Here is a 69932-nt window from a genome sequence, read left to right as displayed (position 1 = left end):
TTGAGGTCAATGCTTTGTAAAAGGAAAAAAAATCCTATAAGTGCAGGTGGCCTTCCATTGCTTCTGTTCAAATTCACATCTACATATTTTCTATTTATTATGGGGCGTTGCCACATACGTTGGCAATGTTGTAAAAATGGAAATATGTACATCGAAATCCTGCATTTGGATTTCTTTGTAGCATGCGTGCTGCTTGGGTGTTTAAAGATCAATTTGTGGCAAAGGAGTGACAAATCAACAGGCCAGCTTTCCCGTGGATCCCACCTTTGACCCCCATCTTCTTCCATTATCTTCCTCAGATCAGTACCGAAACTCAATAGGGTTACTGATGTGACGCAAAAATAATAATCGTTGAAGTTTGAGTAGAAAATGGCTCCGACCAAAGTGTCGGTTTAACTCGCCCATCTTGTGACACGAGGAGTTGTGATGTGACCCTAATTGCAATTTGATCTTTGTGGCTAGTTGTTTAAAATGTGGTACAAATTGAAAAACATGTGGAAATTGAATTGATTTATTTTTTGATGTTTCAGTCTTTATTTAGTAAACTTGAGGTGTTAGATTGTCAGGGCGTCAGATTTATGGATGCATTTCTCTGTATTCAGCAGGGTTTAATATGGCGATTAAACAATGAGAGCTTGTCGACAGAAAATTCAAACCTAATTCATCAAGACAGTTTGGTTCAAAATATTTTCTGTGCGTGCGCGTGTTTCTACATGTTTTAGGTTATTGGATGTCTGTCAAATCGTTCAGCTGTGCTCCAAGCTGATTCAGCCAATTTGGCCATCAACGAGTTCATTAAAAGTATGAGTTCTGACATGGACACACGTTGAATAAAGCAAACTTGCAGACATTTTTTTTTTCCTTCTTCATGTGTGTGTGCGCAGCCCGCCGTGTGTGAGGACCCTCAGGGAGAAATAATTTAGGATTGCCTTTCACTCACACAAGTTAACCGCTCTCAGACATACAATGGAATTGCTCTCAAACACAGTAATGACAGGCACACCAGGCTCTTTTTTTTTTCGCTAACATGCACTGCTAAAATGCTCTTACACACAATTGAAACACATATTTTAGTATACAGGTATTATACGAATGTATGTCAAGGTGATGTAAGAAAGAACCAATGTCAGTTGCGTGCATGAGAGGATTTGTGTCCGTAGCGTAGATCAGTGAAAGAAAATCAGTACACAGTGATGGGTGAAAAAAATCAGTAGTGTGTAGGAGAATGTTTCAGTACACAGCAAGAGTAATATAGTCGTGTGAATGGCAACTTATCCAGTAGTGTTTTGTGAGATTTTTGTGGCGTGTGTGTGCGTGAGTGAAAGCATTTAGGTAGTATGTACAAAACCCTTTCAGTACATGTGTGTTGTGGGGCCGACCCGTCCATGTGGGGCCATTTTGCTGCGCCCCACAAAAATAGACCTCTTCTTGATGGTCAAGACTTGGTTTTAGAGTTTAGGTTTGAATTTGGTTATGGTTGAGGTTAGGGTAAGAAATAGGGGTAGGCAATCATTTTTGATGGTTGAGGTTTGGGGAAGGTGCTAGGAAATGCATTATGTCAATGAGATGGCCCCGCAAAGATAGACTTAGGGTTAGGGTCAGGTTAGGGTTGTGTGTGTGTGTGTGTGTGTGTTTATGTACTACTACATACTACATATTACATTTTGAGGACCAAAATATGTCTTTAACCAAGAGATTAAGGACATTTTTGTGAAGTGAGAACATTTTGGCCTGTCCTCACAACTCAATACCTCTTTTTTAGGGTCAAGGCTTGGTGTTTAGAGTTTAGGTTTGAATTGGTTTATGGTTGAGGTTAGGATAAGGATTGTAGGCAATAATTTTTTATGGTTGGGGCTAGGTCAGAGGTGGGCAATCTTGGTCCTCGAGGGCCGGAGTCCTGCAGGTTTTGTAGGTTTCTCACTTCCAACAGAAGCTGATTCCAATCAACAGGATCGTTATCAGGCTTATGCAGAGCTTGCTGATGAGCTGATCATATATCAGCTGTGTTGGAGAAGGGCAACACGCAAAACCTGCAGGACTGCGGCCCTCGATGCCCACCTCTGGGCTAGGTGAAGGGGCTTGGATATGCATTATGTCTATGGATGTCCTCACAATTATATAAGTACAAGTGTGTGTGTGTGTGTGTGTTATGGTGTTTCAAGAGCATGAATGTGAGCATTTCAGTAATATGTATGAGAGTATTTTAGGAGTGATGTTTGTTTGAGTGTGTGCATGCGTGCGTCTGCGAGAGAGAGAGAGAGAAAGAGAGAGAGAGAGAGAGAATTTCCAGTGATGAAGTGAGATAATTTCAGTGGTATGTATGAAAGCATGTTAGTAGTGAGAAAGCATTTCTGTAGTGTGTATGAAAATGTTACATTTCAACGCATTTCAGTAATGCGTGAGACAGATTTTCAGTTGTGTGTGAGTGAGATAGTCAGTAGTCTGTATGACAAGCCATGAATTAATGAAGCAACCCTGAATGATGTCCTGAGGGCCTCTCACAGGCATGAGTCACACGGGGGCGAATTAGCAGCGAGTGGCAGACAACACAATGCTGACTGTTAGCAGATGTGAAATGAGGAAACACAGGTTAGCTGGTTGTTTTCATCCTCACTCTCATGCTCATGTCCTCGGGGCTGCTTCTCTTATCTTGCTATCTTTTGAACACACACACACACACACACACAGGACAAGTCCAGTTGCAGCGTTAGGATGCCGTTTGCCTTTGTTTTATTGCAAGGCATTGTCATTGGCTTCCATTGGGCATTTAAGGTCAACCAGTCAGCCTCTCTCATATTCTGCAGCATGCTAAACCTGTTATTGCTTGTTTTCAACTCACCCCACAACTCCACCCACCCTAGAAAAAAACCCCGTAACTACAAGTCTTTTTGTAAAAGGATTAGCATTAAAGCAAGTGTGGCAAAATTGTGGCCTCAGGGCTACATACAAGCATTTGCATGATCAACCGTCATGTAATATTTATTGCATTCAATATTTAATTTATTTTAATTCATTTATCTCAACAACAAATTGATTTACTTTTAAATTATGGCATATCCATTTATCATTTCTGTATTCATTTTCTTGTAAGATTAATATATTATCATCAGATTAATTATTAACCAATCTGTTCTGAAATCTGCGTTCATGATTTTGTTTATTTTTAAAAATTCTTTCATCCTATTAAATAATTGGTTACTTCATTTGCTTTAAATTATAGCCCTTGAACACAAACGAGTGCCCAGCCCTCACTTATATAAATAAATGACTAATGCATTTTTTTTTACTTCTTGCAAATTAATAATAAAATAGAGAAAATGGCATGAAAAGCAAACACAAGCCTGATAAAAGAATTGATTTGAGCACATCCAATTGCATTGATGTCTTCCTGCAGTACAGTATTTGAGCGTCGCTTTTAATATGGGGTAACATACTCAAAAGGACTTAATGTCCTGATTCATTCATGCATTTTCAAATTCCCATTCTGAGGCAATTTCAAGTTTACAAATGCATTTCCAGCTCTTATTATTAACAGGCCCAAACAGAAATGACGGAAGCTTTACGGGACAAATAAACAGACCGCAAAACAATGGAAGCAAACACTTCCTTTTCGCTATACCGTCCCATAAAGTGTCTATGTAAACGTGACCTATTAGTTTTTGTTTGTCCAGAAATGATCATTTCAGTTCCCAGCATGGTTTGGAGGGCAGCTGTATGTTGAGTGCGCTTCACAATGGTGATGCACGTGACGCCTTGCTGATGGTCAGGGGGGCCAAAGGATGTGCCCTTTAAACAGTTATGGCTTTGCAGGGATACACAAAGTCCACTAATTGTTCCTCCTATGTTCTGCCTTCTCGGTTCACGTCGACGCCTATAAACACAAGCGCAAGGCGGACAAAAGGCTGCAATGTCGACGTTTTGTCCATGATTGAAAGTATGACATGAAAAAGTTATTCACAGGGCAACATTGTTCAATTGTGTAAAAGCTATATAAGTGATGGAGGAGACTTTTTTCCCCTATTGGTTACCTGTGATTGATGAAGCAAGCATCACAAGTGACACAAAAGTGAACTATGTCAGGATTGAAAATCATTTTTTTGACACGGAGCTTGTATAACAACAATATGTTACACCGTGGAACACAAATCTCACAAATCATACCCAATGTTGTCCCCATAGGAAATACAAATACAGGGGTGCCTTGAGATATGAGTTGAATGTGTTTTGTGATCATGCTCATGACTCATAATGCTTGTATCTCTAATCTTCTTTCCCATTAAAATGAATGGAAATGCCATGAATCCATTCCACCCCCCCACTCCCCAAAAAAAAAAAAAAACTAACTAAAAAACCCTAACCCTAAACCTTCTAGAAACCTTGGCCTGGGAATGCTTTGGGACCCCGCCCCCAAAATAGCTAGAAGAAGTGGCTGGGGAATTGAAGTTCAGGCTTTCCTGCTAAAGTTGCTGCCCACACAACCTGACCCTGGTTAAGCGGTAGAAAATGGATGGATGGATGGATGGATGGATGGATGGATGGATGGAGGGATGGATGGAGGGATGGATGGATGGATGTTTAATCAAACCATATCATTTCATCTAACAAAACTCAGCTAACTTAGTGCTAACATATAATGCAAAATTTTATTAAAGGGCTAACGGGAATTAGCATAGCCTACTTGTCAAAGTTATTATATAACAAATATGGCTTATACTCACTGACATACACAGTATTCTTTCTACTCTCTGGTAACAATGGTTATTGCTGGAGAGTTTGGTTGAAGACCTTCTTCCAGTAGACTTCTGTCTCATATTGTGAATCACAAAAATATGCTCAGACGAATATGACAAATACTGAAAAACAAAATGTACGTACAGTGTGACACAAGTTATGTCACAAAACTTTTGCGGGGGAAGCGTTGTGTGTGTGCGAGTGTGTGTTTGATTCGTGTTACCGTAACTGTCAGCACAGCTCAATTACGAGCAGCGGCGTCAAACTCGCGCCTGGACAACAGGAAGCGCGTGTGTTTGTTTTAAACGACAGGATCTCCTAACACAGCGTATCTGTGTTTACTGCATCTGCGTCTTCTGTCATCGCTAACCGCAACACGCACGCACACACATACAAAAAAAAAAACACACAAGAAAAGGTTCATTAGCAGGAGTCTCTTTGTTTTTGTTGTTGTTGCACTTTTGTTACACTTCCTGCGCTTCTTACAAACACCCTGACCCCCCCTGTTGTCCCTAAATTACAAGATGGATATTGCTATTTTAACTTCTTGTGCTAGCTGGCTAGCTGCCACGAGACAAGTTGGGAGGCTATTGACCACATTTTATGGCCAAAAATTTTGATTGTTATGGTTTTGCTTTCATTGCGTTGTGTTTTTTTTTTTTTTTTTTTTCAGTCTCTGATTGAGTAGAGGGGCGTGTATGGCAAGCCCCTCCATAGGCGTGTCCTCCTGCACTGCACCTGTTTCTCATTCACTAATCAACACTTTATAAGGACTGGAACTGCCCACACTCCCTGTCAGAGTATTGACCTTGCTACGTGCTCGACCAAGAGTTTTATTCTGACTTTGTTTTCCAAATTATTATCTCTAGATTTGTCTCTTGTTTCCAGTTTCTCACGTGAGTCTTTAACACGTAGTTTTGTGTTGTTATTTACTCTGCTTATTGCCTGAGTCTTTTTTTTGCTCCATAGTTTTGTGTTTCCTCAGCTTTACGCTTGAGTGATTGGTATCCACGTGTTTTTCCCACGTCGCTTTAAGTTTATCCGCTTTATATAGTTCGTTTTGTATTTTGTTTTTTCTTGTTCGCGTTTCTACAGCCCTGAGGTGTATTTTTGTTACTTTATTTTCCTTGCATACTTTGCAAGCGGCTTTTGTTAACTGATTTTCTCCTGGCTTCGTCCAGCGCTGTCGTAGAATATTTTGTTTACAACTTTACACCGCGTTTTTTTTTTTTCTAGTATGCTTTCGAACATATACGCATAAGCAGGTAAGTTGGTTTGACCGCTGTCATTTGCTTGCTCTTGCTTGCACAGCTGCAATGTTGAAACACCACGTTGTGATCCGACGCACAAGTTGGTCATTTGCCAAGATACGGCCTTGAAAAATATTCAATTCAAGAGCGCTGTAGCAATAACGTTTGAAGGTGCATCAAATAGGACAAGTACTGGCGGAGTGACTTCAGAGTGCTTACAGCAATAGGCCAACCAGCGGGAAATTTCCTCCTGTTACTTCCTGTATTCAGTACTTTAAAATATGCAAGGTTGCACAGGGCGCTCTTGTATTTGCACGCCTCCTTGTGGTGAAAGCCCCCCCAAAAATCTAAATTGGGCGTGGAAAGACCTGGAGACTGTATTTTTAATGAATCTTTATGTACCTTTTTTTTTTTATATCATGAAACTCTTAGGCATCTTTACATAAGTCGCTTTTCCATTGTACCGGTTCCACACCGAAACGACCTTGCTTGACCCTGTGTGATCACTTTCATTAGATTTTTTTTTTTTCTTTTTCTTGGGGCTGGCCTGTAAGGTGACGCTGAAAATGTTTTTCAGCACCTCCTCAGAGGTGGTTCTAAAAACTCAGGCCGAGCAGGGTCGTGACGTCACTGTTATCTGATTGGCCAACAGTTGCAAAAAACCTGCAACCTCAATGCTCCTGTCCTGCGTGGAATGAAAATGGAGATGCTCCAGTGAAAATGTGTGACTCATGCACACTTGTTTATTGCTGCCAGCGACTCCTTTCAGGAAACGGCAGAAACATTAGTCACTTGAGCAAGGGTGAACTTGAGTGAGAAAGTGTCTCCACCTACATCTTCATCCATCCACCCATCCACCCCTCACTTAGATTTTGTAATCATGTGATGGAGGCTTGGAAGCTACAGGAACCATGGGTGGGATGTCTGGCGGAAACACTAAGGTCATCTATCTCGAACTGTCATCAGTGGCAGTAGCGATGGCAACTTATTGGGATGTTTTCATCCAGCACGCCACCCCAACCACCCCCCTATAACCACCTCACTTCTTATTAGGACTAATGGAAAGACAAGCAGTAGCATAAACACCTTTGGGAAGTTGATAGTTTTTATATTCAGTACTAATTATGCAATGCATGTATTCATATAGAGGTAAAATGGGAAGTTGTGAGTCCTTCATAGTTTATTCGCCATTTGGTGCAAGATTATTGTGCCCCACAAATTCCACCAAGCATGTTATAACATAATTCATCAGTTGAAAGTCATTAAAATAACTTTTTTTATTATTGGTTTGGGGCAAACATTGTGACCACACTATGATGTGCTTGGTATCCTTAATCAAACGGGAAAACACATTTCTGGACTTTCTGTGCATGCAGCAATAACTTTTATTGTTTCCTTTATTGTGTTTGTGTTTGGGGAAAAAGTTAAACGTATGTAGCCCATAGCATTTATTTATACATAGTACACTACATGATATACATATGTGGACGCAAATGAAGCCTAAACATCTAATATGGTCAACTTTGGTAGGTCTTGTAGACATCTTGGGTAAAACAAATGACATTTTAAGAGATATTTCTTCAGGTGCTCTCCTGCCATAAGTCTCCTTCACTCACCGAAACAAAGAAAGAAGCTTCGTCATGTTTGCCAAATGCGAAAGTCGGTTGAGCATAGTTCCTATTAGTTGTAAACTATTTTTGGTCTGTTTTCGCAGATGTTGAAGTAAGCATTACCGTACGTCGCAAATTCCACCAAGCAGAGTCTTAAAATTGTGATTTTCGTAATTTGGGGCAAGAAATATAATGCCCCACAAATTCCATCAAGCATGTATGTCGGGAAGTTGTGAGTCCTAAGGGTGTTTTTATTCTTTCTTAATTTGGGACAAGAATTATTGGACCCACTATAAATTGGCGAGTATCTATATCAGGTGTCAGTATCGAGCAGATGCTTGGCCGTATTTCAAGGCATCGGTAATCACGACGCACCCTTGTGGTCATTTTATGATCAGGAATTATAAATGAGAAGAAATTTGCCATTTGATTTCATCCATTTTTTGGGGAAAAGTGCTATATTGGGATTTAAAGGTCTGTCTTTAAAAATATTATTTACGTTTTAATTTTATGCTTAAAAAATAATGGTGGGACTTATCGGTATCAGTGACTACTCAAGAGTTGAGTAGTCATACTGGTATTATGTTTGAATAAAATGGTGCCGAATATCTCTACCCACCCCACAAATTCTGTCATATCATTCAGAGCAGGGGTGCTCAAGTTCGGTCCTCGAGAGCCCCTATCCAGCCTGTTTTCCATGTTTCCCTCCTGCAGCACAGCTGAATCTAATGATCAGCTCATCAGCAAGCTTTGCAGAAGCCTGATAACAATCCTGATCATAAATCAGGTGTGTTAGTGGAGAGAAACATGGAAAACAGGATGGATAGGGGCTCTCAAGGACCGAACTTGAGCACCCCTGGGGGAGGCTGTCAGATGCGTGGCTGCCTACGGCCCCTCCCACCCCCTCCAAACATTCGCACCTTCCATACACCAGTGTGAGTAGCACTGGGGGCAATGTGTGTGAAGTGCCTTGCCCAAGGACACGACGACACATGACTTGGGGAAAGCGGGGATCAAACAGCGGACCTTCTGGTTACTGAACAACCGTCTCTACACCCTGACTTGACCTGGGGTAAACATTATTGTGCCTCAAATTCCGCAAGAGTCCTAATTTTGTTTCTTGTAATTTGGGGCAAAAATTATAGTTCCCCACATATTCCGCCTTGCATGTATTCATACAAAATTGGAAATTATCCTAATTTGGAGCATGAATTATTGCGTTACAGTAAATCCATCCATCAAATATGTATACTATTTATTACATCACTGACTGGTTAGCACGTCCGCCTCCCAGTGCAGAGGACAGGAGTTCGAGTCCGGGCTTCGGCTTTCCTGGGTGGAGTTTGCATGTTCTCCCCGTGCTTGCGTGAGTTTCCTCCGGGTGCTCCGGTTTCCTCCCACATTCCAAAGACATGCATGGCAGGTTAATTGAACACTCCAAATTGTCCATAGGTGTGATTGTGAGTGTGGATAGTTGTTCGTCCCTGGATTGGCTGGCAACCAGTTCAGGGTGTACCCCGCCCACTAGGCTCCAGCACCCCCGTGACCCTTGTGAGGACAAGTGGTTAAGAAAATGGATGGACGGATTTATTAAATCAGTTGGGAAATATTGTTTTCAAAAATGATTGTTATAAGATGATGGGGACAGTTTTTTTGTCCCCCCGCACATTGCAATGTGACTTTTTGGCTAAGGATTAAGAAGGCTGAAATCAGAAGCTAATGGGGTGGGCGAGAGAAGTGGAGGGAAGCCTGAGGAGGAGGAAGAGGTGGAGGAGGAGGAGGAGGAGGAGGAGGAGGGGAAGGAGGAGGAGGAGGGAGCCGAGGAAGAAGTACTTGGAGGAGAGGACACGCATCCTCTGCGCAGTGGTGGAAGCAACATCTCCTAGTGAGCGTCGGACTATTCTTCTTGCACTTTTGGTCTCTTTTATCTCGCTCTGATTATCAGTGCTTATTTTTTTTTTTTTTTTATGTGTACGTGGTTTACGATACGTGGATCGTGATGTGGATTTACAAGCTACTGCTGATTCTCTCCGTGCTGTCCTACTCAGGTAACTTTGACCGCAGGTTGCTTTTTCTTGCTGTGACGCAGGGCTAAGTGAACTAACTCTGTTAACCTCCAACCTGCCATGAACAATTTCGATGCGTGTGTCCAGTTAGATTCATTTATTTCTATCCTGAATCCAATTGCTGTGGTCATCCCATAGCAAATGCCCCCGAGTAAGAAGAACATCACGTGAGTGTAAGTACGTTAAATGTGTGTTCATGAACACACAAGAAGACACTTTGAGTGAGTGTTTGTGATATGTGTTACAGCAGGGGAAGCTAACTTCTGACTCCTCATGACCGCTTTGTGTCATTGATTTGCATGCGTCATCGTCTCTGTATATACTTGCGTGTGAGCGCGTACGTGTGCGCGTATCAGCCATTAGTGATGATTTACGACTGTGCATGACACGAGCTTCTATATGTAAGTAATTAATTAGGGCTGTGAGTCATTGTGGGTTACCTCGTGTCACTAAGTAGAATGATACATTTACGTTGTCATAGTAAAAACTTTCAAAAGCAAGCAACAACATTTTATGACTTTTAAAAATGTTTTTGTTATTGTCATAATTCATTTTCATCGTTAAGCTAACTGCATAATAATTTTTAAAATATTTTTTGCCTAATCATTTGCTTGTATTCTTTTTTTAAAGTCAGTCCAACCCTCCTGGCAAAACACCAAAGTTAGCATGTTTTTTCCCCCCATATAGACAAAAATTGCACTCAAAAATATCGTACTGTATAACACAACATGTAACATTTGCACCACACATGACTTGCAAGCACAAAATGCCAACTGTAGGCCTACCTATATATTGGCATTCCTTGTTCTTCTTCTGGTGGATTTAGTGGCGATGAGCAAACCATCTTAAGTGATGCATTATGCCACCAACTGATATTCTTCTTCCACTTAAAGGAAACCAATGTAAATTGATGTTTGCCAGATCTTATGAAGTTTGCTGCTGGCATCTAACGGAGGGGTCTGACCCAAAATAAAATAAAACTCATAAGTCAAGGCAGTCGTATCTCAGGGCAGCACTGTATCTTGATGTAGTGCAGTGTTTCCCAAAATATATTCAACCAAGGTACACATTTCTTATTCGAAACATTTCAAAGCACACCACCAAACAAAAATGTTTGATAATCAACTCTGGAAGAACACACTACAAAATGATTAGTTCATGCCAACACATGTTCATTGACATGCAAAGAAACTTAATTTTTTGTCAGTTTCTGTAAACGTCTATATCATTGTGACATAAGCACAGCAATCAGTCCATCCTTGATTTGAAGTAGTCTTATTTTTCTTTTGTTTAATCTTGCAATGTTCAATTCAAGTGAAAATGAAAATAATAACAAAACCAAAAAATTGGAAAAAAATCTGTGAATTTGCGAATCCACAGATGCCGAACTGCAAGTATGCGTCTGTCACATCAGTCTGGTACATACAATATATATACTATACTTTAACACGTCATGTGACAGTTGGATGTGTCATCCTATCCACTTGTAGTTGTACTCCATTGTCATGACGCATTCATGGTCCATTTTGGACACTGGCTCACCAAATATGTTTGTAAAATTGAGTTGTCTCATAATATGTTGCACACCACTACATTGTACAACTACAATATTGAACCAAAGACAACTGAATACAACCAAAATTGAGCATTATTAGTTAAAATATTGATGTTGATTCTCATTGATTGTACTTAATGCTATGTCCAATTCATAATGTATGTGATTTCTTTGTATCAGAGGAGAGAAGAAATGCACTGCAAGATTACCAGAGGACTGATGGCGTGCGGCTGGTAGTCACATCCCCCAGCCCCTCCCACCTGACCAAAAGCAGGAAGGTCACCATGGCCAAGTGTGCTCGAACCTGCAGCCGCAACAGAAAACTCCCTTTCACCTGCAGGTAATGTCTGCATTATGGAGCTGACCCTAAAGAGACACTTCATACTAAAATGTCAAGACTTCTTGTTTCTTTTTGTGCATTTGTTCTTAATACTTTTTTTTAATTATTATTCATTTACTCGTGATAGACATTCTAACCAAATGTTGATGTTGGGAAGTAAAAGTGGCTTTGAGGCTGAATTTTAAGGCTGATTTAGAGTTTCATGTTTTCTTGTGAATCATCAAACTCCAGCAAGCATCAAACTCCACCCACATAATTAAAAAAAAAGCAAAAATTATTTAATAGCAATTGAGAAAAAAATCCACCAAAAAAAATCCTATTTGAAGGGATACTGGAAATGGCCAAATGACCCTAAAATGTCCGCTTCATACCAAAATGACAGACTACCTATGTCTTTTTGTGTACAGGTTCTAAGTTGTGACTGAGTTTGGTGTTTTACAGAGTCACCATTATTGCAATGCATCGTCCACGCGTAATGATGAAATCTGTAATCCATGCCACTTTAGTGTCACCTCTGTGTCTATAATAATTTGTTTGAATTTGGTAGTAATTAGATTTACATTTTGTAAAATGTATTCTTTGAGGGAACCCCACAATGGCCAAAATGACTCTAAAATAGCCGCTTTATAGCAAAATGACAACTGTCTTGTGTCTGTTCGTATGTGGCTTCTTGAGACTTTTCTCTTTTTTTGTGTGTCAACTCACGATAAACAACCCCACCATGTTGCTAAGTGAAACTAGCTTTGGGGTCAAATTTACAAAAAAGTCGACGGGATTCATGGATCTGTAACCCTACAAAAAAAATATTTTCACACGCCTGCAAGACAGGCTGAAAATAATTTGCCCTATGTTTAATAATGATAAAAAAAATTCAAGAGTGCCTTGTCCTTCTCAGGTATTCACTCAGGTGTCTTTCAACTTAAGCGGGCTTCTCTTAATTGCGTTGCATGATATAACAATGGTGATAATTGAGTGGAATGTTGCCTGTATGCTTCACTGTTCCTCTTTTTTCCTCCTCTCACTACCTCATTTGTTTTTGTGTCCAGAGCGTTCCTCTATGATCACCAAAACAGGAAATGCCAGTGGCTGTCTTTTGACCGCAACTCGCCCGTTGCCCAGACGCAACACGACTTGAACGTCCAACTGTATCAAAAGAAAGGTGACTATCCCGCGCAAGGTGTCGACATCAGTTGCTATTATTGGTTGAAATTGGCGAAAAAAACAACCCAGAGGTATTTTTAGTCTTGTTAAGATGACTTCCCTTGAGAGGTAAACAAGGGAAGGACAAGGACCGATGCCGTTGTCGCAGCACATTATGCTTCATTTTGTGTCATTATGCGACCTTTTGTGTAAACTGTGGAAACTCCTCCCGCCTTACAAAAAACTCGGCATGCCACACATGTGGAAAGTCTTTACACAAACACATTAGTTTCATTAAAGCAAGACCGTAAATATTCAGACTCTTTTTTTTTTTTTTTCAGACTTTGTTCGCGAATGCATCATGGGTAGCGGTGAGAGCTACAGGGGTCGAAGGTCAGTGACAGTCAGTGGGATCCTGTGCCAGGCCTGGTCCTCCCCTATTCCTCATGAACACAAGTAAGAAACATATACTGTATATTTATATAGTTGTGTTTGTTTTGGCTTGTTAGTGATGCAATTAGTTAGTAGCTGTAGGCTACGCGCAACGCATGCTTGTGTACACGATATAAGAGCGTAAGAGCTCCCGGGGTGCAATCATTCATCAAAAGTGCTCACATCACTTCTTGCTACAGGATTTCTGTTTGCCCACATATGGGTGTGTGTGTGAGCATTGAACAGGACTGAGTCTAGCAGCCTAGGGTGAAGCTGGAGGTACCTCCCCACCGAGTTACATTCCTAGATAAAGCACATTTTTCTAATAGGATACCCTGTAAAAATAAAACAAGCCAAATAAAGAAGCTTGTACTAAAATGAGGAGTCAAACATTGTTTCCCTACTGTGTTATGATGAAATTCTTTAAAGCTCTAGTGAGTCATCAGTTGGGATTCTATGCGTGCATTCTTTGTCAAAGCCAATTTGCAGTGGAGGGAAAATACCTAAAATGACAAAACCAGGTTGAAACGAGTCATCAATGAGAGTGCTGCAGCTCGTCGTCCAGTGAGCATTTGCTGAAGAAATCACATTTGACAATTGTCACCACTAGAATACAAATGATAATGACAACTTTGACCCTAGGTAGTTGGCTCAAAATCAGCAGAGGTCTTGCACTGACTGAGTGAAATGATCTCTGAAACTTTGACGGGGATGTCTTTAAAACTGCCACAGGTACACAGGAGATTGTCGCTTTGGTATCTTCAGCTCAATCAGATTTTAACAATGAGTCATGACTTCCCCCAAAATTGAAGCAGATGGCTTTAAAATTGTCACTGCAGAGATCAGGACAAAAAAAAAGAAAAACGATAAATATGGCAATTCCTTTTTTTTTTTTCCTGGAGAGCTCAGTATTGTTCATTCGGTAATTTTACCGATTTGACATCTCATCAACAGTGCTCTCTCTTTTTTTTTGTATGTGTATGTGCGAGTGTGTGTGTGTATTCATTAATTCACCTAAAACCTATTAAAAAATCCTATACCGTTCACCTAAACCGAACACTTCTAGCCAGAGTCGTGAGGCCGTCAGGAGACCCGAGGAAGGACCAAAGAAAATAAAGGAAAGTGAAATCCAGCACCGGCCAGGAAAAAAAAAGAAAAAAGTATGGCAATTCCTGAGTGCGCCTTCTTATGGCATGTTACCACGTATTCTTATGCCGCTGTTCAAGCTAGTTCGTTATGCGCCAGTCATAACCTCAAAATTTCATATTCTGTAGTAAACCTAGGACCCAGTTTATATCCATATATTAACCAAGTGTATTGAAATGATGTAACAGAACACAAAAATGTTGTTTAATTTGCGGTAAAATATATCTGCATACCTCACAATGACTCAACACATGCTATTTCTCCTACCTAGCCAATCAGCAAAGACATTTTACCGACCTATCCAGATGGCATGTGGAAACATTTCTCCAAAGGGTTAAATACGCTACCAGTTTAGAAATGGTCCTTCCGTCATCACTTGGAAAAACACTGTTTGGCTCACCGTACGGCTCTCTGGAGGCCCGGGCCATGTGCGGCCCTGATGGAGAATATATGAGTCACTGTCATCATAGTTCATTGTTTACATTTCTTCCCGTTGCGACCTCATGGAACGCTATAATCGTTTCGCTTGTTGTCTCTTCAGTGGTGGGAAGTAACCAAGTGCTAATACTGTAATTTGGCTCCGTGCTTAAGTACGGTAGACATTTTTCAGGGATCTGTGCTTTACTTGAGTACTTATTTTTCTGGCAGCTTTTTACTTTTACCCACTATATTTGAAAACTGATACTTTCAATAACAAGATAGTTCATCCTTGGCGCAATTGAAGAGAATTGATTGATGTGGGCTGAAAGAGTTTTTTTTATTTTTTGTGCAAGTCTAAAAAGCACCAGCTTCTTGCGATTGAAAATTTGCCTAAGCTGAAGAGACACACAAGTAAGGTTTATTTTTCTGTTGTTTTTAGCTAATTTATTAAGTCAGTTAATGCTGGAATGTTATTTACGTAAAGTGCTAGTTTGCATATACAGTATTTGTTTACCCATGCCATTTTGGGCAAGTATGTTATTTTGTGAGTTTCATGTGTTTTGTGTTGAATAATTTTAACTGCAGTTATGTAACATGATTGTGTACATGCTAGATGGATGGATGCTTGATGTTTGTGCTTGGCGTGGTGTGGCTCAGTGGTAGAGTGGCTGTCTACCATTCTTGAGGTTGTGGTTCAATCCCCGGCCTTTGTGACCATGTCGAATTATCCTTGAGCAAGATCTGAATCCCCAATTGCTCCTGATGCTGTGTCATCAGTAGGTGTAAGACTCAGTAGTCAAAATGTAAAGTGCATTGAGGGACTTGTAAGGTGGCAATGTGCTATGTAAATGAAGCACCATTTATAGTCCTTTCTGTTTTAAGTGCTCTGTACAGAGAGTGAAAACTTATGCCACCTCTGATTCTAAGTGACCGTGTTAGTGACGTATGAATTCCGCTCACGATGACAGGACACCGACTGCTCGGGACGACGGCCGCTGTGGCCTTGAGTGTGTTTGGTTTTGTTTGTTTTTCTTTTCCCAAAGACCTCTCTCCACACGCTACCTGCAAACAACTTGCAGATGTTCTCTTGCACATGTGGTGTGTGTTTGCGTAACGGCTGCTCTGCTCCCGACAGATTCATGTCCAAGCGCTTCGGCAAGAAGGACCTGAGGGAGAACTACTGTAGAAATCCGGATAACTCCACCGTCGGACCTTGGTGCTTCACCACCGACCCGCGCCACAGACACCAGGAGTGCGGAATACCACAGTGCTCTCAGGGTAGGCCACATGCAAAAACACACATTTAGGAATTTAAGAGAGAGAACCTGTGAGGTCCAAGACAATATCAGACAGATCATATCATATCAGAGTTTAGATTTGAAAACCCTAATTTGAAAACCTAAACCTGTTTTAAAACCTCTCTGTAACCATGTCTTTAAACTCTACTTTCTAACTTTTTTTTTTTTTTATTATATAATTTTTGAATGCTAACGCTTGTTTGAAACCCTAATCCAAGCTTGAAAACCCTCATTTGAAACACATACCCTTTGTTTGATACCTTAAGCATGGCTTGAAACCCCCAATTGAATTTATAACCCCATCTTGAAACCCAACTTTTCTCTAATCATTGTTTTAAATAATATTTTGAAATGCTACCCCTTGTTTGAAACTCAAATCTAAGCTTAAAACCCTGATTTGAAACCCTAATTTATTTTACAACCCTGCCTTAAAACCTAGTCAGAAAAAAAACACCTGTGTTTAATATTATCTCATTAGCCGGGTTTAAATGGAGACTTTTACTTTTTCGAATGATCACTTATGCAGCGTTCCTAGGAAATCACAATGTGCCATCACTGTTGAACAGGCCCGCGGGGCTGCTGATTTGGTGCTTAAAACTATGGACACCACGTTTAACCATTATTGGGAACCCTTACCCTGTCTTGAAGCCCTCAATTGAAACCCTAACCCTGTCTTGCAACCCTACTTTGATGGCAAACATGACTACCATGTGACCGGCAATGAAAACAAGTTTGACACCCCTGTTTAATGGGAAACATGCTCTCCTCAAAGGCACACAATTTGCTTGCGAAAGTAACGCACGCAAGCCGCAGACATCTGCCTCTAATCTGCACGCGCCGTGTTGTTGACACTCGACAGCATGTAGCAGTCAGCGTGCAACAAATGGGAGCTTTGCGTACATGGAAGGAATCGGCACCTTCATGGCTCTCTCACTTAATAAATGATTCAAAGTGTGTGTGTATATACAGTCAAATCTATGCCATAGAAACAAGAGGTGTTTTATTACAAAATGGTGTGTAACCTAGAAAATACTGTGGTGATCTAATATGTATGGAATTAAATGTGATTTAGTTTTCCTAGAGACCATAAATCGAAAAACTCTTGTGCTCACGAGCCACATTTGAATTTTAAGCCAGATGCATACTCTAACAGATGAGGTAAATGAGGTTTTGAAAAAGAATGTCTAGGGGAAAAAAAATCAAGTAATTGTGTAAAATGTGCATATAAAATAGTTTATTTGAATAATGAAATAAATAATGTTGATTGTATGTATGCATGCATGTGTGTGATGGTTGTATAGTGGAGTGCATACATTGTAATGGGGAGGACTACAGAGGACCCATGGACCACACAGAAAGTGGAAAGGAATGCCAACGCTGGGACCTGGAGGAGCCACACAAGCACCTGTACCACCCCGACAGGTAACAAACACTAGCATGAACACACACTTAGGGTTAAATAAGACAAGTCAACATCTACTGCTCCTACTTCAGCTGAGCGCGGGTCTCAGATTCTCCCAAAATCTCTAATAATGCCGGAGAAAGCTTTTCACTAGAGGGGTTTGAATAGTTGCTAAATACTGGAACACCAATAGAACTGGTTATTATTATGCACTACCTTTGTCAATTTGACCCAACTTGCTGAGAAAAAATGGTTGTTTTGTATAAACAGTTGGATGGAAAAAAACAACAAAACAATTTTGGTAAAAAAAAAAATAGACAGATTCACAACTTGGGTCAATTTGACCCAATTTCTGAAAAAAATTGTGTCATTTTGTATAAACAGTTGGATTAAAAAAGCAAAAACATTTTGGATAAAAAAAAAAAAGATCTACAACTTAAAGTCAATTTAACCCTACTTTGGAAAAACAAAAAAATAAAAGTGAGTTTTTTTTTTTATAAAACAACTCAGAAAGTTGGGTCAAATTGACCAAGTAGAGGATTGACCCCTTTTTTGACCCAAATTGGGTTATTTTTGACCCAACTGTTTTAGAGTATAGGGGTCATGAACAGATGAAAGCTAATTTGTTTGTTTATATTTATTGATGATGTGACTGCTAACAAAATCAGCAGAATGAATTTTAAAGTGTTTTGGGCTATCAATCAAATTCTGAAGAACTCACTGGACAGCGCTTCACAGTGCAGATGAACAATGACATGAAGCAAAATGTGCAAACAACCAAAGAGTTTTTGAAGGCAAAGAAATAGGAAAGTTATGACAATACAATGGCCAAATCAGTCACTTGATCTGAATCCAATTGAGTGTCACCAGTGATGAAATCCAGTGTCTGTTGATGTTGTTGATGCATTCCAAGTTTCAGTCTGTAATTGACTGCAAAGGACTTAAAACAAAGTATTAAAAAGTTTGCTTTTGCTTCTGTTGTAATTCTTACACTGTTTCACCAGATTTGGATGTGGACACCCTCAAATTAAAGCTGAAAACCAGCAGTGAAAGCATGTTTAGTTCATTTAATTTTAAATCCATTATGTTGGTGTTTTTAGCCCAAAATATAAGCGTGTCAATTCCCAGTATTTATGGACCTGACTGTTCATGGTGTAAGCATTTCCAGCTCTGGCTACACCTGGGAGGAACTCTCAGAGTCTTTGAAGGTCTCCAATAATGCCAGAGGATGATTTTCATTAGCATGGTTTGAGTAGTCACTAAAATACATGTTTAAATTGGTCAGCTTGATTGGCTTGCAATCTGGACGTTGAGGTGTAAACATCTCCAGCTCTGACTACACCTGAAAGAGAGCCACAGAGTCTTTGAAAGTCTCCATTAAGTCCATAAAATAGAATAAAAAGTTAAAGGAGGTATCTGAATAGTCTCCAGATATACTGTTAAATCAGGCTCAGCCTCCAATAATGCCAAATATTTATTTTTTTTGGCAAGAGGGCTCTGAGTGATCACTAAATATATCGACAGTTGCTAAGTTAGCACACTTTAATTAGAAAGTGTAGCTAAGATTTGTTCTAAATTGTGTGGGAAAAAGTTGTAATTCTTGATGTAAAAGGCCTTTTATTAAGACACATGGGCACTGTTTCAATTTGTGAATAAAAATGCATGATACGTCTCCCTTTAGGTTATGTGCTTAATGTGATTTAGAAGTCAGCCAGCGTACTTACATCTCCCTGTTGAGACCCACTTTGTGTTTTTAACAGTGATTTGCTGGGAAAACTTTTCATTCTGACTAATTGCTTTAAATTCCTGGTAAGCCCGGTGCAGCTTCTTAAGCTTAAACTTTTTCTGAAGGGAGTTCTTACGTTTTCTTCCCTTATTTTGTGTCATGTTGTGTGTGGTGTGCGGGAGGCAGGAGGCACAAAATCCAGACAAGTGAGTAACATCCAGGCAGGAGCCTTAATCATGTTTTTTTTTTTTTAAAGACTAACAAACTGTAAAAACAGACAAGAGAGAAAAACAAATGAAATCATAATGTTTGTGTAAACCAGGTCGTACATTCAGTGCACTGAAATTAGCAGCAGGTCCTGCAGTCTGTGTGATTAATTGATTGATTAAGAAGCGGGCCTGAAAGTGATCCCACTGTATGTTTCATGGGAAAACTTCCACGCAAGCAAGACATTTGATCTTAGTGCTTTCTCTCACTCTTACTTTTTCAATCATTCTTTGACATGGTGTTTTCTATCAAGTCCAATGATGTCATGCTGTTACTGATGCATGTTTCCCATTAGGTATCCCGACAAGGGCCTCGATGATAACTACTGCAGGAATCCAGACGGACGCCACAGGCCTTGGTGCTTCACCACGGACCCCAACACGAGCTGGGAGTACTGCAACATCAAAGTTTGTGGTAATGCAAAGTACAGTTCAGTTGTGTTTTAACTTTTAAGTATTTTTGCTCTTAATCTTGTACAACTGCATATTTTGATCTATCCATCCCTTTTCTGAACCGCTTTAAACATTAATCATAGCATTTTGTTTAAATTTAACTTAGATTTGTAATTCATTTTAAATAAACCATTATTTAAGATTTAAATACAGTTGTTAATGTTTAAACTGGACATAATGTTAAAGTGATTTACAATATCCCTATACTAGCACTATATAGCACTGCCTCAATTTTAGTATTTTAATGTTCCTCTTTATTGTGGTGGTGTAAGAAGTTCGAGATCACTGCACTGGAGTAATATATCTGATTTTTATTGCTTGGGAGTGATTTTTTTTGGTGCCATTTACAATTGGGCTGAATGGTGAATCACTATTTGTTTCTTATTATTCTTCCAATGAATGAATCAGTGTGTAGGGGGCATCAACATCCCCAAAAGCTCACCCATATTTTCAGTGAGTATCCAGTAAAAATATATGCATTTTACACTCTGAAAACAGTTTGGCCAAAAATAACCCAATTTCGGTAAAAAAAAAAAAAAAAAGACAGATACACTACCTTTATCAATTTGACCCAACTTACTGAGAGAAAATGGTCGTTTTGTACAAACAGTTGGATAGAAAAAAACAACAAAACAATTTTGGTTAAAAAAAATAGACAGATTATAACTTGGGTCAATTTGACCCAATTTCTGAAAAAAATTGTGTCATTTTGTATAAACGGTTGGATTAAAAAAGCAAAAAGCAAAAACAAACATTACCATTACCATAAAAAAAATACCGACCTACAACTTAAAGTCAATTTAACCCTACTTTGGAAAAACCCCAAAATTAAATGTGAGTTATTTTTTTATAAAACAACTCAGAAAGTTGGGTCAAATTGACCAAGTAGAGGATTGACCCAAATTGGGTTATTTTTGACCCAACTGTTCTAGAGTATAAGGGGCATGAGTCGAAACTGAACTGGAAAGTGGCCATTTTGGTTCGAAGCACCCTTTTTAGGCAAACTCCAGGGTTCGCACTTGCACAATCAACACCCACTTGGAAATCAGGAATTTACCTAAATGATTCCTAATTGTAATTAGGTATCCTAGCCAGATGGTCAATGGAAAAATGTGAATTGTCATCAAATGGGTAATTCGATTTTTGTGGATTCCCTATGAAAGAGAAAGGTCCTGTGAGTTTGACGCTTACAGCTTTACTGTAGCTGCATTCGTGATGTTATTGTGAGATGATAGAGCACGATTCCAAGGCCTAATATGAAAGAGAGCGGGTCAGAATTGAGGAAATACCAACTTGTCAAGCAACAGCAGCCGTGGACTACAAGTTAAGAAGCCCCTCTTAGCTGGTGATGTGCCTCAAAAGTCAACAAATAAGTCAAAACACTTGGCTCTATTTGTTATGTCTTCACTAATAGTCATGTTTGAATCCACCGGCCTAACGTTTATTGTTGTATGTAAGACGATAAATCGCTTGCAACTTTAACTCCCTGTTAAAATGCAGACACAAGATACGCCATTAACTACATAAAAGCAGTTTGACTGACATGCTAGCTATAATGCATATTGTACTTATGGTGCCACTTTGTTCTAAAATGACGAGTCCTCTGTGAACTGCTGTGCAGTCATCAGCCTGCCTGGTACTACATTTACTAGGATGGCACTCGTCCATGTTTACCCACTATAGTGATTCAGTGGCCTTCCCCCCTTTTAATATCCTCATGCGCCGTTTCCCCATTGAAAAAAAAATAAATAAAAAATCCTCTCCCGCCTCCTCGCAGTTCTTGATATGGACGTTTGTTGGAACAAGTTTACGACCCAGTGAGTCTTAATGAAAACAAGGCAGCGAGAGTGAGGGAGCACAGTGTTCTTTTCTCTGTCAACATTTGAAATAACTTTTTTTTTTTTAAACAAATAAAAGTTTTGAATTCATTCTTTAAAGGCTCAGTAATGCCATTAAAAAATAATTAGGCCTAATTGGGGGAATTTTACATACTTGGACAAATCAGCTGTAGTCATTCTTGCTGAATTATTTATAATTCGCGCATATTACACATGCTGGTGTGCACGCCTTGGCCTGATGGTGGCAGTAGTGTGACACGTGTAGTAGAGTTTATCATATCAAGAAGAAGCAGACAGAAAGCTGTCTTCAGTGTGCACACCTTGAGCACCTGGGAGCAGTTTAATACATACATATAGGTAAAAAAAAAACTCAAACAAAACATACATATACAGGTATACAATGATAATAATACAGTAATCATTCTTTACAGAGGATAAAGAATATATTCCCTGAGAATTGTTATATTACACTGTGGAACAATTATATATATATTTTTTATTGAGTTAGAGTGTAAAACTAACATTGGCTTGCTGATTTAAAATTGCAGTATTTTTTTCCCCTAGCACGTCGTTTTTTTTTTCTTCTCAGCTTACCCTCCAGATAAGCAAAATTCCACTAATTAGCTGTAGTAAGACGGTAGGAAAAAGAGGTTATTACAATTGGACCCATCTATCGTGGCAACTTGTTTGTGCAGTGACAATTGAGAGGTGTGTGTGCAGATCAGTATTATCAATATCTGCTAACAGAAAGCTAGCATAGTCGGCTGGCTGGCTTTTCTCATTACCTTGTAATCACGGCCATACCGTTTTAAGTTCTATTTCACTATATGCTGTTTTTCCCCCCAAAGCTTTTAACTATTCAATCTTAACGTTATTGTATTTACATACACATTTATTTCACATGTTATAAGAAAACTATAGCTCCAAAACTTGACGTGACTGAGAAATACTGCGATCAGTTTTGGACTTTGCGACCAAAAATTTGTTAAAAACAGCTGTCAGACGTAACTCAACGAATATTGTGTTCCCCAGTGTTATCTGTCAATATGTGTTGCTCCGCGGTTTGTGTTTAAATATCCGTTGCAGGGGTATGTCACATTTGTCACGCTTTGACGTGAAGTTGATCGGAAAATTCATAGACAGTAAACATGATTTTAGTGATCTTAATAGAAGAGAATGTGTATCTCCTGGGATGGGGAAAATCCACAGATAAACTGCAGTTTTGTTTAAAAGCACAGGTTAAAGCTGTGGAGAATGTTATGGCTTGTAATTCCAATTTCATGATGCGTATTAAATGACATATGTTTTTAACTATATTACAGTGTTAAATCAGCGCTTATAATGCAACGTTCGGTGATCGAGATATTGAGAAACAGCTGCATTTGCTCTTTGCTAAAAAGTGTGAGTCTCTGGGATTTTATGATGTCGGTGCAGGTGCAGAATAGCATACAGATCAGCACACATAATGGCAGGAATATTATCTGGGGTGGGGAAGGGGTTCGGGGTGGGCCCATTTTGGTGAATCATTGGAGTCATTTCATAATTTGTCTGCACACTTTGCCGCACCCTGGGAACGTTCTCTCCTCTTTAATTCTCACGCTCTCCCTCATCTTATCTCTCCATCTCGCCTTCAGATAAGCTTTATTTTATTATTATTATTTTTTTTTTGCCAAGCGTGTCATTGCGTCTCTAAGTAAATTGCAGTAAAATTAGTCAGACAAATTGCTTTTTTATTATCTATATCACTTTGGTGTCCTATATAGCAACATATGATTTTAATTTATTTGTCACTTATTGGATTGATTTTAATTTTAATATTTTTACGTTTATCTTTTTATTTTTTATTGTACAGTATGTAGCACCCTATTACATAAAGAAAGACTCACACATCACATACATTTTGGAGCTTGCCTGCCACTTTTAAAGAACTGAAATCATAATGGAAAGAAAATTGAATTGATTCTTTAAATCAAGAAAAAAACCAATGAAATTTTATTTGTATGTAGAATTAAACAAATAGTTGGGTTGTCTAATTGAAAATGGATGTAACTGAAATCAGAATATGCTGAAAAATAAAACGATTTATTTGTTTGAGTTTCCTCTCCTCGAAAGAATAATTTCTGTTTAGCTTTCCCCGCTTTCCTTCATGCTGTGTTTTGCCTCTGCAGAATCGCCTCCCAAAAGAACCGCAATGGAAACCAGCGAGTGTTACCAGGATAAAGGAGAAGCTTACAGGGGGACGGTGGACATGACCCCCACCGGGCTCACCTGCCAACGCTGGGACTCACAGTACCCCCACAACCACTCTTTCATCCCGCAGGCCTACACTTGCAAGTGAGTCAACCGTCCGTCCATCCATCCATCCAACCATCCATCCATTCATCCATCCGACCTTCTATTCATCCATCATGCATCCATCCATCCAACCATCCATCCATCCTTCCATTCATTCATTCATCTCTGCAACCTTTCATCCATCCATCCGACCTTCCATCCATCCATAACTCGCTCACTCAGTAACCACGATACACGCAGTGAATCGAAAAAGTCTACACAACCCTGCTCAATTGGCAGGATTCTGTGATATCAAAACATACAACAAGATAAATCATTTCAAATCTTTTGCTGCCATTGATGTGACTTATAGCATGTACGGCTCAATCTTTTTGAGGGGAGAAACAAAAATGAACAACTGAGATGATATGGTTGCACACCCTCTTATAAGTGGCGCTGCGGCTGTGTTTGGAATTAACCAACCATTCAAATTCACCTTGAACGGAATCACAGACCTGCCACAATTTTAAGTGCCTCTGATGAACCCCGAATAAAGTTCTGCTGTCCTAGTAGGCTTTTTGGTTCTTTTTTTTTTTGTTTTTGCTTACTTGTCTTTACTTTAGTAATTACAGTACTTAGTTGTTTTTACAGTTACTCAGTCACATAGTTACAAGTAAAGCTACTTAGTTAGTTATTCAGTTACATTTACCTTGTTACAGGTAGCCAATTTGTTACAGTTACTTAGTTACAGTATACCATTATCTACTTAGTTAACTGGCTACAGTTTGTGTCTGAGTTACATGAACAGTTACTTAGTCGCAGTTACAGTTACATAATAGTCAGTTATACTTACATTCTTTGTAACAAACGGGATTTGTCAGACATCAGAATTTGAGTTAAATTTGAGTCAGCACACACCTGCTACGATTTAAAGTGACTCTGAGATTACCCAAATAAAGTTCAGATGTTCTAGTTATCTAGTATAGTAGGCTTTTACTGATCACTAGCCATGGTCTGTAGAGAGCTTCCACAGCATCAGAGGGATGTCATTATCTAAAGTCATCAGTCAGGGTAAGGGTAAAAAAAAGATTTCCAAAGCATGATAATATGGCACCACAGTGACAGTTCCAAGAACTGGAGATCCCTCCAAAATTAATGAAAAAAATGGAACAAAAGTAGTCATGGTGGCTGGCATGAGGCCGGCAGCAACATCTAAGCAGCTGTGGGAATTTCTGGCAAGTACTGGCTGTTTTGCACATGTGACAACAATCTCCTATCTGCAAGACGGAAGGGTGTTAACACTTGTGCAACCACATAATATCAGTTGTTTGTTTTTTTCCTTCCTATCTCCAAAAAAAAAAATCGGTAGAGTTGTATAGGTTATGGGCCACATTTTCTTGATACGCCTTACCTTTATTACCTCACAAAAACCTGGCACTGGAACAGAGGTATGCAGACTTTTTATAGCCACTGTACAATTCTTGTTGCTCTCCAGGGATTTGAGAGAAAACTACTGCCGGAATCCAGATGGGCAAGAATTCCCATGGTGCTTTACGACGGACCTGCGAGTCCGCACCATGTTGTGCACCAACATCCCTCTGTGCGGCTCCCAAAACAAGCCTGGTGAGAGACTGGCTTTGCACTCCAAAATAGCAGTGGCTGGATTCCTTTTCTCACAATAAGAGTTGTACTTTACCCGACTCGCAGTGCAAACCACACACACTCGATTATAGATGTATTTTCACCCCGTCCCTGTGGAGAGCTATAGGAGTGTGGGAAGGCCTCGCCACCAAGCCTCACACAAACAAAGCCTGATGGTGTGGATGGATTAGAGATGTCTGGTATAATGCTTGTGGACGTAAAATACATGCGGCCACAAAATACTCTCCCATGAGATCTTGTACAGTAGATGCATGATCTGAAACTACTATATATATATATATATATATATATATATATTATTGTTGTGTACTAAAATGATGATGAAGGTTACTTTGGAGGTAGTTTGCTGTAGCTCCTGGATTGCAGATTGCAGAGTAATCAAGATTTCTCCGGATCAATGGAGCATTATTAGATGCGATAGTCAAAACATTACTCCCAGTGTTAATGTCTCGGTGCATGTTGTGACATGTGTCAATGTGACCCACAATGTATAACCATCCAAAAATATAAGAGTTCACAAAAGAAACATGAGGCCAAAAGAATAAGTTCAATCTTTTCTTTTTCCTTTCCTTGATTTTGTACCGTGTTAAGAAGAGAGCTAACGTGGGTTCACAAAGCCTGTCATATAAATGAATTGAGACCATCCAAAGCACAGCGCTCTACTGATTTCTGTTTGACTGTTTTGAACAGGAATTAGGAATTTCGAAATGAATTCACATTTTCAGTATTTGAGGCTTGCTGAGCTTCATCCACTTTCTTTTTCTGTCCAATTTAGACTGCTACGAAGGCTTCGGAGAGAAATACCAAGGGGAACAGTCAAGGACGAGATCCAACCTGCCTTGCTCTCCCTGGGGGGAGCACAGCAACAGGTCAGCCAACTATAGCCAACCATAGCCAACCATTTTCTGTAGACCCTTTCGCCATTTTGTCACACATACAGTTCTTCTTGGTAGCAAGAGGCAGAGAAATCTCTCATTGCACCGCTTGTAAAAGAACCCTTCTAAATCATATGACCAAAGATAATTTGAGCCTTATTCCCTATCACCATAGTTTGAATGTGTGAAGTGTCAGTCGAAAATAAAATGTTATGTAAGATAAATAGCTATGAAGCAAGATGTAAAAATGGACATAATTGACATTTTAACAGTTAAGCTGATTCAAAACTAGATGTGGTAGAAATTATGTCATAATTAGCATAGTCATTGAGGGACTGGCTAATTAAATGACTTTTGTTCCTTGGATAAATGGCACAGATGTGCTGTTTTGAAGCTGAAGTGGATAGCGAGCTGTAGAAGTGATCCTAGCTAGCAGGCTAGCCATGATGAATTGCTAAATTACTTCAAGACAACCCAAGCAAATGTTTTATACATACCTGTGAGAAATTGTCTTACACAAACCCGATGATGGTGTTTTGGCTCCCATTCTGTCTCTTGAGAATTTGCTGCTCCCAATTCTCTGTAAAACTATTTACGACTTCCACGTCATTTAACCTCCTTTCCCACAGGTTCCGCTGGATTATTATTATTTTTTTTCTTTAATAAAATTCCCAAGACTTTTGGAGTATATCTGGCAGCGCAACCCCATTTTATTATTATCAGCAGTAGTCAGTCCTTTTCTGACACCCAGAAGTATCCTGCCGCTGAAGATACAAACATAATGAAATGTCTATAGCACACATTGTCTTACATAGACATCAGTAGTCAGTCTAGCAGCTAACAAGACTGCTCATCAAAAAAGGCAGCGACCCAGGAAAAAAGGCACAAGAATCCTGGCTTTAAGAGACTTTCTAAAATTAGTTGGCCCTCAATCTTATTTCTTTATTGTGAGCAATTGTAAGCTTCCAACTTTTGTGGTAACAGTTTGGCAGGATGTCTGTGGGACCTTACCAAGTCTTAAATTTGATTTTCCAAAAAATGAAGGCCTTAATTGCAACGAAAAATAACACTTTTAAAACATTAAACCACCATTCAGAGGTCTTAAAATTGCCATGGATGCAATAAACAATGCTAAATGTTCTTGGAAATGTCTTGGTATTTGTAGTTAATCTGGAACATTGCCAGCAAGATGAATTCTCGTGGCATTTGTGAGTTCACAAACTCCGGAGAATACATCTTGTACCGGTCCCGCTGATACGTTTGCAGCCGATCTTTTCTTGATCGGACCAATCAGGCGTTGTTTAGGCAGGACGAAACCAATAAGCACAGATGGCGGGGGCAAACAAACAAACCTAACAGACAAATTGATGCTGCAATTAATTATGTTCACGCAGAATTACTGACCGTTTCCTTGTTGAATTTGAACAGCAAGAGGAGTTTAGTACATTTTTATCTGGTAAAGATGTTCGAGTTTGTTTGTTTTTAATTCACTTATGGACCACAGGTTCATGACAGCTTTCAGTGAAATGTAATTGTAAAAATTTTAATATAAAAGTGTCACCAAGTGGAAGGAGAAGATATCCCGTCACCCAGTCCCAGTCATAACTTATTCGAACCCTTGCCTGAAGAGAAAGGTTGGTGATGAGAATTTCAAGAAAAAACAGGAGATGGAATGTTTTTTGTTTTTGTTTTGTTTTTAGCACAGGGTCCAACCCGACATGTCTTGAGTTGCGGTGCTCAAGAAATTCGACATTACACATTTTCGATTAACTAGAACAGACACACTCTACCATCTTGCAGAAAATCTTACCAGAAGAGTGTCCTGATCTACAACCAACTCTATGGACCTGATTTACTAAGATCCCAAATGTGGTAACTAAATTGCAATTTTGGGAGATCCCCATAAGTGCAAAAGTTAGAGGTGATGGAATTGGAAGTGTTAGTTGGAAGAGGTATTCCTGACTTACAGAAAATAAATTGATTGCTTTATAATTTGGGGGAAGACAGCAAATGCATAACAGCCATGTCTTTTGTTGTTGTTGTTGTTGTTTTTTAGCTCACCTAAAATCCATGGAGATTTATGTATCTTTCTAATCCTGCATATCTTTTTGCTTTGAAAACTTGGGGCAGCAGACCCGAAAAACTGCTCTGAGAAAGGCTAGCACCAATTGTGGCAGTACACTAAAATGACCCAGATGCAGCGAAATGCAGAGTTGAACGTGTTGCCGTTGGCATGACTCCTTCTTGTGACTGGCTGCAAGTTATTGCTTTGGTCAATCCAGAAGCTCCAAAATTGCATTGCTTTTTTGTTTCTTTTTGGCATTTCAAAAATGTTAACACAATGTTTCTATTTCCCCTTTCATAACCTGTTTGCATCTACTCTTTGCAGAAAATTAAATTAAAAAAATAAAATAATAATAATAATAAAATTTTGCCAGTTTGGCAGATGCAGTCCTTTACGGATCATCTTTCACATCTGTTTGTGTGAGCAATTACATTTGCACCCATTTTTACTTTTGGGAACTCAGACCCTCTATCTATTTGTCCCTATATGTACCACCATCCAGGTGTCCCAATACTTGAGTCCAGAGCAGAGTGTTTGTAAGATCTACACTTCCTGCATGCAGTAGATATTCGTTTTCCTATGATACCCTCTTCAGAACTCCTCGCAACCTGTGAAAACGCTTCCCCTCAGGATGACCTCAGAATGCAAGAATTACTCCTTGATGGGGGCAATCCACTTCACTCCTCACCATTGACCCCGATCCCCTCCTCTGCGGCAACACTTCAAAGCCATTCCGACGCACCCACTGGCTCCCGCCCAGAGGGGTTCAGAGGTCAAGGTTTAGGGAGTCAACCAGAGAACTGGATGTTAAGCTTGCGTTTGAGATACAACAAACATAAGTGGTCGTTTGTTAAACCTTGCCGTAGTGTTCCTGTATGGACGAGCGTGGAGGAATTTTAGCGTGAGGCAGAATCATGTGTCAACGAGTGTAGGTGGCTGTTTATGTGAGTAATTCCTCTGCGCATCACCTCCTTATCTTGTCCCCCTGGACAGAGAGCCTACACAGCTGTGTACTTCCACGAGCCAGATCCTATCTGCGTGCATTTGTTCAGCTTTTACTAGAAACTCAATCGCCAGGAAGTCTGTCTTTATTACTTATTCTCTTTTTAGAGCCCGAGCAAAAGGGTGCAAAGGTATTCTTGAGATTGTTTTGTTTCTGCGTCTTTATTATTCCCAGGCCAAATAAATGGGCGCTTTGAGGGCTTTATCATTCTTGAAAACTCGTCAAATTTTACAAGCATATTTGAGAATTCAGCCCTTGAAGACCATTTCCCTTAGCAAAATGAACTTAGTGGACTCACAAAAAAAGTCAAACAGACCCATGTCTGAAAACAAAAGGGAAGTCTGCTATTTTGATCATTTCAGGGTAGACGTCCTTCAAAAGCCAAACTTGTTCTGGAGCTTTTGTCTGACTGCTACCAAATTTGAATTGCTTTTATCCAACAGAGAGAAAAAGTTAAATTGCAAAAGTTTGTGGTTTTGGTCGTTATGTTTGTGAAGCATGGCGTCGAAGTTTGCGTGTTTTATGACTCATCATAAAACACGCAGACTCTAATTACTCCACTAAGTCTGAACCAAGCAAAGCATTTCACTTGGTAGGCACATCTAGCGTGGGTAGACCCACAAAAAAGTCTCAAGAAGCCACGCTTGAAAACATAAATGTAGTGTGCCACGTTGGTTTGAAGCAGCTATTTTCTGGTCATGTTGGCCATTTCCTGGGGCCCTTCAAAGATTTTGTCCGACACTGCTACCAAATTTTAATCATTAATTGAATTAGTTCAGTTTCTGAGCTCACTATTGATTTCTTATGGAGTCCTTTTGTGTTTTAGTGGCGAGAGGGGAGTGACAGTTGCAGGCCTTGAGGGGAACTACTGCAGAAACCCTGATAAGGACAAGCATGGACCGTGGTGTTACACCAACAATTCTGCCATACGCTGGGACTACTGCAATGTGAAACCATGTAAGTTTGGGCTCCATGAACAAATTTGTTGCAGGTCAGCTGGAATCTTCATAACTCCAAGACCCCAAAAATATTTGGGGATATATGCAAATAGTAGGAGTTGCATTACTCTGATGGTAAAGTAGTCTCCCAAAATGAAGGTTGTGAGTTTGTTCCTCAACCCTTGAAGGACTTTTACTTATTTTTTTCCAATTCTTTATTTTACTCTTTTCCAAGTGTAAATATTACTCTAAAACTGAGTCTATTTGGTCCCACTCTAAATAGAGTCAAATTTACTCTACAGAATTTACTGCGTAGATGGTCTATTTCCATATGAAGGCTACAATGGCTAAAGATGAACTTTCTGTTGCTGGGATTAATGAAACAGATACATTCTTTTGATGCTGAAATTTATCATTAACTACAGAGATGACATTAGCTTGCAGGTTAGTCATTATTATTTGCTAAATGATTTCGTACTCAAAAGCAACCCAAACAAACATTTTCTGGTATATGTGATATGTGTGGCCACACAGGGTGGCATCTTCCTCCACAAAAAATAATAAGTGAACTTGTTTTATTTTGGCTTCATGAAATGTAAATGACATGAGTTTTTTATTTTATTTTTATTTTTTTTAAAGATTTTCCTGATTAACAATCTGTTAGGTAACATGTCAAGAAAGTATGACGTCTTTATATTTGGATGGGAACTAATGCTGCATTCAGGGAAGGTGTGAAGTCGGACTTTTCTGACTTTTCGGACCAGTAAATTTGCACGATAACACCCCTTTGATCTCGGAAATCCGAGTTGTGAAGTTGGGGAAAAAAGGACCCCGACTTCAAAGACCGGTTTAAAACCTTCGTCTTGTGTTAACTTTCTGTTACCATCTCTTATTTTAACGGGTCGGTTTCGACCCGTGTCTTAAATCAGCTGTAAAATACACTAAAAACAAGTAGATATCATCCAATTTATTTCTCATCTCTTGGTTGGCTTGTTAGGCTTCCTTATCCATGAAAATATTAGTTTTAATGTTGTTGGTGTGGGTTTCTGGGCCTTTTTTGTCAGTATACCCCTCGATTTCAATTAAAAAAAATTGATAAAATAAACACCAAGAGAATCATATAAATAAATACAAGGTTGTTGTGTTACCTGACTATTACTGGGGGCTATTAGAACACATCTCTTAAATTAATTTGTTTTATTTATTTATTAATTTAAATATTATTGACTATAGTAACATCTATGGTGTTACGGGTCGATTTCGACCCATGTATATTTACTTCAAGAAAAATGCAAAAATGTATTTTTTCAGCAGTAGAACTTTAATATAAACACAAAATGAAAAGCAAGTGATATTGTGACTCTGCAGTCCAGTAGTCATATCGAGGACCACACGTTTTCCTTGTTTTTTCTCAGGAATGCCACTCGCAGCTTTGCCTGTGTAAATCTGTAGCTTCCATGCATAGCTGGTTTTTGAAACGCAGGCTGCCCAGATTTTTATGCCGTACTTCCCTGGCTTACTGGGTATGTATTGCCGGAAGGGGCATTTTCCTCGGTAAGAGACAAGACGTTCATCGACTGTCACCTCTGGCCCTGGGTTGAACATCAGTGGAAGGAGTTGCGTCCATCTCTCCCAGACATCCCTGATGGGGGCAAGCTTGTCAGAAATTGCTCTGCTATTTCGGTTGTCAAATCTGAAGACTCTTGATATCATTCGAAAGGTCTGAAGTGACATTGTTGCCCGGAAAATATTTCTGCCTGTCGATGCGTCCCAGAGACTATCAGTGGCCTCATTGCAGGATCTGTACACTCCAGCAAGAAGAAGAACACCAATGTAAGCATCCAGATATTCCTCATCAATGTCTTTCCACATGTCGTCATGGACTTTTTTTCCTTCAACGTTTGTCATAGCCATGATGACTCTTTTTAGTGACAATGGCATGAATAGCTCGAAACATGTCTTGATGTCACTGACTCTTGTCACAGCAAATTGTGATTCCAGGAGTCATTTTTATGACATTTGCAGCAGCTGCCCTGCCATGTACATCATGAGGTACTGAGCTCCAAAAGATCTTATCATTTTTGGATTTGAATCTTTCAGTGGGAGGAGCTTCACCACCAGTGACCTCCTCATCAGACTCATCAGATATGTCTGTGTCTTCTGGTTGATACTCCACATTGTCTTCCTCCTCAGAAACTGTGTCCTCTTCCTCATTTTCATCAAAAAGATTATCCAGAACTTGGGTCGCTGAAAATCTTCTTCTCATGTTTGTATGCTGCAAATTGGAGATGTGCACTCTGCAAGTCAAATCCATCCTTCCATCCATCCATCCATTTTCTTTACCGCTTGTCCTCACAAGGGTCGCGGGGTTGCTGGAGCCTATCCCAGCTGGCTTCGGCCAGTAGGCAGGGTACACCCTGAACTGGTTGCCAGTCAATTGCAAGGCTCTGCAAGTCAAATGACCTTTCAAATGAATGAATTGACCTTACATGTCAGGACATGCCCATCTCTGTTAGTTTTGTTTTTGTGCAGGTGTACTGGAAAACACGGCAAAATGAGAATCGCCTACAGCTCACAGGATTGGGAGAGGAGCTGGCTGTCAGTGTGTTGGCTGGCAGTGCAATTATGAATCCAGTTTTGGCTTTAATTATTGCTTTATAATCTTATTTTTATAACTGGGTCGAAACCGACCCTAACAACACAAATGTAACAATTTCAACCAGAGCATTTTAGAATATAGTAAAAAACATTTTTTTTTGTTTTATTTTGTTGAAATAGGGGTTCCTGACAAAGTCAAAAAGCCTTGATGAAATAAACTAATTTATATGGTTCTTTTATGCATGTTAAACCTAAAAACGGGTCTCTGCCGACCCTAACACAAGACGAAGGTTAAATCTGACGTCACTCGACAAACCCCGGCGAGACAAAGACCGTGGATGGCAAAACATAATTTGCATGATCCTGATATTTATCTATTTATTTATTATGACATTAATTTACTTATTTTTGAAAAAGTAACTTCACATAACCCAACGTGATTTGGACTGGCTGCATTTACCAGAACAATAAACAATTTATTGGAATCAGCCATCTTTGTTGCCGCTAACACTTTGAGTTTGGAACTGAGAGAATCCCATTGAGATATATCCAATCTTGAATGCAGCATGAAGCTTGTTGTTGGTAGAATTAGAAAGTAATTCAGAGTGTCATGGCTCCATACGTGTACACATGGAATCCAAACCAGTGATACATACAAGTTTGCTGTTGAGTGGAAAATCCACTCTGGTATGATCCTGTTCGCCACACGCCAGACTAATTGGACATGACAAATTGAGGGTCGCTGTTGGCCGTGGCATTTGACCCACAGTAAATGTAAACTGTCTTGTGCATTGGGGGGTCTTTCCTTTCCTCTCCTATTTCTATGCGTTAATCCTGGCTGACCGCCTTGTTTGTCTCCTGTGCTGTGTGCAGGTGATGCTTCCCAGAACACCATTCCAGTAGGTGAGTGTCCCAAGCAGCTCATCTGTCTTGCCTTCAGCTGATTTGGATTTAATGGCATACCAGAAAAGCGGCCATCCTTTTTATGTGCACTGTGTGTATGTGTGAATATTGCAGTAGCATAACATTTAACCTGTTCTTCTGAGCATGACACCTCAAAAGATGAGCCGATATGACTTTAATCTATAGCTTCATTTTTTTTAATCCATTAATGCCATGCGTGAGCAGTCAATAATTGCCTCAATTAATGACCTCATTAACATAGCTTCTGTTTTATGTGTAGTTTTCAGAGTGGCTCATTAACCCATTCATTTGGAAACACATTATCACTGAGAGATATTGACTGGAGAATGCATACATAAATACAGTACTCAGACAGTGGTGCCTTGACATACAAGTGACTTGACTTGGGAGTCTGCTGGGATAAAAAAAAAAAACGTTTGCTAGCCTTTCTTTTCTTTTTTTCATGGACCTTTTAGTCTTCATCACACACTAGGAGTTAATTAATTACAATGTACAAACTATTTAATTCTTTAAATTCTATTTAATTATATTTTTCTTTAAAGGTGCATTGTGCAGTTTAAAAAGGTAATATTAAAGCTTTTTCTACATCACGCATGCACCATGACACAAGCCTGACACAGATGCTGCAGTTACGCTTTGGGCCAAAGGTGTCAGTCCTGAGTAAAAAAAAAATTAAATTGCACAAAGACCCTTTAAAATAAAAATAACAATATTATAATGTGCTATTTTCCTTAAAAAAAAGTTTTTTGTTTTGTTTTTAAATCTCAACCCCAGGCCTAAACAGCCCAGCTCATAATCACATCTGTGTTTGTATTTAGCCACTCGTGCAGGTGAGCGGTCCTCCGTGGGCTGTTTCGTCCATAAGAGGCCCCGAATCGTCGGAGGAGGTCCGGTGAGCGTGTCAGCTGGCAGCTGGATGGTCAGCATACAAAAAGGGTACAGCGGAGTCTTTAATATTCTGCACGTTTTTCCATGCTCCTGAAGGGCATGCAGCCTTCCGGCAACTTACTAAACATCGTCATTAATATTCCACGCGGCTACTTTGGAAACATCATTTGATGCCACTGTAAATATCACAGGCATGAATCTGCCTTTGATCCTTTGATCAGTCTAATTGATTTAATTGAATGTTTTTGGGCGCCTTTTGCAGTTCGGCGCACTGGTGTGGGGGTTCGCTCGTACGAGAGGAATGGGTGCTCACAGACAGACAGTGTTTCTCCTCATGGTACTCTATCTTTGCCATTGTTTGAGTGTTTTTTTTTGTGTGTGTTTTTTTTGTGTGTGTATTTTACTGATCTAATTCCTCCACTGTACCTCAGCGTTCCCGACCTGACCGAGTATCGTGTGTGGCTGGGCGTTTCCAGTATCGCAGCGGATGCATCCGATTGGGCCACGAAACAGGAAGTGCGCATAGCACAGGTGATATGCGGCCCCGAAGGTTCCAGTTTGGCCCTGCTAAGGCTCTCCAAGTGAGTGACACTAGTCTTAGTGTATGTACGTATGCACAAAATGCTGACTTTGCTTTTTCTATTTTGTCGCAGGCCTGCACTCCCCGCTGACAATGTGCACACCATTCAGCTGCCGGTGGACGGCTGCTCCATCCCTGAAGGAACAATTTGTAAAATGTATGGATGGGGAGAGACCAAAGGTACTTCTACATTATATATACTCTTGACTACTCTATCCTGTGTTTGGAATAAATTGCAGTACTTGGATATAATGATGGCCACTTAAGATAACCATATCCCACACCAATTTTGGTAAATAAATAAATACATACATACAATAAAATAAAAGTACATTTAAAAGGTATTTAACTATTCACAAGGGTTCATCATCATCATCATCATTATTATTATTATTATTATTATTATTAATAGAACTATAATGATCATTATGATTATGATTAATATTGTTTTTAGACAATAAACAAAATTTTAAGTAAATGAGTAGTTTTAGGTATAGGAAATGTGTAAGGCTAAGTTTTTTAACCTGGATTTAAAAAACATTCGCACTTGGGGCTGACTTCACTTCTGTTGGCAGCTTATCAGCCATATGTGTGCGGCATAACAGCTAAATGCAGCTTCACCATGTCTACTTTGAACTACTAATTGACCCAAGTCTGCAGATCTCAGAGCCCTGCTGGGTTTATATTCAATCAACATTTCTTGAATATATTCAGAACCCAGACCATTCAGCGATTTATAGACCAGTAGCAGCATTTTGAAATCTATTCTAAAGCAGTTATTTCATCACCTTAGACGACTGCCATACATTGTTCTTCTGTGCTTATGTGTCCGTCACTGGTCGACTTATCAGCGTGTATTGCACTTTTGACATTAGGTACAGGCCACGACGACGTCCTAAAGGCCGTCAACCTTCCCGTGGTGAGCAACGAACGGTGCCGAGAGCTGCACCGGGGCAGCCTGCACATCACCAACAGCAAAATCTGTGCAGGAGGCCACAGGAACGAGGGCGTGTGCGAGGTAAAGCCCCCCTTTCATGCCTGCCCGGCTGGCTCTTTGGAATACGATAATTGTTCCCCATGTGAATCGAAGCAAATCTTCCTGCTCTCGCGTCCTCGCTTTGCTTTCAAAGATCTAAATCCCGAGCAAATTTGTGGACTTAGTGTGTGGAGCTTGATGTAAAGTGGAGCAGCTGTGCGTTGCGCTACATTTCATCAGCGACTCTAAGCCCTGAGCTTTTGTGGTTTTGGGTGTTTTTGGAGCACTGCGCTGTATCTTCAGCAAGCACAAAAACACATTTCACTTGCTTTCAGTCCGGGAAAAATAAGCTTTGATGATTTAAGTCAAGTAGAGTATGTGCAAGTCAGAAGTCCCAAGTGTTACCCTTCAATCTCAGTCATATATATATATATATTAGTGCTATCAAAGTTAAAGCGTTAACTGATTAATTAATCACAATTAAGCACTTAATTTTGACCATAGACTATCCTTTAGCGAGACAGCGGATGGCTATGTTTAAGGTAGCACAGGTTGTGTTTTAGCAACAAACATAATTACTTGCATTAAAGTAAAGCATTTAATAAATATTTGCGTATCACATTTTGAATATTTGTTCATGTCAAAATATTGGGGTATTTTTTTTTCCATTTTAAATGATGCAAGTAATTAACTGATTAGAAAAAGAGGAGGATGAGAGTGTGCAGTGGATCAAAAAATGTTGAAGATGTCCTCATAACATTAAATGTCAAAAGAATGAACACATAACCAGTGCTCTTCAAATTTGGCAGGATATATATATATATATATATATATATATATATATATATATATAGTGACAGGTGCTACATTTAAATACTCTTTAGCTAGATGGCACAAGGTTGAAGGACAAAAATCATCATTGTTTCATCATGTAAACGTTTTGTGACATATTTGCTTCCCGTAAGATTTTCTTAATGCAAAATATGTGGCTTGCCTTAGTAAAGCTCAGGAAACACACTGATTTAATTAATCCGACCCCACAGAAGGATTATGGCGGCCCTTTGGTGTGCCAGGATGGTGAGATCAAGGTTGTGGTCGGCGTGAGCGTCCACGGCCGAGGCTGCGCCCGCGCCAACCGGCCCGCCATCTTTATTAATGTGCCCTTCTACACACAATGGATCTACAAAGTCTTCAGGCATTACCCCGAGTTGGAGCTCAGCGCCGAATAACCCGCGACCAGGTTGTTACGGCGACAAAACTACTCAGGAGGACTCCTTGACTTGTAGGTTGTAAGCAGATGAGAGGATTTCTTCTTAATGGTGGATGAGGAAGTCAAATGGAAGATTTAAACACACCAGGAACAGATGCCACACTCGTTCTGACAGCAAACGATGGTAATTAGCATGAAAAAAAAGACCATCTGCTATTCAGGTGCTTAGTAGGAAATAAAAGCAGCTAACAGTAACAAGATGGCACCCAAACCGAACATAACATTTTACGCGATGGTAGCTAAAAGTTTTGTTGGCGGCTCTAATTTTGCAAACTTTGCTGTTAAAGAACATTTCTACACGTTTTTGTTTAAAAGTAAATGGGAATAATAAGCATTTTATGGATGATGTACATAGGAGTACTAGAGCCACTGAATATATATATAAAAAAAAAGGAGAATAAAATTCAAGGTTAACTAGCCGTGATGTTTTAAGAATAGAACGTATGTAACTTTACAGAAAAAAATCATAATATTCTAACTTAAGTAAACATTTGTAGATTTACTATGAGAGTAATGTAATGGGGAAAAAAATGACCTAAAAGTCAAAATGTTACTAGAGAATGATATAATGTAACTCATTACGTTGCAATCCTGCAAAAAAAAAAATTGAATGTTGCAAGAAGAAAGATGCTATCTTACACAAATAAATCAGTAATATGTATTATGAGAAATAAAATAAATAAATGTGGAAACTTTTCTGAAAGAATAATGTTATGCATTGGACAAAAAGTAATGTTGGTACTATTTTATTTTTACTTTCACTTTTATTTTCACCCCCAAAAAATGTCATCATTTTCTGACTTATTTTTGTAACCTCATCATTTTAGTCTTGTTATTTACCAATGTTTTTCCATAGCCTAATACTCTTAATTTAAAACAATTCAAAAAGGCAACGTGAGACTTTTTCAGAACTTCTTTTAGCAAAAACTTCACAATCATATAAAGTGAAGCAGCAAAGTTTGCAAAACGCAATATTTTATACTCTTGATTAATGATTCCAACAACCTCAGAATCTGATTTATTGGCCAAGTATATAAAAACACACAAGGAATTTATTTTCACAGTCACAGCTTGTCTGATAACAGATCAGAACAGGATGCCTGGCGGTTTGCGAGCTAGTGCCCCAAGATTCTTAGATGGAAAAATGAAACATGAGAAAGGAGGGAGGGAAATATACAAGACCCCATCTGTACTACTTTAAATGGGAGCATTTTAGGGACCTTGGGGGAAAAGCCCTGCATTCTCATAGCAACACAATAGACACAACAAACTTGGAACAAGTGAAATAAGATTCTAACTATGAACCAACCAAAGGAAAATTGGCGAGATTCTATTTTCTTGGCCACTTGTTGCTAGGCAGAGTTCAGAAGGCCACCTGGCCCACAAGACTCTTTTCAATAAAAAGGGCTGACGTAATTAAAAAAAAATTCCTTCACAAATCCCAACTCTGTATCAAATATGAAACACATATTAGATGGAAATAATACACACCCCACCTTGTGCTGGATAAAATGGGTCACTGCCCTTCATGCAGTGTCCACACTGGTACTGTCATGAACGTGCTAAAGGTGTGTTACACGTGTGAATACTTCAGATTCCTGGCATTACTTGAAACCTTTGAACACCAAAGTGTGTTGGCTCGACGGCGCCCCCTGCAGAGTGCATTTGGCGGGGAACGCTCGTCCTTTTGTGTACATAGTATTTAATGAGTGTGTTTGTGGCACTCCATGTTGGGTCTTACAGACCTATGGCGAAAGAGAGAAATGAATGTCCAAGACAGTATTCAGCCATTCGTTCACTTTGTAGCTTTTAGTTAAGTCTCAATATGGTGAAAAAACAAAAACAAAAAAATACCTATAAACCTCACGTCCATTCAATGCCACTGACTGATGTTGATGTATAAATACTGTATATTGTGTATTAAGTTTGTTCTTGGTGTTTTCTTTTGTGTATGACAATTTAACTTGTATGGGAGTTCAATACCGGTTTATGAGTTTGGTATCTTAAGTTTTGCAATTAGTGATGAGCACTTCCAAATGTTTTAGTGCAAGGTTCCTTAAAAAGTCAGAAATTTGAGTAATCATTGCACCTTGTCAAAAGTTAGGAATTAACAGAGGACTGTGTCATAATAATATAAAATGGAAAAAATGTCTTCTTTGAAAAAGTCATCGAGTGTTAATTACATGTCTCACAATTCATTAAAAATCGTTTTTTTAGGCTGAAAAATACACGGATAAAGATGAGTTAAAGCATTTTTTTAAATCCTAAAATAATTGTTTTCATCCTCAAAGAAACCATTTATCTTGGGGGGATATATAGATTTAAAAAAATATAAATAGTTTAAGTTTTTATTTAAATGCCTTAATGCTGTCAATTTAAAACTTACGTTCTGAGTGTTTTATTAACGAATGGGAATGTTTCTGTGCCAGTGTCGGTGATGAAACTCGACTACCCACAGCTGACGCCACGCCATGTCGTCAGACAGAATTTGTAACAATCAAATATTCTTTATGCTCATCCCGACTTGCAAAACTTAGAAAACCACGAATGGAGGAGAATGACTGTAGTTTGTGTCCTCCACTTTCTGTACAGTACTGTCCTTTTTCTATATAACCCAAACATCCAACACTTTCTTACCCAATATACTACATGTATAACCCTCCTTTTTATGTTATGTGAGTTATCCTATGATGTGTCCCACCTATTAAATGTTTTTGTCATCTAATTCAGTCCCTTCATTGGCATTTGAGTGACAAGTGAAAGTGCATGGGGGCTGTCATATGCTCCCCTTGCTGCAGATGGCGCCATAGTAGCAAAGTTCCTTCTCAAAGTCACGTGCACTTTTTACAAGGTTGTTTTTTTTTTGCCTTATAAGCTTATATATATACAAATGACATCAGGTTTTGAAAAAAATGAGGTGTGGACTTGACTGTGTGTGTGTGTGGGAAGGTGATGTTCGAGGGGCAGATTAAATGTCAGAATCAATTGATGCGGTATTAAATATTGCAGCCGGTAACAAAACACACGTGAATGTGACACAATGCTGACGCATACACACACACACGATTATGCGTGCACGCCTGTGAGTGTGTGTTTATAACATAGCTTATACCCATGGAAAAAAATACGAGACTGCCATGTTTTCTTCAATTTCTTATTCATGTTAATGTCTAGTGCAATTAAAAGTGATTCACTGATGTAAAAGAAAAAACATGGCATGCTTAAAAGCACCGTTTTTTTGCAGTACAATGCAGTACAGTACATAGCTATTTATATAAGAACTTGTGAAGTGATTTGGTTATCAAGAAAACCTTTGGAAAATGTCTTAATCAGCTCCTAAATTCAATTTTGCAGAGCTGCTTTTGTCGTCATTAATATATTGGTCCAAACATATCTACATTTAGTTATATTAGGTCACGAAAGTTCAGAATTTCATCTTTTATTTTTATTATCTAGATGTGTTGATCAACTCAGGACAGAGCACCCTTTGTTTGAACCCACCCACTATTCAAGTGAGTGAAAGTATTGGGACATGACTCAAGTGTTGCCTTTCCGATTGATCGCTTAAACATAGTGCTTGTGTTTCACCTGTGAAAAAACAATTGCTGTCAAGCAAAGATGAAGACCAGAGAATTGGAGAATAGCAAACCCTTTTGAAGGAGAAAGAGGATGGAAAAGTGATTAGAGCTAATGCACAAACACCTTTCAAGCAACACAGCAAAAGGTGCTTTACAAGCAAATAAAATACAACACATAAAAGCCATCGGGCAGTTAAAACAATTAGACATAGGAAGAATAAAATAAAAGAACAAACAATACAAATATAATAATACAATAAAAGTCAAACAATGTAATCACGAAACGCAAGCCCCCAAAAAATAAGTATTTAAAAGAGACTTCAGAATGCTGTTCCAGGGTCTCGGGACCTTAACAACAAAAGCTCCATCACCCTTAGTTTTGTTTTTGTTTTTTGTTGTTGTTTGGTTTATTGAACATATAAACGTAAAAAAATATAAACACATTACAAGTATAAAATATAAGTTGGAGTAAAAAAGAAAAAACAAGAATAGGAAGAAAGAAAAGAGTTTACATGTTCAGAAGGGAGTAGGAAGAAGTTAAAAACTTATCTAGTCCTACCCCTTATGTTTTGACTTATTTCAATAGATACAATAATAGGTTAAAATATTTCATTATATTTGAAAGAAAATGTATAAACCTGTTCGTGTATAAAACTGCACTTTGACATGTACGTACATTTGCCAGTAGCATATGTACATGTAATAGGCATACAACATAATAATTCATCCTCATATTCACATATACAATTTTCATTACACTCATACTGTTACATTTAAAGAAATGACACAATTTCTGCTGTTTTGCCAGCTCAAGTCTGAATTAAATCATTTTCTTGAACTTTGCTTTTAAACATTTTTTTAAACTCAGCAAGTGACTTGCATCTTTTCAGGTCAGAACCAATATGATTCCACAATTTGGCACCTCTTACAGAAACACACATTTGCTTAAAGGTAAATAGTAATTAGTATGAAAATGCACTTTAGAGGGGTTATCAATAATATGCATCCTCGGCTTGTCTACAATCCAACCAGGTATGAAAAAAAGTCCGTCCGCGACTTATTTAGCTTTCTCCTCCTTTCTAAAATGTGTGCTTCAAATGGGCAGATTAAACTTCCGCCTTCATGTGCTCTGGGAAAGATGGACCTTACCACTTGGAAATTCCGATTTACAACCGAGTTCTGTCCATGTGATTTTGTTGTTATAGCAAAATTGTGTTTGCTACATAATTTTGTAGATTCTAAAACAACCTGCTGTGCAAGCGGAAGTTAACGCCCTTGTAGGTGCTAATATTTCTTGCCATTCACAAATCCTTCGGCGCGCTCCGCCATGTTGAAACTTGAATAGTTCTCTCAACTCGGAAACTCGGGTATCAAAATAAATTCCCAGTTGTCCAGTAGAAAATAAAACATGAGGGGGCGTTCACGAGCAATTTTCTACTCAACAATTGGTATTTACCACAATTCCGATACCACATGAAGGCAGCATTAGTGACGTCAAAAAGACACGGAAGTGCACTCGACCCAGCACCCTCAAGTTAGTGGCATCACCTCTGTTAAAGGTTTGTCACGCCCACTGAAATTCGAAAAGCTGGCTGCTCCTTTCTTTTTCTCTTTTTCTGCTCGCAGATGCTCCGTGGAGAGGGGAAACAATGATCAGGAAAAAGTGGTTGCTTCATTCGTCCCAAGTCTTTGAGAAGGACGTGTACTGACATAATTTCTCAAAGGACTATACTTTATATATATATGTATATATGTATATATGTATATATGTATATATGTATATATATATATATATATATATATGTATATATGTACTGTATATATGTATATGTATATATATATATATATATATATATATATATATATACACACTTTAGTGGTATCAATGGTGCGAGGAAGTGTGACGTTTCCACAGGTCAGCTGAAGTGAGACGGAGAACATGCAGTCATGAAAAGGAGATAGCCAGAAGGACACACGCAGACACACACAGACACGGGCCCGACTTCACTCATTGCACCATGAGATCTATGGCGTGCATGAGTCCAAATGATCCAGAGAACATGGCGGGTGTCAGGGCTGCTCATGCTGGCGTGAAAGCACTTGTGAATCTCCTCTGACGTACACTGCAGATTTGTGTGTGTGTGCGTCTGTGTCTGTGAATGGGAGAAATAGAGAGCAGACCAAGAAAATCTCTAAACCTAAGCCTCTAACCTGCCTTATCACATAAATACAGTGGTTATATATATATATATATATATATATATATATATATATTTTTTGTAATGTATATAACGCTGGTTTTAATTGCCAGGTTTTAATTTTTTATTTTTGAAAAGAGAGAGAGAGAGAGAGAGCGAGAGAGAGAGAGAGAGACCAAGATAAATAATTTATTTTATTTTATTTTATTATTATTATTTTTTTTACATCAGTTAAAGTAACATTGAAGAATTAAATCTTTTCGAGAGGGGAAAACAAACAAACAAACAACTGAAATAAGGTGTGCTCATACTTTTAAAATGAGATGTGGCTGTGTTCTGAATCAACCAAATCGCTTTCAAACTCACTCAATGAATGAAAAGTTTATTTACACAAAACTTTTAATGCGAAGGAAATGCAGCACCAAGTGCAGCATACACCTGCCGTCGTCTGTTTAACCCGAAATAAAGTTCAAATGCTCAAGCAGGCTTTTCCAAACTTTTTTTTTTTTTGCTTCATGTCAAACTGTCTGACCCAACAGTTACTTACAGGTTAAGCTAATTAGTTATAGTTACCGACAGCTCCTAACTAAGTTACATACACTAAGTTACTCGATACGGCTCCTTAATTATTTGGCAGGTGTGTACTAATATTGGTTAATTATTAACATACTAAAATCCCGTTAAGCGGGTGCATTGTTTAAGTTGTCATGTCTTAATGCTACCACATAAAGAATTCAGGTAACATTTTTTTTCAGTGGGGGCGTGGCCATGCCACCTTGTGAGGCTGCACATATTGCACATGTCAGAAACCGCTATTGACTGATTTAATGCATCAGTGAGTCAGTGAGAGATGGAAAATTTGAGCGAACGACACTTGAAACGCTTTCACAAGCCATTGGATTGCTCTTAAATGGTGGCTGCCTCTCGTTACAAGTTAACAGCAACTTTCCTAATCTTGTTAACGCACTTTTGAAATTTCATTTGTCTTCTTCGGTGCACTTTCTGGCTCCTCTTTAAACCAAGGCTTATTGAGTGCAAGTCTGGACAATAAGATTGGTGGTTAGGATCTTGTGCATCCTGTAAGTCGATACATTCGCATATAGTTTTAATCACATTTTTAATGGCTTCTCGAGTTCTTGAGTGACTTTTTTTGTTTGTTTTTTTGACTTCACTTTAGCTGTCCTGTTGACCTTAAAGGAAAAAGTGTGCTCCACTCTGTCAACAATATCAGCTCCACCGCATTACAATCCTTCTCAGGAGACTTGACTTCATTTTCTCACTGCTTTTAAAGTGTATTTGCTGACTATTGTCCCCCGCTGTTAAGTTCCAATCCCAGCCACAAAATAAGATTTTATTGACGTTAACGTGACTCACAAACTCGGGGAGTTTGAGCCACACGATAATAAGAAAAAGAAAGAAAGTGCAATGCTCATCAAAAATAAAGTGTTTGAACACACTTCGGGACTGCGACGCATTGACTCCTGTCAAGTGTCAAGTGTGAGGCAAACCAAACAAAAACAACATATCTCCTTTTGGATATGGTTTAATATTTCAGCTATTCTTTTCAAAAAGAAATATGCTTACTTATTTTTTATTAACCAATACTTTTAATTCAATTTGTTTTTCATGTTTTTAATTGTTTTCAGTATAAAGGTAAAATTATTTGAATTTGAAGAAACATTTGTATGTAAACCAGCAACAAAACTTCCTGTAAGCAAATAAAAAAGTAATTTAAAAAAAACATGCACGAACAACAACAAAAAAAACACGCTTGAACGTACTTACAAATACGTTTGAACGTATTGTAACATAAGTGCATTCAAATGTATTTACAAGCACGTTCGAACGAGTTTGTCAAAAATGCAAACACATTTGCACGTACTTATACGAGTACTTAAACATATTTGTAAGTACGTTTGAACGTATTTGCAAGTATGTTCGAACATATTTGTAGGTACGTTTTAACATATTTGCAAGTAGGTTGGAACGAGTTTGCCGTCAAAAATGCAAATACGTTCATATGAACGAGCAAATAATTTTAAACGAATTTTGATACGTTCAAACATATTTGTAATTATCCAAATTGCAAATACGTTTCCACGTACTTCCAAACACTTCCGAACAAATTTGGAAATACATTGGAACGAGTTTGCCTGTCAAACATGCATATACTTTCACACGTACTTGCAAATATGTTCCAATGTATTAAAATGTGTGCTAATGCATTTGCAAGTATGATCCAATGAGTTTGCCAGTCAAAAATGTTTTCTCCACATTGGCAGTTCCACATGTTTCTACTTTAAAACATTTAATCATAATTTTTCTTTACTGCATTTTTTTTTATACTTATGTATATACGTTGATTTGTTTTTCTCTGATTATGTTGGTCATTGTGCTGAGTGCTCCAAACAGAGGTCCCAGGTGTGGCGAACCCTCAGCCGGCCTCCAGCTACTGCTCCCTGGGTGACGTTTGTCAAGCTGTCGGTGGTTGTCTCTGGCTGGCTGCATTGCACAGGTGTATTTAGTGTCACGCATGAGCCTAAAGAGTGCACCAGTGGACCCACAGACGACAACATAATCATGTTCAATTTCAGGTTGGAGCCACAATTGCCTTCAATGTGGCATGCAGAGGTGGCGCAATAAGATCACCCATTCACCAGCTAATGAATAAATAACTAAAGCTGCTACCCAAGCTCATAAACTATTCTCCACAGAAGGTGGATTAAATAAATACTTTATAAATAAAATATCATATTTTCGGTTGGCGCTTTCAAGTGCTTTCAAAGGGGAAGCAACCTGCTGTTGTTTGCTGTTGCTGCAAGCGGCAATACTAAATGACCTGCGGTGGGGGCAAAAAAAACAACAATAAATGATCTGTAGTGGAAGGAAAACAATTTTTTCCGCAATAAAAAAAAAAAAGCCCTGTAGTAGGGAAAAAAAGGCCTCATATGACAAACTCCTACCCTATTTCAATGGACCGTCATAGAAACAACTTAATAAAAAGTCACCATTATGCTTAATATAATTAAAGTAGGAGTCTTCCATAAAATAGTGTTGCAAGACAAAACAAAGAACAACATAAACTCCTGGATATGTTTTCGGAGAGGACTCTAGGTGGGAGCATTGTAGGATGACGATGGCAAGGAGACTTGATTTGGAAAATACTTGCTGTCGTCTTGGGAACCAACTTTTACACAAAAAAAGTGGAATATGACATATTGATTTATTTCATTAATCGGGGTGTTTCTTTGATTGGCTACATTCTGTTCACGTCACAGTCCAAAGAGTCCAATGACTCGAGTCAGCAGCTTTCCCCATGCAAGATTTGTGGGTCTAAATATCGTTTAATATTTAGGATTGTTTAGCACGTCCGCCTCCCAGTGCAGAGGACGTGAGTTCGAGTCCGGGCTTCGGCCTTCCTGGGTGGAGTTTGCATGTTCTCCTCGTGCTTGCGTGGGTTTTCTCCGGGTACTCCGGTTTCCTCCCACATTCCAAAAACATGCATGACAGGTTGATTGGACACTCCAAATTGTCCATAGGTGTGATTGTGAGTATGGTTGTTTGTCTCTGTGTGCCCTGCGATTGACTGGCAACCAGTTCAGGGTGTACCCCGCCTACTGCCCGAAGCCAGCTGGGATAGGCTCCAGCAACCCCCGCGACCCTTGTGAGGACAAGCGGTAAAAGAAAATGGATGGATGGATGGATGGATTTAGGATTGTTGGCCCCGATTTGTTTTCGGCCTTATTGTCTGGACAAATCCACTCTTAACACACCTCAGATATACAAATCATCTTGTAGGACAAACTTTAGACATAAGAGAGTCACAGTTTGATGTCCTTGGTCAGGAAGGGGTCAAATCTGGACAAAGAAACCCCAATTGTCTTTGTGTGTGAAACGAGATGTCAAAACACATGATTAGCTATTAGTCAATTAATTGGTTCAACGTCTTGTAACCAAGTGACAAAAGAGTAAAAACTAGAAAATCCTATCACTTTTACAACAATAACTCAAATTGCATGGGCTCCAATTGCTGTTAATAATTCTATTTTGCATGAAATTCATTCTAAATACAGTCACACTTGCTTAAATTAAACTGTAAAATGACTTTTATAATCTGTCTCTCCAGTTCGTGTGCACCAAAGTCACCCAATCACATTTCCATGGGCAGAAAACAACGATGTAAGGCAGAGAATTGTCCCAAACATCTTGCCGGATGAAATATTTCATTTTTAGTTGATTTGTATTTATCCCATTCCATAAGTGCCACTCCACTATCAGAGGTGCCAAGACTGTTAAATGTTATCAGAGGTGATGTTACAAGCAGCTGTAAATAAAGCTGTTACATGAATCAGCTGTGCATAAAATCAATTGATACTTCTCCTCCAAAGGCAATAGTCATAGATTCTTGTCTGATCATTACCGAGATATTTGGAGAATTTATTAACAAAACAACACATTTACTGGCCTCCACAAGAAAGCGGCCCCACCAAATATCTTTCTGTCGATGACATTTTAAGTATTGCAACGGTAAAAATGTCAGATGAGCTTTTTTGTTTTGTTTTTAAGCATTTCTCTAATCACCGACATGCTCTCTGTCCCTCCAGAAATGTCAATGTTATCCGTTTGCATTGTGAGGTGAAAATGATGAGTGTCATTCCAGAATTGGAGGACATTTTCTAATGTAATTTTAACCTAATATAATCATTGGTTTGAGTGTCAGAATAAGAAATTAGGCCTTGTTCCTCTCTCTCTCATTCTGTATCATTCCTTTTATGTGAGATACAGTCTGTAGTTGGGGGCGCCAGTTGCATGAGGCAGAATATAGCAGCCTGTTCATGTGCATATATAGAACCTAAAGAAAAATAGACTTCCAAGACCAGCCATTGCAACTTGTAAAATATAACTGTAGCGTTAGTGATAAATAAATAAGTAGTTAGTGTGCTCTGAAGTGGTGTCTGTTGACATACAAACATGTTTAGCCAACTAAAGAAAGCAAATCAAGCTAATTGCTCTGACATGGCTAAAGTAAGTCAACCCCCCCACCAGCCATATGGAGGGTGTCACTCAAACCAACACAAAGACGTTACTAGAACAATACTTTAACATTGCAGTTTTTTTTATTTATTATATAGCTAATTGTGTAGCTGACTAGTTAGCATATCAGCGAGAACAGCTAGCATGTACTCTTAAGCAAAACCTCTAACATTAGCATTGATTTGCAACCCTGTTACTGTAGTCAGAGTACTGCTGCTAAAATTAAAATAGTAATCAACTACAAATGTAACTTAATTTCATCATAAAAGATTTATTCAGCAATATTTTTGAAATACATTTTGGTGCCTGAGTATGAGTATCAGAGTTTTACCAAACACAGCAAAATATATACTATGAAAGTGAATTTAAAAAAATGTAGGTGCCTGAATTGCCTTTCAAAAATGTATTCGTTGTGATGTGATTGATTTTATATATGGTTAAGGCAAGATTCAGATAAAAAATTATTTACCATTGTAATATTATCCCTAAAGTTTTGTAGAAGATATATATCACCATTCAGTGGACAAAAACAGAAAAATAATGAAAGAAAATGTTTCCGGCAAGATGAGGCACGCAGACAAAATTGAGTGAGATAAAGTCAATTAGAGTGGCCAAGATTAAAGGTGCTCAATATTTTTTTTACGATGTCTGTGAGCACTCACATAAATTATCCCGGATCTCATTCGAGAAGGCTCGCACACTTTTCAGTATGGCGGAGGATTGTTTTCAAATTCTGAACAGGTCGATGAGATCCAGTTTTGTTTATTCATTTTGGAAATCATCACATTTTGTCTTTACTGTGCCGATTGATTTTGTTCCTGAAGAGCCATTGGCACAGTGATTGTATAATTATGAACACACAATAGTGCTTTGTTGTCTTATCGGGATTGTTCACTTTTTGGTATTAAGATTTTTTTCATGTTTACTGTCATTTTTTATGAACATAACCTGCAAATTAGGTCAAAATAAATGAATGAATAAATAAATAAATAAATAAATAAATTGAATTGCCAATCTGTTCCAGCCCCCAAAAAACAACTAAGACATTTTTTTTGTAATGTGCTGTCTTTAATAATAAAATATCAATCTTTAACTTTTGTACTTTGTAAAATAAATAAATAATAATAAAGTAATGACAAATTGCGTGTCAAGAATGAAAACAGTTTTTCCACTACTTCTTACTTTAATTCAATGGACATTATGCTACTCCTTCTGGTATGTTGGCCACCAGGGGGCGGTCCTTGAGTAATGTTATTGTCTGTCTACGTGTACAGTATGTTGCTTAAAGGGTTACAATGCTATACGTCAGCCCGTCTGTGGCATTTTGCATTGTTTGTTAGCAATAAGCTTAAGGCATGTGTGGGTAGATCTCCCTGTAAGAAAGAGTATTACTGGCCAGTATTGGTTATCATTTTCTTTTTCTGTCAGACTTACTTGGCCGAAACTGCCCCGGGCCACACGACTGTACGGAATGGAAGTTTAGCAGAGGCACTCATAAAGATTCAAGAATGAGTGGGTGCCCGCAGGTGATGGTTCTTGAAGGGACTACACTTTCTTGAGTCTCTAGGAAGAGGGCAATAAACTGTTTGTAAAGTATGAGGCCTTGAGGCTGGAACTGGACTGGACATTGGGACTCTCAGTGCCGACAGGAACCTTCAAGGCCACAAGGTATTCAAAAGATCTTGAACCTCCCAAGACCCGAACTCTTGTTTGATATGTCTGCTTTATTTCTCTTTGGGCTTACTGGACCCTGATAACTATAGAAACTAAGTAAATGTACAGCAGTTTTAGAGAAAAATAATGTGTGGACACAATAAAGTCTTCTATGAAAAATTGATTGAACCCAAACTGAACCCAAGTCTTTTTTCCTGACTGCTTTTGTCTTTAGTATTAATTACACATATAAAGAAGTTATTGAACATCACAGTGCAAAAACAAATTGCTTCAAAAATACAGGCACCACAAAAAAAGATATAATTCGATATTGTCAATATATAGCATCGTATGCCGAAAAACGTTTCTTGGGAGGAGTAATATGGCGGCCTCGCGGCTTCAAGTCTTGGCCTATCGGCTATTCAGATCAGTGGTTTATCTTCTTAGCTGATTCTTCTTCTACGCTTTCCATTAACCCCTTGTGGCTCCAGACTTATATATATATATATATATATATATATATATATATATATATATATATATATATAAACTAGCCTACAAGCTGAACATGTCTAATCTGTACGTATACGTATGGTTGTAGTCTCTTCGTGAGATGGGAGGAGTAAGATGGCCGCCCTCTCGCTTCAACGACTTGCACGGGCGTGTATATACTATCTAGTTAGTAGTATATACAGATCAGTGAGACGAACACAGGAGAAGTGACAATGGCGGGTGATTCCAGTACAACAACATCCCACAAAATATTTTCCTGTAAGTACTGTAGGTTGCAATTGTTGACAGACTGGCGGTTCGCACGCAGTCACGCGAGAATTCGAGCATACGTCATCAAACTGAAAGAGTATCCCGCATATGGTGTCCACATTGGAACATATAGGGCATGTTTTGAAATCTTTCCACTCTGGAGCCCGGTTCCAAAAGTGATCGGTTTCAAACTCCGAAACAGCGCCGCTGTGTGGACGAACTGCCCAAACGGTAAGAAACTTGTGCGGATACATTGAAACGGGCTTTGGTGTGGACGGGGCCTTAGTGAAAGAAATCAGGGAACTAAATACAAACATGGTTCTTAAGATTATGTTCAAATATATTGTAAATAAAAATCTGCTGGTTTCCTCTTCAGTGCTGTATGCTTTGGTTGTAAAAATCGCAGAGGAAATGCGATGGTTTCATGCATTCATTGATAAGAAGTTTGACATTTACCACAGTAACCACACCGCTGATCTCGAGCAAGAGGTGGGGTACACCCTTGACTGGTCACCACTCAATCACAGGTCACCTTAGGCACTTGGCGTGCAAAATCCACGACTCTCACAATCACTCCACAAACAAACAGGTTTTGAAGAGAGGCGGATAATGAAATTCTGAAGTGTCAAAAACATGCGTGTCCGTGAATATATCAGACGGCATCACATCATTAGCAAGATGCTAACGGGGGGAGGGGTTGACCTGGAAACAAGAGCAAGGGGAAACGGGGGAGCTTGCTGACTAAATAAATCAAACAGGGTGAAGAGTTACATAAAGGAAGGAAGTAGGGTATTTGAAACGAGGAGAGGCGCACACTGTGACTATTAACACAGGAAATGAGGACAAAAATGGGAAATCAACAAAAACAGACAACTGAGTTGGCTAAAAAAAACTGTCTCTCTTTGAAAGTATGACTTTATTTTCATAAGATTAAACTTTTTTTTTTTTACACTTCAACTATAACTATTTTTTTTTTTCTTGGTAACTTTATTCTATAAAGGTTTCAAACTCATTTTCATCAAGGTTACACAGGACATTCAACTTATGAATAGCCTTTCTACATTTTAATTGACCCTTCTGATACAATTTCAAGGCGCTAACAATGTTTAAAATAATCCAACAAACCATTTGAGTTAACAACTTAATAAAATGTGTGTAATTCATACTAAACAGACACACACGGTGAAAGACATTACCAACGTAACATTTTAGTCATATTTACAATGTTAAACCTAAAATGAGCGTTCCTTACATTCTTTTCATGCCATGTAAGCTGGCGTCCATTACATGAGCACCATACCAAGTTAGCATGAGCGGAAGCTCACAAACAAATTTTGAACATGGGATAAGATGAGATGTAAAACTTGAAATAAACAATATAAATAGTAATTAGGGTGACCATATTTTTACCAGTCGCGGTAACACGGTGCACTCCACCTCGCGCAATGAAAACCGGACATTTTCATGAAATTTTAAAACCCCTGGACAGGACGTAAAAAAAATGGTCTGTCCTTCCTTACATTTGGAGCTGCTATTCATTATCACAAAAACTGAAAAAATATTGACATCATTTTTTTTTTTAAATACAACCTAAAACTTTTTACTGAAATGTTTTAAAACGTACGTTTATTGAAAAACTTTTAAGATTCACAAAATATTGGAATTTTTAAATCTTAGTCAATAGACAGCTTTGTTTTAAAATTCTAAGAAATCGTTCAGGGATCTTTCAGGGTATTTAGCTTGTCTTAAAAAAATAAATACAAACTTAAACAAGCACTCACTATTGATTTCTACAGTAAATAAAGTTTTCCAAAATTTGAAAATATGCGCATTTCTTTGTCTTTTTTTCCCCAACTGATTTATTTGTGTTGGTGGTGATTAGGGTGAGGACCAAAACATACTCTAGCCAATATTTGCTCTTATTGGTACATGCAGTCACATGACCGCATGACCGAACGCGGCAGTATGCCAAAGATCATAAAGAGTCAAGCGCGTACACCCAGGAGTGTGCGTTTCCTCACATGGTTTCTCTGTGCCCCGCCATGTTTTTTTTTTTTGTATGTGCATGTCTGGTATGCTCATGGCAAGGCTTTTTATTGTACACTGTATGTTCAGCACTTTGGGTTGCATTTTAATGTATGAAAGGTACTACATAAATAAAGTTTGATTTGACACCGTGCGTGGTGGGGTGGCACCCTAACGCCCCCTATTAGTATTGAACAGCTACTACAGACGCTCCCCAACTTCCGAACGAGTTACGTTCCGAGCGATCGTTCGTAAGGTGAATTTGTTCGTAAGTTGCTTTAGTGCTTTATTTTGTATTATAATTTATGTTTAAAGAGAATACGTACAGTACTGTACTACGTATGTTAGAGAGAGAGAGAGAGAGACACACACAGTATGTACATGTACGTAATAAGATAAATAAAATGAAGTTTAACTTACTTTTGGAAGATGTACTCGATGCTTAAGGATTTGATGGAGGAGGAGGAAGAGGAGGATTTTATATCATGAGAGGTTCTTCGTCGTCGCTGGAATGGGCTTCAAAAGTTACTTCCTCCTCCGTAACTTCAATGTAGGAAGAAGTTGAGGGTCGAGGAGAAGAAGATGAGGGTTGATGAGTATCTTCCTTGGAGGATTTACTAGAAACTGGCCGAAAGAAGCGATCTAACTACGATTGCACAGTTTTCTTCTTTTTTTCATCCTAAATGATGTGGTAGCACTGTATGGCATCATTCAATTGATTTGCAACCTTTGTGCAACGTTCAATATTTGGGTCTTGCTGCTCGAAGAGTGCGATGGCTTTATCTATGAGCGACAGGCGTTTCTTCTTCTTCCTCCTCCTCGACACGTTGCTGAGCCTCCAATGCTGGGTGAGCTCTCACAGCGCCAAGCGTCGGTATTAGCGGCGGAAAGAAGCACTACAGTACTCGGAAAAAGGTGCGCGATAAAAAAAATCTAACTTACAGCATCTCTTTCCGAACATTTTTTGACATGCGCGCAGACATGTTCGTATGTACCGTTGTTCGTAACTCGAATGTTCGTAAGTAGGGGAGCGTCTGTACATCTAAAACACCCAACTCCAGTGTCTCTGTGACCCTGAATGGGATAAGCACTGCATCAAGTGAAAGCATGTAAATTGAGTCCTGAGTAAATGTCTGCCAGACCCTTGCAGGGGTGGTGGTGGGGGGTGGGGTTTAATCTGGTGTGTTTTGATGATATCTCAAGGTCCACATCCACTACGGGGGGGCTCCCACTTGATATTAATCACTAGTAAGTCGATCGGCACCTCGGGAGGCAGCGCGACAGACAGACCGAAGCGTGCAGGCAGCCAGGCAGACACGCCGCAGTGTGAATCATCCGTTCGGCTGCATCGTCTGGGAAATCAGTCAAAGTGACAAGCGGCGTGCACGTTCATGCTCACATTCCATTGACAAAATGCCATATCAAGTCAATAGAATTGGTTTGTGCTTGTGAAAAGCACCAGCTTCTGCATTATGCTATAAGAAGCATTTAAAAAAAAAAAAAAAAAAAAAGCAAGGTTGCGGGTTCCAAGACGAGCTCCAGCCTTGTTGTGTGGCATTTGCACGTTCTTCCCTGCTGTTAGTATTTTTTTTCCACCTTATTGACTCTAAGATCTCAATTAATCAGTCAATCAAGATCTCAACCGAGATTGACTTTATCTGTCTCTCTGTTTAAGCCTTTTTTTTTTTTACATCTGCGCAGCTGGAAAAATGCAAGTAGCCTCTTTTGACAGACTCAGGATTACAAAGTATATACGTAGGAAGTAAAAGTAGCATCGTCAAATTAGCCCCCAAAATTGGTCGACACAAAAATGTTTAGGCCTATTGGAGACGCACATTCAGTCAATAGGGCATGATGTAATGGTGGCCAGAATAGCGGGAAAGACAAAAGATGTCCAAGGTTTGGGGTCCCTTGAAATTATTATTATTTTTTAAATACTAGAATTAAGTGGTATGTAACAGTAATACATGCAGCTTGCAGAGTAAATGAAAATTTGTTGATGGAAAAATCATTATTGAAAGTGTAAATAGTGTGTAAATAAATAAATAAATACTCAAGTAAAGTACAATGTCTGCCTTCCTGTCCGTGTCCCTTTCACCTTGCCACTATCTGTCTAAATCTGTCTATCAGAGATGCAGGGATGTTTTATCTCAGTAAAGTACACTGCTGTGCAGTAATACCTCCTGAGACAGCGAGGGAGCTGATAGGTATCGCTCTAAAAACACAATGTTCCTCCAAGGACTCCGTACACTGAAATAATGTGCTGTTTTCTCGTCCTCCATTTTCTCTTATGTCTATCTTTGACTGTCTTATAATCTCTCCCCTCCCCATGTGGCTTTTTTAACATCTATCTCTCTTTGTCAGGAAGACCTCCCACGGGTTATGATGCGTGTTACCTTTTCCCAACAGGAGATTGCACAGATATCCGTGTTGAATTAGAAACAAACCTTCCCGGTGATGAGAAGACAAGTGCTATATTCAGGCACAGCGCGCGGAGGATGAGGCAACATGCTTTGGCGTGCAAGCGCCAGGTGTCCTGCCGTGTTTGCGGGTCTCATGCGTCACCTTACTTTCGGCCGGGCCTCGGCTCCCGGTGGTGCCGGGCATATGGTAACGATCGGAATAAACCATGTATGCCACAAGCTACCGTTTGAGAACATGGTGTGGTAAAAGAGAAAATTATTTTTGTAATGTATAGCCTATCACTGGCTTCAAGCTTAATCAACCGGTGAAAAAATTATATTTGGCTACTTTTCTTCACTTGTATCAATTCCTGTGATCTACCAGAGTACTAGACTCAGTTACAAATTAACATTACTTAAATAAACACATGCAAGAGAAGCTGTTTATCGTGGGATGTATACTCAAGAACTACTTGCAATTTGTGAAAATCTGTGATCTAGAGCAGATACAAACAGTTCTTAAAATATAATTTTACTCCTCAGACATGATATAATCACATTTAAACAAATTAAACATACTTTGACACTCTTTTTTAAATATTCCTTGCGCCTGCTGCTGTCACTCATTTTCAGATGCAAAGTGTGCTTGCTTCAATCTGTTTATAGTCACACAACACCAAGTTGAAGTTTACTGTAAAACTGACACATGAGTTAAAAGACAATTAGAGAGCCTGTAAAGTGAACTCAGACATTGGTTTCTGAATGAGTTATAAATTTTTGAGGATAATTGCTGAAACTCAGTACACTATTCAATTGTGGAGATGTAGCGTTAAAATGATTTTCAACCATTTCAATTCTCCTAATTTTGGGGGATTGGGCACTACTGTGCTTCAGAGAGACCACACTCTGCAAGCCTACCAACAATTACTACCAATTATTTGAAATGAGGGAGCGAGCGAGCAGCTCGGCGAGCAGGAGCTGGTGGGAGTGGGAGTGGCTAGCAAGAATTCACTTGAGCGGCTAGCAAGAACTAGCAGGAGACAACAAGACAACAATCTAGCGGGAGAATCTAGGGGCTTACGGGGTGATGACCACCTGCAGGCCCCAGCTCTGAAAGGAAAGTGGCAGGCGACCCATTAGGTCCGACACTACCGGCAAACACCACCAGGCTATCTGTTTGTGAAGTTCCTCTCCTTCGGGTAGCTGTAGCAGAAACATTTCAGCTTCCTGTTTGGCGTGGTGTGACCTATGTAATATAATTATCGATTACTAGACCTACAATTATATACAAAATGTATGATGATAATGTGATAGAACTTTTTGGGGCATATTATTGAAATTAATAGAGTAGTGGGTTTTTAAAATGAATGACTTATCAGTTTACCACTAGATGACACTAAATCCTGCACACTGTCTTTTTCGTAATATTACTGTAAAACATTACACAGAATAACTTTTTGCAAATCAAACTGATTATTTCCATTTCACTTATTTCCACTTCAACAAATTGGAAATTGAGAGGTTCTGCTGTAACAATCAATCACAGAAGTGCACATTCACCCAAAAGCAAATAGGGTGAGGTATGGATTCAACTGCGTGGAAGTCATTATCAACCTGGTGCCCTGCACACACACAAAAAAGAAAGAGCTGAATGATTTTTGCCGTTAATATGATAATCAATTATACACGTGTCAGAATTAATGGCCCCAGCCAAGACCAAAAAAAAAAAAAAAAAAAGCATCAATGTTGAGCCCAAAGACCAAAGGAATTATTAGATGAGGCATTATTTCCCAAGGATGCTGGATGGGATTAAACTGCGGGGCTTGTGGGAGGCCGGAATTGTTTTTCCTCTCCCTGGGGTTGTCTCAGGTAACAACTACTCCAGCGTTATTAAAAAGCTAAAAACAGTGTATACAGTTATAGCAACATGGAATCTGCTGCTATGTCCCCTGGATAGGCCTTGATCATGCACGTGCGCCTCTGTGGGTATCCAGGCAATTGTTTTACATACTGCAATGATAACGTGTTGAGACTCCCCCACATAGGGCCACTTACAAGCTGCTGATGACTGGCAGGGGGCCCAGAGAAATGGTTGGCATTGGCTTATATTAATGACAATGGTGCTGTTTTAGATACTGCCATAATAAAGTATTAGGAATCCTCCACCTGGTCCTCTTATGAGCTGTTGCTGGATGATGGCTGGTAGGGGCCCCCAATTTAGGCTGGTCTATATCAATGACTCAACTGCATATTGACGCTAGCGGATAAACGACTTAAGATGCTTTTGTAGTTGACACTAATGTCATGTCAGGTCAATTAATTGATGACATTGTTGGTATTTTTTCAACACAGAACTGCGGAAGTATGGAAACACCCGTGTTTGTGAGAAAGTGTGGAAGCTCTGCTACGCATCTCAAGGTAAGGTAGGAGAGAGAAAAAAAAGGTGCAAAGAGACCTTGTTAAATGTGCAGCGCTCTGCACAAGACAACTTTGGCATTTGTGCTGTAGCAGTGCAAATAAGCACCAGCTAAGCGATTGCAAACACTGCATAATCTTGACGTTCGCACTATTTCTCAACACTGTTTGGTTTGTTGTGCACACAATCTGCTTGGTGTGTGGTTTGTGTCTGTCACAGCACACGCTGTCAGATCTTTTTTAACGCGGTTTTGTTAATCGCATTATGTATTACGGGCAGGACGGCTGACTGCGCACACATACACACACTGACCCGAGGGGCACATTAATGTGTAAGTTAATGTACATTTATATACACTCCAAACTCTTTTGTCCAAGTGGATTGACCTTTTTCTGTTTGTCTCTGCACTACTTTGCCCTTTTATTAGCCCTCACTATCCCATATTGAGTCTTTCAGCTGTACCATGTGCTCTTTTGGAACACAAACACATTAATGTATCTTTATGTATGTGCACTTGCACTGAGAGGAACACAACAACAAAACGAGGTCAGATAGCCAACATGTGACTTCTATCACAACAATAGTTGCCCTTTGTTAAACGGCAAACGGAAGTCATTGTATCTGCAAAGTAAATTTTAAAAATTTTAATCCACCAATTTTCAAATTTCCCTATAAATGACACATTGGCTACTAACATTGGGGAATATTTACAGTGCTCTTTTTGCATTTAACTTGATCCAAATCTAACTTAAAACAAAGAGTGGTTCAATAAAAGGAACATTAGACCAGGATTTGCACAATTATACGTATAAACTCGCATTTTAGAAACTGCCACCTCCAGAGAGAATTCCTCAAAAACAGCCGGTTTTCGATTTCTATCCCGATACTGCAGGTCTGCATCGTATGTCTATGAAGGTGTCCAATGAATGAACCAAATTCAAAAGGAATTGCCATTCTCGTGAGTGTGCATTGGTCTACTACAGTCTGCACATATTTCCCATCAAGCGTGAGGGTCTCACACATGCCTTGCCATTCTTGTGACCCCTCACTTATCTCACTTCGGCTGATCTGATGGGGGCTCAGGGCAGCTGACTCAATGTCAAATGAGCTTCCCAGCTTATCACTGATCTCCCTCTCTGCTTCTCCTGCAGGCTGCCTTTTCCCAGGTCAGATGCATGTTGCCATCCACGACATCAGTTATGGAAAGACTTCCCAGAATATTTCACCAATGTATGGAGACGTTTCCCTGGAGAAACATGGCCCAAGGGTTAGGATGGCCATCTAGCAATCGAGGGTTTGTGCTTTGATCCATGTTCCACCCGAGCCTTATCTTGGTTTCCTTGTGGAAGACACTGAATCCTAAGAAGCTCCTGATGCTGTATCAAAATTTTTTTTTTTTTTCCTGGAGAAACACATGTTCACAAGGAATTTAGTATATTTTTTTTTAGAAAAATGCATTGTTAATGTCACCAGTGTCCAACATGAAACACTATGCCATCTAGTGGCAGAAAAATTACCTCTACACTTCTTTGTATAGTACTGGATATCTTTTTAACGTCAAATAACTTTATGAATTACTGTGAAATTACTGTATCGATGAACTAAAAGATAGAACCATATTTGTATTAGGTTAATATATTTTTCCCACTTCTATGTTAATTAACAAGAGCATGAAAAACTTGAAAAATATATTTCATTGTACATTAAAAACAGATATCAAATGTGTGATTAATTTGCAATTAATCATCAGTTAATTAGTGAAGTCATGCGATCAATTTAGATTAAACATATTAATCAACTGACAGCCCTACTTTGCATTGTATACATTGTATAGAAACGTAATTAAAGGAAATGTAAAGAAATTACATGGTTTTATAAAGTGTAGTTATTGTAAATAGTTGAGTACACGGTGATGAATTTGAAGCTTGTTCAAGTTTTGGCTAGCAACACAAAGCAAAAAATAAAGCTAGCTAGGTTAAAACTCAAACATGCATCAGCTGAGACATATTTAAGTTGAGGTCCCACTGTATTTGGTCATCATTTCTAAGCAAGTCACAGAATACTAGCCACTGTTTCTTATGAGCAACATCTATTGAAGGAAGTGACAATAGGTTGGCTGAGAAGATGTCTTTTTTCCGGGTTTCTCCATCATGGCTTGAGACAAGCCGAGCAAGCTGGTGCCAGCACGATAACCTGTGTTCTGTGTTTCGTTCTCGGCCTGTGCCCTGTCGAGTTCAACGTGAGTTCAGTGCACTCTGTGAAGTCTTTCCTGCTTGTGTTCAGGTTACGTTTTGCCTGCCAGGCGGCAGAGACACGCAGGCCCTTAAGTGCCTGACTGCATCCCAAATTAGTCTCTGCCACGATTGTGTTTACCCAACCCCCTATTTATTTTCCAGCTCTAAATTGTTTTGGAATGTCTCTTCGCACCCACGGAACTGTCATTTTAGCTTGTCACACTGATGAATGGACGAGATAAGATGTTATTACTACTGTTTAGATCTTATCACCAGATACCAGGGCTGATTCTAGCTTTATGGGGGCCCTAGGCAAGATGTTGTTTGGGGGCCGCTAGTTTGCCAAAATCTACGCCAAACTCTGCTCTACGTCCCTAACTGTTGGACACAAAAACACCAGCTACTGCTTATTATCACAGTTTATTTGATGTAAATCCTATGTTTATTTTTTAAGCATAAATGGGATGTAATAAATAAATATCAGAGACAGATAAAGACAGGACATTTTAATCTTCTTCAGGCAGGAGATGTCAAAAGTAGTAGTGTTCAGTCTTTATGTAAAAGTACTGTTATTTGCGGAAAAAAAAACTTTGATAAAAGTAGAAGTACTGAAGTCACTCCCTTACATCAGTAAAAGTACAAAAATACCAAATTGAAAATGTATTTAAGTAAAAAAAGTTAATTGAGCTTTATCAAAATAAAACCCCAAAAAATTCAATTCATTCTTTATTTTCCTAAACCCAGAATACCGATCAACAAAACTAATCTTTAGCAACATGTCAAGCCGCATTTCTAGTGCTTCCATTATAGTTTTCATAACCACCTGGGAAATTTAGTGTTTTCAATTGTCATAACTTAGGAAAAAAAGTGCAAAAACACTCCAAACTACTAGCATTATGTTTAAACAATGATGGGATCAGGACCATATTCAAAAATAAAAACTACCCCAAAAATGTATTCAGCCTCAACAGAAGCAGGATTTCTATGTTTTGTGAATGGATGGCAGCAAACATTAGAATGAATGGCAGAATACCCAACTGGCTTTCAGCATTGAATATATACTGTAAGTCTGGTTCGTTTGTTGTTGTTGTTATTGTTTGTATAGCATGGTTTTGGAATTTGGAACACTTTTTTTCTTTTTTACGAAGCCAATGATACGCGTCAAACGAAAAATATATATATTATTATTATTCCCGGTGACAAGTTCAGCAACAAAGTGCGTGACAGGATCATAAAACATTTACTTACTTTAGCCTGTTGCTATGTAACTAGCTCCCAGATGATAAAACTCAAGCAGTCGGGTTGACTGATAGGCAGCTCACACGCTTTGTATAAATGTTATTAAGTCTTCCAGTGAACACGATCACCACTTCCTGATCCATTTCCTGTGAGATGCTTTAAAACTGACGGCGTTAGGGTGCGCATTTTCCTCCATATTGACAAACATGCGTGTGATCGTTGACTAGCAACTCGTCTGGTTTCCGGTGCAGCTTTGCGTGTCTTACATTGTGTCGTCACGCACCCCAAAAGTAACGACCCCATTTTCAAATGTAAGTAGTAAAAAGTACATATATTTGCATTTGAAAAGTATGAAGTAGGCGGCACAGTGGCTGACTGGTTAGCACGTCCGCCTCCCAGTGCAGAGGACGTGAGATCAAGTCCGGGCTTCGGCCCTCCTGGGTGGAGTTTGCATGTTCTCTCCGTGCTTGCGTGGGTTTTCTCCGGGTACTCCGGTTGCCTCCCACATTCCAAAGACATGTATGGCAGGTTAATTGAACACCCCAAATTGTCCATAGGTGTGATTGTGAGTATGGTTGTTCGTCTCTGTGTGCCCTGCGATTGGCTGGCAACCAGTTCAGGGTGTACCCCGCCTACTGCCCGAAGTCAGCTGGGATAGGCTCCAGCACCCCCCGCGACCCTTGTGAGGAAAAGCGGTTTAGAAAATGGATGGATGTATAGATGGAAGTATGAAGTAAAAGTAAAAAGTCACCAAGATAAAAAAAAATTCCAGCAAAGTACAGATATTTGAAAAAATACTTAAGTACAGTAACAAAGTACAAGTACTTCCCATCTCTGTCCTTGGGTAAGACTACACAGAATTTGGGGGGCCCCTGGTGGTTTGGGGGCCCTAGGCAGCCGCTTACTTGGCCTATAGCAAGAAATGGCTGTCAGATACCAATCAGACAGTAGTTGATTGATAGAAGCTAAAATGGTAGGAAACATGCAAATTGCATAGACCTTTGCACCATGACATCATGTACTTCTGTCTAAAATGTAATCAAATAACACTTGTAACAAATCCATACGTGTCAGTTTACCAAGGCAGAACGAGTGAGGGAACAGGGGAAAAAGCTTCAGTGAGGATTTTATCCTTCTTCTCTACCGCCATGGTTTGAATGGGTAGATTCCGAGGGAGAAGGAATACAGGCTGTAATTTATATTTCAACAGGTAAGATTGAAAATAATAGGTGTGGTGGAAATTCTAATTAATATGATCATTGAGGGACTGACTAATTAATTAACTTTTTCTGGTCCTCAGATTCATAGCGCAGATGTGTTGTTTTGACACTGTAATGGATCGTGTGTTGCGGCCTACTAGCAGGTTGGCCATTATGCTTTGCTAAATTAAACAAAGAAAAATCAACCAAGCATTTTATACTGATGCAAACCCGATGATGGAGTTTACCTGTGAGTCTGTCACTCAAGAATTGGCTCCTTAGTCTCTCTACAGTCTTGCCATCTTCTTTGTATATTTGCCTGGATTATTATTATTTTGAAGGAAAAATAAATATATACTGTGATTGGCTGGCAACCAGTTCAGGGTGTACCCTGCCTACTGCCCAAAGCCAGCTGGGATAGGCTCCAGCACCCCCGCGACCCTTGTGAGGAAAAGCGGTCAAGAAAATGGATGGATGGAAATAAATATATATATATGGGTTATATCTGACAGTGCAACATAATGTTTTTTATTGTTTTCAGTTCAAGGTAGTCGATCACTTTCTAGCTTCTATGGTTCACAAAAAAGTGTGTAAAAAGTTAATTTAAATAATAAAACCAATAGTGCACTTTACTAGTAGTAATCACAATCTGTCTGCCAGTCAAGAGGTCCTGGCTTTGAATCTGAGCTCAGGCCTTCCTGCATGTGTGGAGTTTGTATGTTTTCCACATGCTTGCCATCACAATGCATCATCTCATTTTGCACAAAATTCCACTGCATCATGGGCTGCTTGACAATCAACCCTAATGAGAACCTTTAAAGCATCTTCAAACAAAAGTCGTATGGCGGCGGGAGGCAGCTGTGGGAGACTTGCTGACATCCAGCAAAGAAATTTAAACAGAACCTGTCCAAAAATGCATTAGAGAATTGTGAATCTGCTATCAAATAAAAATGAATGCACACATTTTAACTACCATAAGTGGGGAAAATGGCTAAATTAGCGCAGCAAATGTTACAGGACTCATGATCTTGTGAATAATGTAAAAGCTCGTTGAGCTGAAGTGAAGAACAAACTTTATCTTTTTCATCATTGTCTATAGATTGAGCTTGAGCCCTTTTTTAATATGACATTTATTGAACATTGCCTGGAGGAATTATAGTGTCCCGTTTATCTAACCCTCTGCAAAACATGCACGCATATACACACACGACAAAGTTTGCATTGTAAATTACACAACACCTGCAAAAATAATGTGCACGACCTTGAACATAATCGAAGAGATGGTTGTGCAAGCCTTGGGGCCATGTGACTCGGACGGATAAAGGGTTCGGCTGCAGTGGTTGCCTGGTAACGGCAAAGTTGATCTTTCCGTGTCTGTGTGTGTTCATGTGTGCGTGCGGTCATGTGATCGGGCCAAACTGAGGGTCAGGTCGTTGAGATAATGAGTGTGCTCAATACTCTTTAGTGTATCAGTCAATTTGTGTCAATGGCCTCTTATCTGTGCCTCAGCACTCCGTAATGGAAGTATTGAATCAAAGATATGTGATTGGAAGTTTCCGGAAATTGGTTTTTCTTTCATTGTTTTTGTTCACACTGAAAGGGGAAAATTGAAATTCTGAATCCATCCATTTTCTAGCATTTATCCTGTTCAGGGTCACGGGAAGCTGGAGTCTATCCTAAATGACTTTGGGTCAAAGGAAGACAACACTTCGTGGAGTGGTCTCTAGAAGCCTCAACTCCTCTCAGCTTATCAGTACGACATTAATACTGGTCATTCTTTGCAGAGGATAAAAAAAACTGCCGGCACTGTTCTATTGACTTGGTAAATGTATTGCTTGACCGTCCCTATTCAATCTGTTGCTTAAAGAGTTATAGCACCACAATACAGATGCTAATTAGCATGAAGATAGTTGAGTGAATTGTGATTATTGGATGCCATAGTGTCAAAGAGTGTCATCTTACACTACATGACCTCCAGGCATCAATCTTGTCTTTGTTCCTGCCAAGCCTGAAGACACATCTGAGGATATGCAGGTCACAAATCTTACAGTTACAGATGTTTACCTGTAGTGAGATAAAAGCCTCCTTTCCTGTGCCTGCAAGCTTCTTTGGCGCCTCGTTAAATCATAAAAGCTTTGGATCACCAATTGGAATCTTAGCTAATGCAGTGCAGTGAGCCAAGACTCCAACTGACCCTGTTAACTCTTAACATTTGTGGTTAAATAAAGGAAAATAAGAAAAGATTTCATACGTATGGGGCTGAACTGTCAAAAAAAGTCGGCACTGGCATTTTGACTTAGTCACGCCAGCCTGGCCTGGCCCAGCCCGACCCATGCCTAATGTAGTTCTGCCACTGATGTTTATTAATGATGTTTCAGTTTGCTATCTATATTCAAAATGGATTAACGGACTGGTCCCTCTAAAGGAGGCCGGCCCACCAGTATGCCAAATGGCCAGTCCAGCCCTTCATATAAATTATAATGCACCACATTAGTGGACTGCAAGGCTAAGCTTATATGATTGTCTTAAATACACAAAGTTTACAACACCCCATTATTTCATTGGAACATCAGAACATTCTGTCATAAGACTATCCTGTCTTTCTGTGCCATGTCATAAGAACATGAGAACTCCATGCTATTATAACATAAGAATATCATGTCATTCTTCCATGATATGACAGTAGAATTCAATGTCATTGAAACAAAGGCCACCGTGTCATCAGAATATTTCATGATAATATTAAGTCAATAGAACACTGGTACTTGATGCCATGCTATTTAAATCATGAGGGCATCACATCAATAGAAAATAAGAAGATATTGCCATTAGAACAAGACAATATCATGCCTGTCTCACATGAGAACACACACACACTCGCACGCACGCATGCACACACGCACGCACACACGCACATACACACCCAGATGCAAAAAAAAAAGAAAGGAAGAAAAAATAAAAATAAAAGAGAGCAATGATGATGACATGTCAAATCGGTAAAATTACCGAATGAACAATACTGAGCTCTCCAGGAAAAAAAAAAAAAGAAGAGAACACAATATTACGGCATTAGATCAAGTCATTCAAACATGAGGCCATCACGGCATTAAAATAGCATGTGACAAGACCCTCATGGAATGAAAAGCATTGTGATTAGACCATGCACACCGTTAGCACATCATGACATTAGAACATGAGAAAATCATGTTATGGAACCATCGCTAATGAGAATACAACCAGAACAATATAATAATAAGCAATGAAGCGGTATGGATAATGGTTGGATGGATATACATAATTAGTATGATTGCTGCATCGAAGTTTGGAGACTGCACCTGACTTCCAGCGTGAGTCTGCTCTCTTCCTCCTTCCAGCGCCGAGCAGTTTGATGTCTCTTGATGTCGCCCCATGGCTCACCTCAAAGCGCTTCCTTCTGGCCAGCCCCAGTACACACAAGAGGTGCTCAAAGCATCGGCTGCCACTTGCACAAATCTTAAACTCTTTAGTCTGCAGTGCACATGGTGTAGAAAAATGCACCAGATTAAAGTGCACGCCTGCGGGCAAATTTGTAGAAGAGCACACGAGTGCAGCGGTTAATTGGGCGGAATGGAATTGGCAATGGCTGTGTGGCCATTGTGCATTCCAGGCAAGTAGTGGGTCAATAAAACAAGACCATGAGACAATTTCATGACATGAGGACATCATGTCACTAGAACGCAAATACATGCTTTGACAACAGAGAATCAGACATCATGCTCTTTTAATATCATGTCATCAGAAAATGAGCGTCCGTATTTTAATGCCCACCGCAAGTCTCACAAAGCACCGTCCAACTCTGCACTGTTTTCTTAAATACCATTTTAGTCGTTTTATTTTTATTATTATTATTTATTATTATTTTGTTTTATTATAATTTTTTATTATATTTTTTTTTATTATTTTTATTTTTTATTATTTTTATTTATTTTTATTTTATTTTTATTTTATTTTATTTTTTTCCCTGGAGATACCCTTTCAGTCATTTTATAACGCTGGTTCTTGTTTATTATTATTATTATTATTATTATTAGTATTATTATTCTGTATTATACACATTTGTTCAGTCCTTTTACGCTAGTTTTTTCTTTCGATATTTTCCTGCAATATCGTTTAAAAAAAAAAAAAGTAATTCATATTTATTTTAACAAGCATGATTGAATTGTGATCAAGTAAGTTGAAATTAAGTACATATCAAATTGAGTAATTTTGTACTTTTACTTAAAGCCTGTATCATTGATGGGTTCATGTTTGTGATGTGAGCAAATTTTATTCAGGGTCCGTTCAAGGTTGCAACATTTTCTAATCAATTTGCCCCTCGTCTTAAAAATTACATCATTGAACCACATTTGAATCGTGCATTCAAAGGACTTTTTTTTCAGTGTACAAGAACATGTCATTCAAATATGAGAATATCACATCATTTGAACATCACACCACTAGAAATTAGAAAGTGAATGTTCCCTCTGGAACTGGAGTTTCCCTTAATAAAGTATCAATCTATTTAAAAAAACATCATGCCATTCGATCATTGTGTCAACACATCACAAGAGTATTTCTGCCATTTGAACATGAGGACATCTTATCGGACAGCTTCATGTAAAGTCAACATCATGCCAAAAGGATATGATCCGATGTAAGACACTGTCATGTAACTATACAGTGAAATTGTCTTTATTGGGAACATGTATTGTTTGTAAATGTGTTGTACGACTGAGATGGACTTGATCCATACTAATAATCGCTCCATCATCAGTGTATAAACTTTATTGAGCTCCGTGGAATTGAACTGTTGTGATAATGCGAGAATGTCAGCCGTCCGTATTGATGCACTTCATTTTCTATCAGCTGCTTCCAAAGTCAATACATCACTCCGGCAGCTCTCGACAACTCCGACCGGCTACCCACAGAAAGCTACCAATGAATCAGCCCTGAAAAAAAGATGAATAGAAATTCAATTAGTTGGCAAAATTGAATTTTCAGAAGGACGTCTTTGGAATGTGATATAAATAGACCAGACCAAATAGTAGCAATTGAGTTTAAAAAGGGGGGAAAAAAAACAATTTATATGCTTGCCTGCTCAATTTCACATCTGAAAAAGCTAAATAAGCATGCAAACATTCAAGAGATGAAGGTAGGTCTCAATCCATATTGGACAAAAAAAAAAAATCTGTTTACTCAAAACACCACACAAAAAAAGCTTGGACTAAAACTTTAAGAAAACAAAGAACTTTTTTAAATAAATTGCAGTAAGAATACGCAGAGGTGGGCACTTCCATCAATCATCAATTCCCACAAATGACGATACCCACCCTTTAGCTAGTGCTTAAAGATGCAAAGCCTTGAAAAAAATATATGGAATGAGCACCGACTGAAGCAAGTTTGCATCCACCGATTGGGGTGAGCACAGAAGGTCCTCCTCATTCCGTGTATTTTTGCATCATCATGACGGGAATTGACGATTGATGGAAGTGCCCAACTCTGAGAATACGCCTATCCATGGATCCATACTTTATACGGAAAAGGGATGTGCTAGTCTTTAATGAATGCCATGAAAACATATTAGTCTCGTAATTCGGGTCAACAGTTTGTGGGTACCGCTGTACTTCATTGACGGCAATTACTACTCTCATCTTAGCCTGGGCTTTGGCACCAACTTGTGGAATCTAAGAGCATATGAGAAATAGCGCAAAAAAAAGAAGAGTTGAGTTTATGGATGGATGATTTCTGTCATAAACTCATATGACTAGCATAAAGCCTGGTACACACGTAAAGATTTTTTTTAAAATCTTAATATATTTTTCTTTGACTACATTCTGCTCTCGTCGCAGTTCACGGTGACTCAGGAAATGTCGACTTGCCCCGTGCACATGAAGATTTTTGATCGTATATATTAACGCAAACCAAAAGATCATCTTATAGGACAGGGTTCACCAATTCCGGTCCTCGAAGTCCGGAGTCCTGCAGGTTTTAGATGTTTCCGCCCACTAGCACACCTGATTCATATAATCAGCTCATCAGCATACCTGATAACGATTCTGATCTATAGTATCAGGTGTGTTGGTAGGCGGAATCATGTAAAACCTGCAGGGAGGACCGGAATCGGTGAACCTTATTATAGGACAATCTTATAAGATGTAAGCTAGTCTTGCGTTTGATGTTCTTGGTTGGAAAGTAGCAAAATCAACCAATTTATGTGTGCACCTGGCTTAAGCCTTAATGTATGCATGCAGTAGAAAGTGCCCCAGCTCACGTACGTATCAAATGTTACCCGTGTTATACAGCAAATGCACACTTGACTGTACCACGCCGAGACACAGTCAGATGCTCCAAGTCGGACTACGACTGTGAAGGCGATAAAAAGAGAAGTCGCTTCCACGCCCGGCTGAACACAAAGTCTCCTGTGAATTGTTTGCTGCATTTATCTCTCTTCACCGCTGCCAGAGGCTGGAGTGTTGGGATCCAGCGCGGCTTTGGCATCATATCCTCCGCTCCACCGCCCCCCTGTGCACAATAGCTCAGGGCCTCTTCCACCTCCCTCCCTGGACACTAATATAATCAAATCATAAGGCATGACTGAAGAGTCGGGGGAAGCGGAGCCGCCTGTATTTGGATATGTTAAATCCATAACACCTGAGGTGATGAATTTTACAGAGGGGAGGCTGTGCACGACCTCATTTACGTGGACACATTTGGAATGTTCCGCAACACAAATGCTACACGTCTATTAAGATGCAGGAGTAGAAGTTTTTCCTTTATAAAGGCAAATAATGGCTTTTAAGTGACTATTACATTAATGGGAGAGTCTTTCATGGTTGTGTAAGTGTGCTGCTTCAGTCTAAGAGGCATTTCCCTTCTCATGGTGTAAATGAACTCAATCACTGCTTGCCATTTTCAGCGCAGAGTTCCCCACATTGACGGATTTTTCAAGACCAAGAGAATATTGTGTTTTGCAACAAGTAGTAGCGTTTTCCATTCTTTGTTAATCAGAAGTTGAAGATGGCTAAGTTTCAATAAAAACACCAGTTTCGGACAAAAAACAAGCATTTTGTGAAAAGACTAATGTAATTAGAACAATGACTGACACTAATGTTGTTTGCTTTTCTTACACCTCAACAACCAAAACAAGACAGAAACAGAAAGGGCTTTTGACGGCAATTTCTTTTGACAGACATACAGCTAAGAAACATGCTGTGAGCAATGCCGACTCATTGCGTGGCTTAAGTCGAGCATCTTTTTTATGTCGCGTTCGTCATTCACTCCATCAACTGCTATATCTTTTTCACACACATTCTACTACTTACCGCAACATATACTGTGTTTATACCTTACATGCACTTGTACATACCTAAACTTGTCTAACTTCCAACATGTTATCTTTTCAGCAAGCAACACAAGCCAAGATTTTTTATTATTATTACTTCTGTTTT

At 39.1% G+C, this 69932-nt stretch overlaps 1 protein-coding gene across 1 annotated transcript; it reads left to right on the top strand.

The window, feature by feature from the left end:
- The first annotated feature begins 9435 nt into the window (after nt 1–9435).
- Nucleotides 9436–40451, top strand: hgfb (hepatocyte growth factor b). The gene is made up of 18 exons (XM_077568831.1): nt 9436–9639; nt 11393–11552; nt 12599–12711; nt 13034–13148; nt 15826–15968; nt 17290–17410; nt 19679–19797; nt 23842–24007; nt 25443–25570; nt 26385–26478; nt 30379–30509; nt 33962–33991; nt 34831–34948; nt 35163–35237; nt 35332–35481; nt 35554–35660; nt 36356–36498; nt 37500–40451. Exons 1-18 carry the CDS (start codon nt 9591–9593, stop codon nt 37683–37685), a joined length of 2148 nt encoding a protein of 715 aa, XP_077424957.1. The 5' UTR covers nt 9436–9590; the 3' UTR covers nt 37686–40451.
- The last annotated feature ends 29481 nt before the right edge of the window (nt 40452–69932 follow it).

This window comes from Vanacampus margaritifer, chromosome 6 (assembly GCF_051991255.1).
Source record: "Vanacampus margaritifer isolate UIUO_Vmar chromosome 6, RoL_Vmar_1.0, whole genome shotgun sequence".
NCBI lineage: Eukaryota > Metazoa > Chordata > Actinopteri > Syngnathiformes > Syngnathidae > Vanacampus > Vanacampus margaritifer.
This window is presented reverse-complemented; position numbering and strand designations above follow the sequence as displayed.

Bases quoted from the DNA above. Each gene is read 5' to 3' on its own strand.
- hgfb (XM_077568831.1), top strand. From the start codon at position 9,591: ATGTGGATTTACAAGCTACTGCTGATTCTCTCCGTGCTGTCCTACTCA. The intron at 24,008-25,442 runs GTGAGTCAACCG...GTTGCTCTCCAG, and splicing joins CCGCAGGCCTACACTTGCAA to GGATTTGAGAGAAAACTACT. The intron at 34,949-35,162 runs GTACAGCGGAGT...CGCCTTTTGCAG, and splicing joins ATGGTCAGCATACAAAAAGG to TTCGGCGCACTGGTGTGGGG.